The sequence below is a fragment of the Hemiscyllium ocellatum genome, unplaced genomic scaffold (genome assembly GCF_020745735.1).
Source record: "Hemiscyllium ocellatum isolate sHemOce1 unplaced genomic scaffold, sHemOce1.pat.X.cur. scaffold_1799_pat_ctg1, whole genome shotgun sequence".
In the NCBI taxonomy this organism is placed as follows: Eukaryota; Metazoa; Chordata; class Chondrichthyes; order Orectolobiformes; family Hemiscylliidae; genus Hemiscyllium; species Hemiscyllium ocellatum.
Genome location: NW_026867881.1, coordinates 19496 through 90716, shown reverse-complemented (window position 1 = coordinate 90716; position 71221 = coordinate 19496). Strand labels below are relative to the sequence as shown.

The 71221-nt window shown below is 47.3% G+C and overlaps 1 long non-coding RNA gene and 9 other non-coding genes across 10 annotated transcripts; all 10 read left to right on the top strand.

Moving 5' to 3' along the window:
* Nucleotides 1–9032: 9032 nt before the first annotated feature.
* On the top strand, nucleotides 9033–9104 carry trnae-uuc (transfer RNA glutamic acid (anticodon UUC)). Its single transcript has one exon. It is a non-coding gene; the product is annotated as a tRNA-Glu (tRNA).
* Nucleotides 9105–9729: 625 nt separating this feature from the next.
* trnae-uuc (transfer RNA glutamic acid (anticodon UUC)) lies at nucleotides 9730–9801 on the top strand. Its single transcript has one exon. It is a non-coding gene; the product is annotated as a tRNA-Glu (tRNA).
* Nucleotides 9802–10425: 624 nt separating this feature from the next.
* trnae-uuc (transfer RNA glutamic acid (anticodon UUC)) lies at nucleotides 10426–10497 on the top strand. Its single transcript has one exon. It is a non-coding gene; the product is annotated as a tRNA-Glu (tRNA).
* Nucleotides 10498–11122: 625 nt separating this feature from the next.
* On the top strand, nucleotides 11123–11194 carry trnae-uuc (transfer RNA glutamic acid (anticodon UUC)). Its single transcript has one exon. It is a non-coding gene; the product is annotated as a tRNA-Glu (tRNA).
* A 615-nt stretch (nucleotides 11195–11809) lies between these two features.
* trnae-uuc (transfer RNA glutamic acid (anticodon UUC)) lies at nucleotides 11810–11881 on the top strand. Its single transcript has one exon. It is a non-coding gene; the product is annotated as a tRNA-Glu (tRNA).
* A 624-nt stretch (nucleotides 11882–12505) lies between these two features.
* On the top strand, nucleotides 12506–12577 carry trnae-uuc (transfer RNA glutamic acid (anticodon UUC)). The gene has a single exon. It is a non-coding gene; the product is annotated as a tRNA-Glu (tRNA).
* A 625-nt stretch (nucleotides 12578–13202) lies between these two features.
* Nucleotides 13203–13274, top strand: trnae-uuc (transfer RNA glutamic acid (anticodon UUC)). Its single transcript has one exon. It is a non-coding gene; the product is annotated as a tRNA-Glu (tRNA).
* Nucleotides 13275–13899: 625 nt separating this feature from the next.
* On the top strand, nucleotides 13900–13971 carry trnae-uuc (transfer RNA glutamic acid (anticodon UUC)). The gene has a single exon. It is a non-coding gene; the product is annotated as a tRNA-Glu (tRNA).
* A 9027-nt stretch (nucleotides 13972–22998) lies between these two features.
* trnae-cuc (transfer RNA glutamic acid (anticodon CUC)) lies at nucleotides 22999–23070 on the top strand. The gene has a single exon. It is a non-coding gene; the product is annotated as a tRNA-Glu (tRNA).
* A 12942-nt stretch (nucleotides 23071–36012) lies between these two features.
* Nucleotides 36013–44049, top strand: LOC132810623 (uncharacterized). Its single transcript, XR_009642967.1, has 3 exons — nucleotides 36013–36106; nucleotides 41545–41702; nucleotides 43883–44049. It is a non-coding gene; the product is annotated as an uncharacterized LOC132810623 (long non-coding RNA).
* The last annotated feature ends 27172 nt before the right edge of the window (nucleotides 44050–71221 follow it).

Here is a 71221-nt window from a genome sequence, read left to right as displayed (position 1 = left end):
TTAATTGACTTTCCACCGACAATATCTGTCTCTGGAAGTGTTCAGGGATTCACTGCAGTGTTGTTCTTCCAAGTACTGCTGCTGCATCTTTCTGGGTTTAAATTCTGGTGGAGATTCATCACTTTTAAATCTGTGGTGTGATGTTTCTTTAGATTCTAACACCACCTCCCCACATTGCTAGAGACCTCCAGTGTGTAGCATACCTTCTTAGCCTTGAGGTTTAGCTGTCTGTTTGAAACAGCCTGTCCTGCAATTAACCTCTTGGTGTCAAGGCCATCCTTCCACAGACAGACTAACTTGTCCTTTTGTCACGAGTTTATTAAAAACTTATCTCATCTGTCCCAGGAAACAGCTTGTTGTTATACATCCTTCTTCCCAGGGATAGTTAGCTAGCAGAAATTAGGCCATTCAGCCCATTGAGTCTGCTCCACCATTCAATCCTGGCTGAAAACTTTCTCATCCCCATTCTCCCCGTAACCCTTGATACTTAAGAATGATTATATGGTGGAGCAGACTCAATGGGCTGAATTGCCTAATTTCTTTTTCTGAGGGCTTATGATTTTGCAGTTTCTCAGTGGCCCTTTTGTTTCTTGATCCAGAAAGAGTTATTGCTGACTCAGGTTTACAGGACCACACCATAGTCCTCTCTGCATTGTCCAGGAATAACTATTCCTTCTGAGATATTGGAAATTCCAGACCTACCTTGGTATCCCTGAATAAAATCGGTTTGTCAGAAAATCTCTGCTCCTACTCTGGAACAGAAGGATTATGGGGAGAAAATTCAGAAATCGGATGTGCAAAGAGACGATGGAGTTCTATTCCAGGATTCTCTCAAGGTAAACTTGAAGGTTGAATCAATAGTTGGGGAGGCAAATGCAATGATGGCATTTATTTTGATCAGACTTGAATATAAAGGCAGGGATGTACTTCTGAGGCTCTGTAAGGCTCCGGTCAAGCCGCATTTGGAGTATTGAACGCAATTTTGGGCCCCATATCTCAGGAAGGATGTACTGGCCCCTTTATTATTAACTATTCAATTCAGCTCATTGAATCAATTCTGCCATTTATTCCGATCACGTTAACTCTGGTAAACATCAACTCCACTTTCTTGCTATTTCGCCATAATCCTCGATTCCCTCACTAGTTAAACAAAAACTGACAGCCTTGAATGTACTTAACGACCCAAGCTCAACAACCCCCTGTAGTAACATGTTCCACAGATTTACTGCCCTCAGTAAAAATTCCTATCTGTCTTCAACATGCAATCTCTCATTTGCAGGTTATTCCCTCTGGTGCTAGACTCACCCACAAACGTAAACTTTTCCACATCAAGCCTGTCAAGTCTCCCCAGAATCGTTTATGTGAAAATAAGGTTACCTCCAAATCTTCTCACTTGTAATAAGTATAGGCCCAACCTATTCACTTCTCTTCATATGATATTCTTTTCATCCTAGTCAACCTTCTCTGGACTGCCTCCAAAGCCAGTATATCTTTCCTTGGGTAAAGGACCCACCCAGTGTTCAGTTGTGGCCTGACTGGTGCCTGACATAGGTTCACTATAACCTCCCGACCTTTACACTGTATTTAAAGGTAAACCTCCCATTTGCCTTCCCTATTTTTCACTGAACTTGGAGGAAGAGATGCATGGGTATGGGCTTCCAAATCCCTCTATTCAACAGCTTTCTCCATTTAACATTCAGCACTGTTCCTCCTGGCAAAGTGCACAACCTCATTTCCCCAAATTCTATTCCATCTGCAAAAGGTTTGCTCATTTACTTAATCTGTCTATATCCCTGTGCAGATATTTCATGTCTTCTCACCACCTGCCTTCCCATCAACCATCTTTTCTGCAATCTTGGCAATAGTGCATTCACTTTACTTATCGAAGTAAATACTTGTAAATAATACATATTGTAAATAAGTTTGGCCCCAGCACTGATCCCTGTGGCACACTACTAGTTACAAGTTGCTATCCTGAACGTGCCCCTTATCCCAATTGTATCATTGGTTAGCCATTCCTCTATCCATGCCTCTTTGCTTATTATTTCATGTGATGTGAATATCATTGGGTCTGCCAACAACCCTTCCCAAATTGTCCTTGAAAAAGTGGCGCTGAGCTGCCTCTTAAATTGCTTCACATTATGATTTGGTCTGCAATAATGTTCAGGAGCGAGTTCCAGGTTTTTGATCAATAACAAAGAAGCAATGCGATATATTTCACAGTTGGAATGCTGTGTTCACACTTACCTGCTCTTGGTAGTTGAGGTGATGGCTTGGAAGGTGCCATTGAAGAGCCACCAATTAATCAAGCCAGAATGATAGATTGTGGCCAGAGATTCTGCTTTCTGACTTTCATCATCAATCTACATTCTTTCCAGCCAATATTTTAGTCTCAAACTGCCACACAATTACTCCTGTTATAGCTTCAATCAGCTATAATAATATGACCACCCTTGGGATGACTTTTCACACTTGAGTGCAAAATAAATACAGATAATTTTTTCCAGCTTTGATGGAACAAAAAAACAGCAAATTGATGGATAATTGCAGTTAGTGCAAACAAAGCTAGCGATCGATAAAGACTAACCCTGTTCACTTCAATGGCCAAATTACATTTTGAAAACCAAATACACACAGACAACATGTCAAAGTGGTTCCTAGGAGGAGAAATGGGACATTGAAGAGGAGTGAAATGATTGCTTTTGGTCACCGCCACCATTGTCCGAAAAACATATTGAAAGGATTCTTTATAGGTAGGCAAAAAGATGGAGTGGTATAACACTTCAGACACCGCAAAGTGTAAGACCACTTTCTAGTGGAAGAAAAAGACATTTCTTATTTCTAGAAGAACGGGGGGAACAAATGGGAAATAAATCTGAATTGGTAACTCTTTCTTATTAAGGATGTTCCTTCACCACAGTCTTGACTTAGAGCATAAGTTCTTCATCAGGAATGAAGGTTGGTCCAACGGGGCTGAGAGATAATTGGGAAGAGGATGGAGATGGAGGGGGGGGTAACTGTGAATGAAATAGGTCGATGGTGGTGCTGATTTATCATGAGAGGTAAGACAGGAGGGTGGAGCGAATAGGTGGGAAGCAAGATGAAAATGTAGGACTGCTCAAGAGGCTAATGCCGAGTTGGAAGGTTGGATCTGGGACAAGGCGCGTGGTGTGAGAGTGAGGGTGAGGGGAAATACGGAAACTGTAGTTGGTGGGTCCCAAGGCAGAAGATGAAGTATTCTTCCTACAAGCGTCAGGTAGCTAGAGCTTGGAGGGGGATGCGGCACAGGACTTGCATGCCCTTGACCGAGTGGGAGGGGAAGTTAAAGTATTCAGCCACAGGGCGATGGGGTCGTTTAGGTTTGGAGTCCTAGAGCTGTTCCCTGAAATGTTCTGCAAGTTGGCATCCAGTCTCCCCAATGTGTCAGAGCAATGGACATATAAATAAATCTTATAAACAAATTGGATAAATTTTAGCATGCCGGAGTATTTATCTTTAATGAAGATAACGAAAATATTAATAAAATTCGGTGACTGTTTGATACGGTTTGTCGGTCAGGCTCAACTCATCCCCTTCAAATGAGACAATGCTATTGATAGCGGTGAACTACTCTTTTTGCTGTAAAATCACAAGTTATTGATTTATTTTCACAACTTACTGGTATTCACACCTGCACATTCAATGTCAAACTCTGACATCAGAAATGAAATTACAGCATTAATTTTGACTTACAATATTTGAACAAACAAATTAATAGCACACAGTGAATACCAAGTCTGATAAATATGAAATCAAATTTGACCCAAAAAATATACAATCAAGATGGGAGATAATAAATGGGGGAAGTGCATAAGGTAAGAAATGCAGCATCAAAGAAGGTGCTCCTCCAGGGAGTGTATTTTACCAACTACAACTGCTAAATATAAACAAACACTCTGACATGATCCTCCGGTTTTAATGTGAACCAAAGCCCCATACAGTAGGTACCATTTAAATAAGTTAATAGATACAAGCCTTGAGCCAATCCAGCCTCCAGTTGGGCCCCCCTTTTGGAGCTCGGAGCTTCCTCCAGCTCCGGTGGGTTGTTGAGCTCCTGGGCTCCAGCTGCCACTGCCACTCCTCCACTGAAGAAGCTTTGGGAAGCAGATGCAAAGGTAAGATACAGAACAGAGCACCTTTGCCAAGGAAAGCAGCTTATGGAGACATTGAGCAATAGCATCACATGGTTTTGACCCATCGACCTCTGGGTTATGTGCCCAGCACACTCATGCTGCACTACTCTGCTTCGGTGCTCCGAGTCACCGGATTGTGGATCAGTTTAAATTCGATCCTCTATCTCTGATAACATCGCTGCACAAGGCAGTGAAGAAAGGTTTAGGCACACTAACCTTCATCAGTTAGGGAATTGAGTATAGATGTTGGCAAGATATAGTGTAGTTATACAGAACGTTGATAAGGCTGCACCTGGAATATTGTGATCAGTTTTGGTCCCCTTGGTATCGTGTGATTTCTGACATCTTCAACTCTGGGTTAGTGTTGAACTTGATAGGATATTTTGTCCAACTCAGCATGTTTAAACAGTATCGCTCGGATGGAGTCATTTGAAACATTTGAGGAGGTGAGTTCAACAAGATTGAACTATTCAAAGTTACTTGGACTCTCTTTTAAACTTACATCAGGACCAGTAGTCAGAGACACATACAACATGGAAACAGACCCTTCGGTCCAACTTTTCCATGCTGACCTGATATCCTAAATTAACCTAGTCCCATTTGACAGCACCTGACCCATATACTCTGGAAGCTCATTTCATGTATGTGCCACCCTCTGCATGAAGAAGTTGTCCCTTTAATATATTTCGCCTGTCACCCTGAACCTATACCCTCTATTTCTGGACTCCTCCAGCCCAGGGAAAATACCTTGTCTTTTACCCTGTCCATCCCTCTCATGAATTTAAACGTCTATTAGGTCACTCCTCTACCTCCGATGCTCCAGTGAAAACAGCCCCAGCCTATTCAGACTCTCCCTGTAGCTCAAACCCTCCAACCCCCAGCAACGTTCCGTAAATCTTTTCTCATAGAGAAGTCAACGTTTCAGTCCTGAAGAAGGGTTAATATCCAAAATGCTGACTACTCCACATCCTGATGCTGCCTGGCTTGCTGTGTTCTCCAGACCTCCTGCTTGCCTACTTCGGGTTGCAATAGGTAGTGGCTCAGTGGTTACCACTGCAGCCTAACTGTGCCACAGATCCAGGTTTGATTCCAGCCTTGAGTGTCTGTCTGTGAGGAGTTTGCATATTCTCACAGTGTCTGCGTGTGTTTTCTCTGGGTGGTCGTGTCCAAAGACGTGCAGGTCTGAGGTTTGATGAAGGCCTTCCTGCACTTAGAGCAACTGAACACCCTCTCCCCCATGTGGACCCACCAGTGGGCCAGCAGGTCAGAAGAAAGAGCAAAGCCCTTCATGCACTCGGGGCAGAAGAACGGCCTCTCCTCGGTGTGGACCCACTGGTGTCTCAGCAGGTGGGAAGAACTGCTGAAAGCCATCTTGCACTCAGGGCTTGAGAACAGACGTCCGGGGTGCTGCACTCAGGGCAGCAGAAGGGCCTCTCCTCTCTGTGGACCCATTGGTGCTTCAGAACCCTTTCAAATTTCCCAATATCCTTCTGATAGGAGGGAGACCAGAATTGCACACAATATTCCAAATGTATTCCACAATATTCCAGTGTCCTGTCCAGCCACAACGAAACTTCCTAACTCCCATACTCAAGTTAGAGGATTGCGATAGTTTTTAAAACTCACAAAATAAAATAGGAAAAAAATGGAAGGACAAACCGAATTTTGAAGTCAACTTGGAAGCATCATTGAGAAATCGGCGGACTAGGTTTATTAGGTACCTGTTCTCCTTAAATACACGATATACATCTTTATCTTCTGCTCTTCGTAGTTCACAAAACCATGCTGAGTATCCTTGATCACATTATTCCTATCCAGATGTTCATAAATCCTATCCCTTACAATTTTCTCTAAGACTTTGCCCACAACAAAAGTGAGACTCACCGGCCTATAGTTACTAGGGTTATCTCTACTCCCCTTCTTGAACAAGGGAACCACCTTTGCTATCCTCCAGTCTTCTGGCACTATTCCTGTAGACAATGAGGTCATAAAAAATCAAGGCCAATGGCTCTGCAATCTCCTCCCTTGCTTCCCAGAGAATCCTAGGATTAATGCCATCAGGCCCAGGGGACTTATCTATTTTCACCCTTTCCAGAATTTCCAATACCTCTTCCCTACATACCTCAAAGCCATGAATTTTAATTGATTGTGACTCAATATTCACATCGGCAAGAATGTCCTGTTCCTGAGTGAATACTGATGAAAAATATTCATTCAGTGTTTCCCCAATCTCTTCTGCCTCCATGCGCAACTTCCCACTACTATCCTTGACTGGACCTATTCCTACCCGAGTCATTCTTTTATTCCTGACATACCTATAGAAAGCCTTTGGGTTTTCCCTAAACCTACCAACCAAGGACTTTTCATGTCCCCTCCTTTCTGCTCGTAGCTCTCTCTTTAGATCCTCCCTGGCTAACATAACTCTCAATCGCCCCAATTGAATTTCATGCCTCATCTTTACATAGGCCACCCTTTTCACTTTAACAAGGGATTCCAATTCATTATTAAACCACGGCTCCCTCACACGACCCTTTCCTCCCTGCCTGACTGGTACATACTTATCAAGAACATTCAATAGTTGCTCCTTGAACAAGCTCCACATATCGATTGTGCCCTTCCCTTAAAGACTACTTTTCCAAGCCACGCATCCTAAGTCATGCCTCATCGCATCATAATTTCCTTGCCCCCAGCTTTAACTCTTGCCCTGCAGTGCACATTTATCCTTCTTCATCACCAGAGTAAAAGTCACCGAATTGTGGTCACTGTCCCCAAAGTGCTCACCTACCTCCAATTCTAACACCTGGCCTGGTTCATTACCCAGAACCAAATCCAGTACGGCCTCACCTCTTGTTGGCATGTCAACATATTGTGTCAGGAAACCCTCCCGCACACATTGGACAAACACCGCCCCATTTAATGTACTCGAGCTATAGCTTTCCCAGTAAACATCTGGAAAGTCAAAGACTCCCATAACAACCACCCTATTACGTTCACTCTTCTCCTGAATCACCCTCGCAATCCTTTCTTCTACATCTCTAGGACTATTAGGCCTGTAGAAAACTCCTAACAGGGTGACCTCACCTTTCCTATTTCTAACCACAGCCCAAACTACCTCAGATGGCGAGTCTTCATCCATCGTCCTTTCCACCGCTGGAATACGATCCTTGACAAGCAATGCCACACCTCCCCCTCTTTTCCCCTCACCTCTGACCCTACTAAAACATTTAAACACTGGAACCTGCAACAACCAATTCTGTCCCTATTCTACCCATGTCTCCGTAATAGCCACAACATCGAACTCCCAGGTACCAACTCACGCTGCAAGTTCACCTACCTTATTTCGTATACTTCTCAAATTGAAGTATATACACTTCATGTCACATTCCTGTTTAGAGGCAACCTCCTGTGAAATTGATGCCATGTTCCTAACCTCCCTCCACTCAAGGTCCTGCACCCTAAAGCTACAGTCTCGGTTCCCATGTCCCGGCAGAGTTAGTTTAAACCCCACCTAAAACAGCACTAGCAAACGTCCCCCCAAAAGATACTGGTGCCCCTCAGGTTCAGGTGTAGACCCTCCTGTTTATAGAGGTCCCACCTTCCCCAGGAAGAATCCCAGTTATCCAGATACCGGAATCCCCCCCTCCTGCACCATCCCTGTTGCCACGCTTTTAACTGTTCTCTCTCACTATTCCTTGACTCGCTATCAAGTGGCACGGGTAACAAACCAGAGACAACAACTCTGACTGTTCTAACTCTGCACTTCCAACCTGGCTCCCTGAAAGCCTGCCTAACATCCTCATCCTTCTTCCTACCTATGTCGTTGGTGCCAATGTGGACCACTTCGGACTGCTCCCCCACCCCCTGAAGGACCCGGAAAACACGATCAGAGACGTCGCTTATCCTTGCACCTGGGAGGCAACATACCAATCGTGAGACTCTCTCACCCCCACAACACCGCCTATCTGTGCCCCAAACTATCGAGTACCCAATAACTATTGCTCTGCTCTTCTCCACCCTTCCCTTCTGAGCAACAGGAACAGGCTCCGTGCCAGAGGCCTGAACCCCACTGCTTACCCCTGGTAAGTCCTCCCCCAACAAGTATTCAAAAGGGTTACTTGTTCTTGAGGGGAACGACCGCAGGGGTTCTCTGCATTGCTGCTTTCTCCAAATCCTCCTCAGTGTCACCCGTCTGCCTGCAATCTTTGGAGTTGCAACTTTCCTGAAGCACCGATCTATGACCCCCTCTGCCTCCCAAATGATTCTAAGTTCATCCAACTCCAGCTCCAGTTCCTGAACACGGTCTTGGAGGAGCTGGAGATGGGTACACTTCCTGCAAGTGTAATCAGCAGGGACGACCATGGCATCCCTCACCTCAAACCTGTCGCAAGAGCAACATTACACTGTCTTCACTGCAATCCCTCCAAAAGTAACCTTCAAAAAAAAAAACAAGGTCTGAAGAACAGAACAAGCAAAATGCAGCACTTACCTGCTTACCACAATGGGTCTTATTATTAGGTTAGAGGAGGAGGGCGGGAGGAAGGCACTACCCGTGTAGTGCCTCGGGTTCCTCTCCTGCTCGCCTTTATTGGGAAAAAAAACCTACCCAGGTTAGCTTGCGCTACACCAGCTTCCGGGTCCGCTCCGCGCTTTTTTCCCCAATAAAGGCGCGCAGGTGAGTCCCGGAGATGTGACATGACTCTCCAGTCTCCCCAATGTTATAGACATCACATCTGGAGCAAGGGATACAAGAAAATTACATTGATGGATGTACCGGTGAAAGTCTTCTTTCTGCCGCAGCCCAGGTTCGATTCACGGGCAGCGAGGAAATTTTCAGCAGAGCTACCAAGCGGCGTCGATGTCTCCCTGGTGGTCTAGTGGTTAGGATTTGGCGCTTTCACCGCCGCGGCCCGGGTTCGATTCCCGGTCAGGGAAGCAGTTTTCAGCGGGTCAGAGGGCCCTCTATTCGTCTTAAACGCACTGCACAGTTGTTTATTGATCTTCGTCGTTCCTGTGTGCTGCAGTGTGAAATAGCATCCTGATGCAGATTTGCTTGCGTGCGTTGGGATGATTGCTTCTGCAGCTGCAAACGAGTGAACAATCTTCACTCTCTCGGCGGAGCAGATCAGGGCTGTTTGGCAGTGTCTGTTTGTAGACGCGGTTACCTTTGTTTAACAATTTAAATTTAATTTTTTTAATGTATCCATTGCTCCCGATGCGATCTCTGTAACATTGGGGAGACTGGAGAGTCAAGTCACATCTCTGGGACTCTCCTGCTCGCCTTTATTGGGAAAAAAAAACCTACCCAGGTTAGCTTGCGCTACACCAGCTTCCGGGTCCGCTCCGCGCTTTTTTCCAATAAAGGCGCGCAGGTGAGTCCCGGAGATGTGACATGACTCTCCAGTCTCCCCAATGTTATAGACATCACATCTGGAGCAAGGGATACAAGAAAATTACATTGATGGATGTACCGGTGAAAGTCTTCTTTCTGCCGCAGCCCAGGTTCGATTCACGGGCAGCGAGGAAATTTTCAGCAGAGCTACCAAGCGGCGTCGATGTCTCCCTGGTGGTCTAGTGGTTAGGATTTGGCGCTTTCACCGCCGCGGCCCGGGTTCGATTCCCGGTCAGGGAAGCAGTTTTCAGCGGGTCAGAGGGCCCTCTATTCGTCTTAAACGCACTGCACAGTTGTTTATTGATCTTCGTCGTTCCTGTGTGCTGCAGTGTGAAATAGCATCCTGATGCAGATTTGCTTGCGTGCGTTGGGATGATTGCTTCTGCAGCTGCAAACGAGTGAACAATCTTCACTCTCTCGGCGGAGCAGATCAGGGCTGTTTGGCAGTGTCTGTTTGTAGACGCGGTTACCTTTGTTTAACAATTTAAATTTAATTTTTTTTATGTATCCATTGCTCCCGATGCGATCTCTGTAACATTGGGGAGACTGGAGAGTCAAGTCACATCTCTGGGACTCTCCTGCTCGCCTTTATTGGGAAAAAAAACCTACCCAGGTTAGCTTGCGCTACACCAGCTTCCGGGTCCGCTCCGCGCTTTTTTCCAATAAAGGCGCGCAGGTGAGTCCCGGAGATGTGACATGACTCTCCAGTCTCCCCAATGTTATAGACATCACATCTGGAGCAAGGGATACAAGAAAATTACATTGATGGATGTACCGGTGAAAGTCTTCTTTCTGCCGCAGCCCAGGTTCGATTCACGGGCAGCGAGGAAATTTTCAGCAGAGCTACCAAGCGGCGTCGATGTCTCCCTGGTGGTCTAGTGGTTAGGATTTGGCGCTTTCACCGCCGCGGCCCGGGTTCGATTCCCGGTCAGGGAAGCAGTTTTCAGCGGGTCAGAGGGCCCTCTATTCGTCTTAAACGCACTGCACAGTTGTTTATTGATCTTCGTCGTTCCTGTGTGCTGCAGTGTGAAATAGCATCCTGATGCAGATTTGCTTGCGTGCGTTGGGATGATTGCTTCTGCAGCTGCAAACGAGTGAACAATCTTCACTCTCTCGGCGGAGCAGATCAGGGCTGTTTGGCAGTGTCTGTTTGTAGACGCGGTTACCTTTGTTTAACAATTTAAATTTAATTTTTTTAATGTATCCATTGCTCCCGATGCGATCTCTGTAACATTGGGGAGACTGGAGAGTCAAGTCACATCTCTGGGACTCTCCTGCTCGCCTTTATTGGGAAAAAAAAACCTACCCAGGTTAGCTTGCGCTACACCAGCTTCCGGGTCCGCTCCGCGCTTTTTTCCAATAAAAGCGCGCAGGTGAGTCCCGGAGATGTGACATGACTCTCCAGTCTCCCCAATGTTATAGACATCACATCTGGAGCAAGGGATACAAGAAAATTACATTGATGGATGTACCGGTGAAAGTCTTCTTTCTGCCGCAGCCCAGGTTCGATTCACGGGCAGCGAGGAAATTTTCAGCAGAGCTACCAAGCGGCGTTGATGTCTCCCTGGTGGTCTAGTGGTTAGGATTTGGCGCTTTCACCGCCGCGGCCCGGGTTCGATTCCCGGTCAGGGAAGCAGTTTTCAGCGGGTCAGAGGGCCCTCTATTCGTCTTAAACGCACTGCACAGTTGTTTATTGATCTTCGTCGTTCCTGTGTGCTGCAGTGTGAAATAGCATCCTGATGCAGATTTGCTTGCGTGCGTTGGGATGATTGCTTCTGCAGCTGCAAACGAGTGAACAATCTTCACTCTCTCGGCGGAGCAGATCAGGGCTGTTTGGCAGTGTCTGTTTGTAGACGCGGTTACCTTTGTTTAACAATTTAAATTTAATTTTTTTTATGTATCCATTGCTCCCGATGCGATCTCTGTAACATGGAGAGTCAAGTCACATCTCTGGGACTCTCCTGCTCGCCTTTATTGGGAAAAAAAAACCTACCCAGGTTAGCTTGCGCTACACCAGCTTCCGGGTCCGCTCCGCGCTTTTTTCCAATAAAGGCGCGCAGGTGAGTCCCGGAGATGTGACATGACTCTCCAGTCTCCCCAATGTTATAGACATCACATCTGGAGCAAGGGATACAAGAAAATTACATTGATGGATGTACCGGTGAAAGTCTTCTTTCTGCCGCAGCCCAGGTTCGATTCACGGGCAGCGAGGAAATTTTCAGCAGAGCTACCAAGCGGCGTCGATGTCTCCCTGGTGGTCTAGTGGTTAGGATTTGGCGCTTTCACCGCCGCGGCCCGGGTTCGATTCCCAGTCAGGGAAGCAGTTTTCAGCGGGTCAGAGGGCCCTCTATTCGTCTTAAACGCACTGCACAGTTGTTTATTGATCTTCGTCGTTCCTGTGTGCTGCAGTGTGAGATAGCATCCTGATGCAGATTTGCTTGCGTGCGTTGGGATGATTGCTTCTGCAGCTGCAAACGAGTGAACAATCTTCACTCTCTCGGCGGAGCAGATCAGGGCTGTTTGGCAGTGTCTGTTTGTAGACGCGGTTACCTTTGTTTAACAATTTAAATTTAATTTTTTTTATGTATCCATTGCTCCCGATGCGATCTCTGTAACATTGGGGAGACTGGAGAGTCAAGTCACATCTCTGGGACTCTCCTGCTCGCCTTTATTGGGAAAAAAAACCTACCCAGGTTAGCTTGCGCTACACCAGCTTCCGGGTCCGCTCCGCGCTTTTTTCCAATAAAGGCGCGCAGGTGAGTCCCGGAGATGTGACATGACTCTCCAGTCTCCCCAATGTTATAGACATCACATCTGGAGCAAGGGATACAAGAAAATTACATTGATGGATGTACCGGTGAAAGTCTTCTTTCTGCCGCAGCCCAGGTTCGATTCACGGGCAGCGAGGAAATTTTCAGCAGAGCTACCAAGCGGCGTCGATGTCTCCCTGGTGGTCTAGTGGTTAGGATTTGGCGCTTTCACCGCCGCGGCCCGGGTTCGATTCCCGGTCAGGGAAGCAGTTTTCAGCGGGTCAGAGGGCCCTCTATTCGTCTTAAACGCACTGCACAGTTGTTTATTGATCTTCGTCGTTCCTGTGTGCTGCAGTGTGAAATAGCATCCTGATGCAGATTTGCTTGCGTGCGTTGGGATGATTGCTTCTGCAGCTGCAAACGAGTGAACAATCTTCACTCTCTCGGCGGAGCAGATCAGGGCTGTTTGGCAGTGTCTGTTTGTAGACGCGGTTACCTTTGTTTAACAATTTAAATTTAATTTTTTTAATGTATCCATTGCTCCCGATGCGATCTCTGTAACATTGGGGAGACTGGAGAGTCAAGTCACATCTCTGGGACTCTCCTGCTCGCCTTTATTGGGAAAAAAAAACCTACCCAGGTTAGCTTGCGCTACACCAGCTTCCGGGTCCGCTCCGCGCTTTTTTCCAATAAAAGCGCGCAGGTGAGTCCCGGAGATGTGACATGACTCTCCAGTCTCCCCAATGTTATAGACATCACATCTGGAGCAAGGGATACAAGAAAATTACATTGATGGATGTACCGGTGAAAGTCTTCTTTCTGCCGCAGCCCAGGTTCGATTCACGGGCAGCGAGGAAATTTTCAGCAGAGCTACCAAGCGGCGTCGATGTCTCCCTGGTGGTCTAGTGGTTAGGATTTGGCGCTTTCACCGCCGCGGCCCGGGTTCGATTCCCGGTCAGGGAAGCAGTTTTCAGCGGGTCAGAGGGCCCTCTATTCGTCTTAAACGCACTGCACAGTTGTTTATTGATCTTCGTCGTTCCTGTGTGCTGCAGTGTGAAATAGCATCCTGATGCAGATTTGCTTGCGTGCGTTGGGATGATTGCTTCTGCAGCTGCAAACGAGTGAACAATCTTCACTCTCTCGGCGGAGCAGATCAGGGCTGTTTGGCAGTGTCTGTTTGTAGACGCGGTTACCTTTGTTTAACAATTTAAATTTAATTTTTTTTATGTATCCATTGCTCCCGATGCGATCTCTGTAACATTGGGGAGACTGGAGAGTCAAGTCACATCTCTGGGACTCTCCTGCTCGCCTTTATTGGGAAAAAAAAACCTACCCAGGTTAGCTTGCGCTACACCAGCTTCCGGGTCCGCTCCGCGCTTTTTTCCAATAAAAGCGCGCAGGTGAGTCCCGGAGATGTGACATGACTCTCCAGTCTCCCCAATGTTATAGACATCACATCTGGAGCAAGGGATACAAGAAAATTACATTGATGGATGTACCGGTGAAAGTCTTCTTTCTGCCGCAGCCCAGGTTCGATTCACGGGCAGCGAGGAAATTTTCAGCAGAGCTACCAAGCGGCGTCGATGTCTCCCTGGTGGTCTAGTGGTTAGGATTTGGCGCTTTCACCGCCGCGGCCCGGGTTCGATTCCCGGTCAGGGAAGCAGTTTTCAGCGGGTCAGAGGGCCCTCTATTCGTCTTAAACGCACTGCACAGTTGTTTATTGATCTTCGTCGTTCCTGTGTGCTGCAGTGTGAAATAGCATCCTGATGCAGATTTGCTTGCGTGCGTTGGGATGATTGCTTCTGCAGCTGCAAACGAGTGAACAATCTTCACTCTCTCGGCGGAGCAGATCAGGGCTGTTTGGCAGTGTCTGTTTGTAGACGCGGTTACCTTTGTTTAACAATTTAAATTTATTTTTTTTTATGTATCCATTGCTCCCGATGCGATCTCTGTAACATTGGGGAGACTGGAGAGTCAAGTCACATCTCTGGGACTCTCCTGCTCGCCTTTATTGGGAAAAAAAACCTACCCAGGTTAGCTTGCGCTACACCAGCTTCCGGGTCCGCTCCGTGCTTTTTTCCAATAAAGGCGCGCAGGAGAGTCCCGGAGATGTGACTTGACTCTCTCGTCTTCCCAATGTTCTCGAGATTACATCAGGAGCAATGGATACTAAAAAAATTAAATTGTAACTGTTAAACAAACGTAACCGCGTCTACAAACAGACACTGCCAAATAGCCCTGACCTGCTCCGCCGAGAGAGTGAGCATTGCTCACTCGTTTGTAGCTGCAGAAGCAATCATCACAACATATGCGAACAAATCTGCATCAGGACGCTATTTCAACGAACTACTTCACACTGCAGCACCCAGGAACGACGAAGATCAATCACTAATCTACTGTACAGCGTATTTTAGATGAATGGGTAGCACGCAGACAACTACTTCTTTGACCGGGAATCGAACCCGGGTCGCGGCGGTGGAAGTGCCAAATCCTAACCACTAGACCACCAGGGAGACATCGACCCCTTCTTGTAGCTCTGCTGAAAATTGCCTCGCTGCCCGGGGATTGAACCCGGGCTGCGGCAGGAAGAGGACTTTCACCGGTACATCCATCAATGTAATTTTTTTAGTATCCTTTGCTCCCGATGCGATCTCTATGACATTGAGGAGACTGGAGAGTCAAGTCACATCTCCGGGACTCGCTTGCGCGCCTTTCTTGGAAAAAAGCGCGGAGCGGACCCGGAAGCTGGTGTAGCGCAAGCTAACCTGGGTAGGTTTTCTTTCCTATAAAGGCGCGCAGGAGAGGAACCCCAGGCACTACATGGGTAGTGCCTCCCACCCGCCCTCCTCCTCTAACCTGATAGTAAGACCCGTTGTGGTAAGCAGGTAAGAGCTGCGTTTTGCTGGTTCTATTCTTTAGACCTAGCATTTTTCAAAAGTTACATTTAGTGGGATGGTAGTGAAGGTAGTGTAATGTTCCTTTTGCGACATGTTTGAGGTGAGGGATGCCATGGTCTTCCCTGCTGATTACACTTGCAGGAAGAGCTCCTCCAAGACTGTGTTCGTGAACTGGAGCTGTAGTTGGAAGAACTTCGAATCATTCGGTAGGCAGAGGGGGTCATAGATCAGAACTTTAGGGAAGTAGTAATTTCAAAGATTGCAGACAGGTGGGTGACAGTGAGGGGAACTTGGAGAAAGCAGCCAGTGCTGCGACCCCCTGCGGTCGTTCCCCTCAAGAACAAGTACACCATTTTGGATACTTGTGTGTTGGAAGACTTACCAGGGGTAAGCAAAGGGGTTCAGGCCCCGGCACGGAGCCTGTTCCCTTTGCTCAGAAGGGAAGGTTGGAGAAGAGCAGAGCAATAATTATTGGGGACTCGATATTTTGTGGCACATATAGGCGGTTTTGTGGGGGCGAGAGAGACTCACGATTGGTATGTTGCCTCCCAGGTGCAAGGGTAAGTGACGTCTCTGATCGTGTTTTCCGAGTCCTTAAGGGGGTGGCGGAGCAGCCCGAAGTCGTGGTCCACATTGGCACTAACGACATAGGTAGGAAGAAGGATGAGGATGTTAGGCAGGCTTTCAGGGAGCTAGGTTGGAAGCTCAGAGTTAGAACAAACAGAGTTGTTGTCTCTGGTTTGTTACCTGTGCCACGTGATGGTGAGTCGAGGAATAGTGAGAGAGAACAGTTAAATGCGTGGCTACAGGGATGGTGCAGGAGGGGGGGATTCCGGTATCTGGATAACTGGGGTTCTTTCTGGGGAAGGTGGGACCTCTATAAACAGGATAGTCTACACCTGAACCTGAGGGGCACCAGTATCCTTGGGGGGACGTTTGCTAGGTATCTTTGGGGGAGGGGGTTTAAACTAACTCTGCAGGCGCATGGGAACCTAGACTGTAGATTTAGGGTGCAGGACCTTGAGTGTAGGGAGATTAGGAGCTTGGCATCAATCTTGAAGGAGGGTGCCTCTAAACAGCAATGTGACATTGAAGTATACTTCAATGCGAGAAGTATACGAAATAAGATAGGTGAACTTGCAGCGTGGGTTGGTACCTGGGATTTTGATGTTGTGGCTATTACTGCGACATGGGTAGAACAGGGACACGATTGGCTGTTGCAGGTTCCAGGGTTTAAATGTTTTAGTAGGGTCAGAGGTGGGGGTAAGAGAAGGGGAGGTGTGGCATTGCTTGTCAAGGATGGTATTACAGCGGTGGAAAGGACGATGGATGAACACTCGCCATCTGAGGTACGTTGGGCTGAAGTTAGAAATAGGAAAGGGGAGGACACCCTGTTTGGATTTTCTATAGGCCTCCTAATAGTCCTAGAGACGTAGAAGAAAGGATTGAGAGGGTGATTCAGGAGAAGAGGGAAAGTAATAGGGTGGTTGTTATGGGGGACTTTAACTTTCCAGATATTGACTGGGAAAGCCATAGCTCGAGTACGTTAGATGGGTCGGTGTTTATCTGTTGTGTGCAGGAGGGTTACCTGACACAATATGTTGACAGGCCAACAAGAGGTGAGGCCGTACTGGATTTGGTTCTGGGTAATGAATCAGGCCAGGTATTAGAATTGGAGGTAGGTGGGCACTTTGGGGACAGTGACCACAATTCGGTGATTTTTACTCTGGTGATGGAGAGGGATACGTGTGCACTGTAGGGCAAGAGTTATAGCTGGGGGCAGGGAAATTATGATGCGGTGAGGCATGACTTAGGACGTGTGGCTTGGAAAAGTAGGCTTCAATGGAAGGGTGCAATCGATATGTGGAGCTTGTTCAAGGAGCAACTATTGAGTGTCCTTGATAAGTATGTACCTGTCAGGCAGGGAGGAAAACGTCGTGTGAGGGAGCCGTGGTTTAATAATGAATTGGAATCCCTTGTTAAAGCGAAGAGGGCGGCCTATGTAAAGATGAGGCGTGAAGGTTCAATTGGGGCAATTGAGAGTTATAAAGTAGCCAGGGAGGATCTAAAGAGAGAGTTAAGAGGAGCAAGGAGGGGACATGAAAAGTCCTTGGTTGGTAGGATAAGGGACAACCCAAAGGCTTTCTATAGGTATGTCAGGAATAAAAGAATGACTCAGGTTGGAATAGGTCCAGTCAAGGATAGTAGTGGGAAGTTGCACATGGAGGCCGAAGAGATTGGGGAGACACTGAATGAATACTTTTCATCAGTATTCACTCAGGAACAGGACATTGTTGCCGATATGAATATTGAGTCACAATTAATTTTAATGGATGGCTTTAAGGTATGTAGGGAAGAGGTATTGGAAATTCTGGAAAGGGTGAAAATAGATAAGTCCCCTGGGCCTGATGGCATATATCCTAGCATTCTCTGGGAAGCAAGGGAGGAGATTGCAGAGCCATTGGCCTTGATTTTTATAACCTCGTTGTCTACCGGAATAGTGCCAGAAGACTGGAGGATAGCAAAGGTGGTTCCCTTGTTCAAGAAGAGGAGTAGGGATAACACTAGTTCCTATAGCCGGTGAGTCTCACTTCTGTTGTGGGCAAAGTCTTAGAGAAAATTGTAAGGGATAGGATTTATGAACATCTGGATAGGAATAATGTGATCAAGGATAGTCAGCATGGTTTTGTGAAGGGCAGGTCTTGTCTCACAAACCTTATTGAATTCTTTGAGAAGGTGACTAAGGAGGTGGACGAGGGTAAAGCTGTAGATGTGGTGTATATGGAATTTAGTAAGGCGTTTGATAAGGTTCCCCATGGTTGGCTACTGCAAAAAATACGGAGGTATGGCATTGAGAGTGCGTTGGAGGTTTGTATTAGGAATTGGCTGGCTGGAAGAAGACAGAGTGTAATAGCTGATGGTAAAGGTTCATCTTGGAGTGCAGTTACTAGTGGTGTTCCGGAAGGATCTGTTTTGGGACCATTGCTGTTTGCCATTTTTATAAATGACCTGGAGGAGGGGCTAGAAGGTTGGGTGAGCAAGTTTGCGGATGATACGAATGTCAGTGGAGTTGTTGACAGTGAGGAAGGATGTGGCAGGTTACAATGAGATATAGTTAAGCTGCAGAGCTGGGCAGAAAGGTGGCAAATGGAGTTCAATTTTGGTTAAGAGTAACAAGAAGATGGATTACTGGGCTAATGGTTGGATACTTGGTAGTGTGGATGAGCAGAGGGATCTTGGTGGCCATGTACACAGATCTCTGAAAGTGCTGTGAAGAAGGCATATGGCGTACTAGCTTTTATTGGTAGAGAAATTGAGTTCCGGAGTCCTGAGGTCATGTTGCAGTTGTATAAGACTCTGGTGCGGCCGCGTCTGGAGTATTGTGTGCAGTTTTGGTCGCCATACTATAGGAAGGGTGTGGAGGCACTGGAACGGGTGCAGAGGAGGTTTACCAGGATGTTACCTGGTATGGTAGGAAGATCGTATGAGGAAACGCTGAGGCACTTGGGGCTTTTTTCATTGGAGACAAGAAGGTTTAGGGGTGACTTGATAGAGGTGTACAAGATGATTAGGGGTTTAGATCGGGTTGGCAATGAGAACCTTTTTCCACCTAAGGAGTCAGCTATTACGAGGGGGCATAGCTTTAAATTAAGGGGTGGTAGGTATAGGACAGATGTTAGGGGTAGCTTCTTGACTCAGCGAGTCATGAGTTCATGGAATGCCCTGCCAGTAGCAGTGGTGGACTCTCCCTCTTTATGGGCATTTAAACGGTCATTGGATAGGCATATGGAGGATAGTAGGCTAGTGTAGGTTAGGTGGGCTTGGATCGGCGCAACATCGAGGGCCAAAGGGCCTGTACTGCGCTGTAATTTTCTATGTTCTATGTTCTATTAAGCTGCATCAGGACATTATTTCAACGAGCCACGACACACTGCAGCACAGAGAAACTGTGAAGAGCAGAAGAAAAAGATGTATATAGTGTATTTAAGGAGAACAGGTACCTAATAAACCCAGTCCGCCGATTTCTCAAATATGCTTCCAAGTTGACTTCAAAAATTCGGTTTGTCCTTCCATTTTTTGCTATTTTATTTTGTGAGTTTTAAAAATTCCGCAATCCTCTGACTTGAGTATTGGAGTTGGTAAGTTACGTTGTGGCTGGACAGGGCACTGGAATATGGTGGAATACTTTTGGAATATTGTGTGCAATTCTGGTCTCCCTCCTATCAGAAGGATATTGTGAAATTTGAAAGGGTTCTGAAGCACCAATGAGTCCGCAGAGAGGAGAGGCCCTTCTGCTGCCGTGAGTGCGGGAAGGCCTTTAGTGATTCCTCTGCCATGCGGACGCAGCAATTGGTCCACACCCGGGACGGCTGTTCTCATGCCCTGAGTGCGAGATGGCTTTCAGCAGTTCTTCCCACCTGCCGAGACACCAGTGGGTCCACACCGAGGAGAGGCATTCTTCTGCCCCGAATGCAGGATGGGCTTTGCTCTTTCTTCTGACCTGCTGGCCCACTGGTGGGTCCACAGTGGGGAGAGGTTGCTCAGTTGCTCTAAGTGCAGGAAGGCCTTCATCAAACCTCAGACCTGCATTTGTTTGGACAGGACCACCGTGAGAAAACACATGCAGACACTGGGAGAATGTGCAAACTCCTCACTGGCTGGAATCAAACCTGGGTCCCTGGTGCTGTGAGGCTGCAGTGGTAACCACTGAGGCACTACATATTGCAACCTGAAGTAGGCAAGCAGGAGGTCGGGAGAATACAGCCAGCCAGGCAGCACCAAGATGTGGAGTAGTCAGCATTTTGGGTATTAACCCTTCTTCAGGACTGAAAAGTTGACTTCTCTATGAGAAACGATTTACGGAATGTTGCTGGGGGTTGAAGGGATTGAGCTACAGGGAGAGTCTGAATAGGCTGGGGCTGTTTTCACTGGAGCATCGGAGGTAGAGGAGTGACCTAATAGAGGTTACAAATTCATGAGAGGGATGGACAGGGTAAAAGACAAGGTATTTTCCCTGGGATGGAGGACCCCAAAACTAGAGGGCATAGGTTTAGGGTGAGAGGCGAAATATATTAAAGGGACAACTTCTTCATGCAGAGGGTGGTACATACATGAAATGAGCTGCCAGGGTATATGGGTCAGGTGCTGTCAAATGGGACTAGATTAATTTAGGATATCAGGTCAGCAAGGAAAAGTTGGACTGAAGGGTCTGTTTCCATGTTGTATGTGTCTCTGACTACTGGTCCTCATGTAAGTTTAAAAGAGAGTCCAAGTAACTTTGAATACTTCAATCTTGTTGAAATCACCTCCTCAAATGTTTCAAATGACTCCATCCGAGCGATACTGTTTAAACATGCTGAGTTGGACAAAATATCCTATCAAGTTCAACACAAACCCAGAGTTGAAGATGTCAGAAGTCACACGATACCGAGGGGACCAAAACTGATCACAATATTCCAGGTGCGGCCTCATCAACATTCTGTATAACTACACTATATCTTGCCAACATCTATACTCAATTCCCTAACTGATGAAGGTTAGTGTGCCTAAACCTTTCTTCACTGCCTTGTGTAGCGATGTTATCAGAGATATAGGATCGACTTTAAACCGATCCACAATCCAGCGACTGGGAGCACTGAAGCAGAGTACTGCAGCATGAGTGTGCTGGGCACATAACCCAGAGGTCGATTGGTCAAAACCATATGATGCTATTGCTCAATGTCTCCAAAAGTTGCTTTCCTTTGCAAGGGTACTCTGTTCTGTATCTTGCCTTTGCATCTGCTTCCCAAAGCTTCTTCAGTGGAGGAGTGACAGTGGCAGCTGGAGCCCAGGAACTCACCAACCCCCTGGACCTGGAGGAATCTCCGAGCTCCAAAGTGGGGGGTGCCCAACTGGAGGCTGGATTTGCTCAAGGCTTGTATCGATTAACTTATTTAAATGTAACCTACTGTATGGGGATTTGGTTCACCTTAAAACTGGAGGATCATGTCAGAGTGTTTGTTTATATTGAGCAGTTGTAGTTGGTAAAATACACTCCCTGGAGGAGCACCTTCTATGATGCTGCATTTCTTGCCTTCTGTCCTTCCCCCATTTCTTATCTTACATCTTGATTGTATTTTTTTTGGTCAAATTTGATTTCATATTCATCAGACTTGGTATTCACTGTGTGCTATTAATTTGTTTGAATATTCTAAGTCAAAATTAATGGTGTAATTTCATTTCTGATGTCAGAGTTTGACATTGAATGTGCAGTTGTGAATACCAGTGAGTTGTGAAAATAAATCAAGAACTTGTGATTTTACAGCAAAAAGAGCAGTTCACCGCTATCAATGGCATTGTCTCATTTGAAGGGGATGAGTTGAGCCTGACCAACAAACCGTTTCAAACAGTCACTAATTTTATTAATATTTTCGTTATCTTCATTAAAGATAATAACTCCGGCATGCTAAAATTTATACAATTTGTTTGTAAGATTTATTTATATGTCCATTGCTCTGCCACATTGGGGAGACTGGATGCTAACTTGCAGAACATTTCAGGGAACAGCTCTAGGACTCCAAACCTAAACGACCCCACCGCCCTGTGGCTGAATACTTTAACTTCCCCTCCCACTCTGTCAAGGACATGCAAGTCCTGTGCCGCACCCCCTCCAAGGTCTAGCTACCTGACGCTTGTAGGAAGAACACTTCATCTTCCGCCTTGGGACCTACCAACTACATGGGATCAATGTCGATTTCACCAGTTTCCATATTTCCCCTCACCCCCACTCCCACACCACGCGCCTTGTCCCAGATCTAACCTTCCAACTCGGCATTGGCCTCTTGAGCTGTCCTACATTTTTATCTTGCTTCCCACCTATTCGCTCCACCCTCCTGTCTTACCTCTCATGATAAATCAGCACCTCCATCGACCTATTTCATTCACAGCTACCTCCCCTCCATCTCCATCCCCTTCCCAATTATCTCTCAGCCCAGTTGGACCAACCTTCATTCCTGATGAAGAACTTATGCTCTAAACGAAGACTGTGGTGAAGGAACATCCTTAATAAGAAAGAGCTCCCAATTCAGATTTATTCCCTATTTGTTCCCCCATTCTTCTAGAAATAAGAAATGTCTTTTCTTCCACTAGAAAGTGGTCTGACACTTTGCGGTGTCTGAAGTGTTATACCACTCCACTTCTTTGCCTTCCTTTTAAGAATCCTTTCAACCTGTTTTTCGGACAATGGTGGCGGTGACCAAAAGCAATCATTTCACTCCTCTTCAATGCCCCATTTCTCCTCCTATGAACCACTTTGACATGTTGTCTGTGTGTATTTGGTCGGGGTGAGAAAGGAGCAGGTCGGGGCTGCTTGGCAGTGTCTGTTTGTAGACGCGGTTACGTGTGTTTTACAGTTTAAATTTAATTTTTCTTGTATCCATCAATGTAAGTTTCTGTGTCCATTGCTCCCGATGCGATCTCTACAACATTGGGGAGACAGGAGAGTCAAGTCACGTCTGCGGGACTCTCCTGCGCGCCTTTATAGGAAGAGAAACCTACCCAGGTTAGCTTGCGCTACACCAGCTTCCGGGTCCACTCCGCGCTTTTTTGCAATAAAGGCGCGCAGGAGAGTCCCGGAGATGTGACTTGACTCTAAGTCTCCCCAATGTTCTCGAGATCGCATCGGGAGCAATGGACACAAAAAAGTTACATTGATGGATGCGCCGGTGAAAGTCTTCTTACTGCTGCAGCCCAGGTTCGATTCCCGGGCAGCGAGGCCATTTTCAGCAGAGCTACAAGGATGGCTTTATGTCTCCCTGGTGGTCTAGTGGTTAGGATTTGGCGCTCTCACCGCCGCGGCCCGGGTTCGATTCCCGGTCAGGGAAGCTGTTTTTAGCTGGCCTCCGGGCTGTCCATTCTTCTGAAATGCGCTTTACAGTTGTTTATTGATCTTCACCGTACCTGGGTGCTGCAGTGTGATGTAGCTCGTTCAAATCGCATCCTGATGCTGATTTGTTTGCATGTGTTGGGATGATTGCTTCTCCAGCTACAAACGAGTGAACAGTCTTCACTCTCTCGACGGAGCAGGTCGGGGCTGCTTGGCAGTGTCTGTTTGTAGACGCGGTTACGTGTGTTTTACAGTTTAAATTTAATTTTTCTTGTATCCATCAATGTAAGTTTTTGTGTCCATTGCTCCCGATGCGATCTCTACAACATTGGGGAGACAGGAGAGTCAAGTCACGTCTGCGGGACTCTCCTGCGCGCCTTTATAGGAAGAGAAACCTACCCAGGTTAGCTTGCGCTACACCAGCTTCCGGGTCCACTCCGCGCTTTTTTGCAATAAAGGCGCGCAGGAGAGTCCCGCAGATGTGACTTGACTCTAAGTCTCCCCAATGTTCTCGAGATCGCATCGGGAGCAATGGACACAAAAAAGTTACATTGATGGATGCGCCGGTGAAAGTCTTCTTACTGCTGCAGCCCGGGTTCGATTCCCGGGCAGCGAGGCCATTTTCAGCAGAGCTACAAGGACGGCTTTATGTCTCCCTGGTGGTCTAGTGGTTAGGATTTGGCGCTTTCACCGCCGCGGCCCGGGTCCGATTCCTGGTCCGGGGAGCTGTTTTTAGCTGGCCTACGGGCTGTCCATTCTTCTGAAATGCGCTATACCGGTTAGTCGGGATAGTGCAGTTTGGTGGAGCTGTGATCTTAATGAATGACGAAGTAGGCTTTCCCAAATGGTCTACTCCTGCTTCTGTTAATTTGAATCTGTAGCACTGTATTTCCAGCGGCAGGAGTTTTCCCACGGCACAAAGGTGGTTTCCTAAAATAAATTTAAACCCCTTGCTTTGCTTGAACTCAAACTGCATTGACTTGGAGGAGAGTGGGATTTGCAAAGTGTCCTCCCCTCCACACGTGCCTCAACTGCAGGGCAGCTGTCCGGCCCGCCCTCCATTGTTGACGTCACAATGCGGATGCAGCCCTGTCAGTTTCAGTGAAACTTCCTCTCTCTGGGCAATATCTGGGAGCAAAGCAATGTCACACCCTTTCCATATACCATCCTCCAGCAGCGAGGGGGGAGGGGAGGTAGGGGTGGGTGAAACACTATTCATTTGTAGCAACTGGAGGAACCCAGGGAGGGAGCAGACACTCCAAAGGTGCTCAAATACTTTCCATCTCTCTTAAAGCTATTTTCCTCGTGTATTCCCTCAGTTTGGCACGTGTACAGTTTGCACCCTCGAAAAGGATTGCTCCTTTACTCATGTTCACAACTAAAAAGTTAGATTCACAAAGAATTGGGCAGCATTTAAGGGATTGGCATATTATTAAAAAAAAATGTAAAGCAGCAGTTGAATGTGGCTCGTTGGTCTAGCGGTATGATTCGCGCTTCGGGCCTCTTGATGCGTGCTCGTGTAAGAGATCCCGCGTTCGAATCCCAAACGAGTCCTAGCTTCTTACATTATCTTGTGCGAAAACGGATAATCAATTTTCTCAAAAAGCAGCTTCGTTAAACGAGATCCGACTTCCTGACTCAGGGATTGGGCAGAACTACCATTACAATGAACGAGGCAATGGCAGCACTTATTCAAAGCGAAAACAAGTTTTAGTTCACACAGAGGATGGTGGGCGTTTGGAACGCGTTGTCAGCAGAGTGGTAGAGGCAGGCACGGTAGATTCATTCAAGATGCGTCTGGATAAATGCATGAGTGGGTGGGGAGTAGAGGGATACAATACTTAGGAATTGACCAACAGGTTTAGACAGTACATTTGGATCGGCTCAGGCTTGAAGGGCCTGTTCCTGGGCTATAAATTTTCTTTGTTCTTTATTCTATATGGTGTATATCTGATATTGTTGGCTGTTGTAAAAGTTTGTTTGAAATTATTATTCACCTTCTAATGTAATAATGGAGTTACGTCCTTTTTTGTAATTATTTTTTATTTACTAGGCCAGCAGGAAGTCATTCAGCAATTTTACTGCCTTTCTTTTCTCAAGCAGTGTTAACATTTCATTTTCATATCCTTGATTCAGCTCCATTTCCAGCATCTTTGTAGGCAGTTTGTTCCATGTTATTGTCACTGAAATGAAGTTTTCCTCCATACATACCGAAGCCTGTCTGGCTGCATGAGAGTTTTCAGGTTTCTGTGGCCTGGATAATATGTGATCAGCAGGCATCTGGCAATCTACAGGAATTGCCACCTATGTTATGTTCATTTAACTGTACTGACAGTGATCACTTATTTTGTGATTTTTCTTTGCAGGAAGATGTGCAGAAAGAAATCTGAAAGCAAATGATACATCAACTTCTGACAGAGCCACTTGATTCATTGGGCCTTGAATATCAGCAGCCATTCCAATCAAGAAGACATGTTTGCTTGAAAGATTTTGGACACTGGTGTGGCAGGAAGAATACTGAGACACCCGAGTGAGGGAGATTCAGTGCGCTGACTGTGAAAAGTGCTTCAAACCATTTACTCAGCTTAGGGGAATCAAACTCTCACCCCTCACGGTGGGGATAGACTGGTAATTTCAAACCCAGAGTAACACAAGGAAAGCTCCTTCAATGGGGAAAACGTGGAAATGTGGGGACGGTGGGAAAGGATTCCCTTCCCCATCCGTGCTGGAAACCCACAGACTCATTCACACCGGGAGAGGCCATTCACCTGCTCAGTGTGCAGGAAGGGCTTCAGTCGGATCAGCCATCTGCAGGCGCACGAGTGGGTCCACAAGGGAGAGAAGCCATTCACGTGCCCCATGTGCGGGAGAGGGGTCACTCAGTCAGCTGCACTGCTGACCCACCAGCGGCTCCACACCGGAGAGAGGCCATTCACCTGCTGTAAGTGCCGGAAAGGATTCACCTGCTCCTCCCACCTGCGGAGGCACCAGTGAGTTAACGCGCCATCGCAGGGGGATTGAACGAACGATGGCCGAGTGCCAAGTGCTTATGCACGAAACGCGATTCTCCTGCCCCTTGGATGCTGCCTGACCTGCTGAGCTTTTCCAACACCACGCTCTCGACTCTGATCTCCAGCATCTGCAGTTCTCACTTTCTCCTCGAGGGCAAGGTTGGACTTGTCTTTTATTCACTCATTCACTCCTTACAGCCTCTCCTTTGTTGTGGCCTAACTGCACATACATCAATGCAAGTTTCAGAAAGATTTTTGCAGCTTTTGTTTTGGAAAAAATAACATTCTTCCCGACTTTAACGAAGTTTCTGAATATACGGTTTTAGTTATTCTCAATTTTAAATATCAACTATTTCCCACATGCCGTGTTTCCCAGGTAAAGTCATCACCATCCATTCTCTCTCTCCCCTGAGAAAGACTTCATACAGCGATCAAAGAGGGCTGAGGCACGAGAAAGGACGATTGTGGGGGTGCAGGGGATGAGGGGGTCGCTGGTGATGGTGGAGAAAGGAGGGAAATGGACAGGGGAACAGACTGGGGTTCAGAGCGTTGGGGGGAAGAGTAGAGGGTGCAGTGTGAGGAGAGAGAATGGGCAGGGGGCAGTGAATGGGGAGAAAATGGACAGGGGGCAGAATGTGAAGAGAGAGACGGCACAAATGCCACCTTCTCCAGGCCTGGTGTCAATGTCCCACGAACTGGAACCCACTCCTCCTACATTTCTCACAATACAAGTGGCTAAGGCAGTGGAACCATATCATCCCTCCAGGCCATTCACACCGACCTTCCCAACAGCATCCCACTTAGACTCACTCGATTAGGCTACAGCCCTGCAGTTCCCCATGGCTATTTCCTGATGAAGGGTTTTGCCCGAAACATCAATTCTTTTGGTCCTCGGATGCTGCCTGACCTGCTGTGCTTTTCCAGCTCCACACTCTCGACTCTAATATCCAGCGTCTGCAGTCCTCACTTTCGCTCAGTAAGGGGTGAATGTTCTATTCCTAGTCTTTTAGATCTTTTAAAATCTTTCTCCCACACCCTAAGCCTTTACCCTCTAGTTTTGGAATCCCTCTACCCTGGGGAAAGGACAGAAACGTTGACAATCCAGACAAAATGCAAAAGAAATAAAATGTCGAGGCACAGGGGAAAAAAATCGGCAAAATAAAATAGCTTCGGCATTTGTCTCCCGTATTCGCATTTGGACGCTTAATATTTGTTGTGATCGGGAGGTGCCCGTGTTGGACTAAGGTGTACGTGCTCAACGTTGGACTGCTGTGCTGTATCAGAGTTGAATATTGTGGGGCTGGAAAACCACAGTAGGTCAGGCAGCAACTGAGGAGGAGGAGGGTTGACGTTCCGGGCACCAGCCCTACATCAGGAGTGAGGTGTGGATAGACAAAGGGGCCTCAGTGTCCTTCTACACCAGTCACTGCCAGTTGTCAGAAAGTGCAACAAGCAATGAACAAAGCAAGTGGTATATCAGCGAGAGGAATTGAGTTCAGAAGTGGGATGTCTTCCTGCAGTGAGGTCGGTTATTGAATTTATTCAAGGCTGAGTTCATGTGACTTTGAAGAACGAAGAAGTTATGGGAGGAGGCAAGAAAATGGTTTTAAGACCAGTACAGAACAGTTACAGAGTCATACAGCACAGAAACAGACCATTCAGTCGAACACGTCCATGCTGATGGTGTTCTGAAACTAAACTGGTCCCACCTACCAATGATTGGCCCATATCCCTCCGAACTGTCCCTATTCATGTACTTATCCAAATGTCTTTTAAACATTGTAACTGCACCTGCATCCAGCAACTCCTCTGGACATTGATTCCTCACACAATCTACTCTTTATCTTTAAAAAAAAGTGCCCCTCATGTCTTGATAAAATATTTCTTTCTTCACCTTCAAAATTTGCTCCCTAATCTTGAAACACCCACACTAGGGAAAGAATGCCTGCCGTTCACCTCATTTATACCTCTCATGATTTTATAATCCTCTCTAAGGTCACCTCCCAACCTCTGATGCTCCAGTGAAAAAGTTCCCAGCCTATCCATCTAGATGCAGGTATATTTCTATCCAGTTATGAACTGTTCAATGCTGGTGCCTGCTTCCAATTCTCTCACTGTGTCCAGGACAGCAAGAGGACATATGACATAGGTGCAGAAAACCCCGTTTTGAAATATGGATTTTGGAAAGGCAGATCAGGGCAGGATCTACACATTTAATGGGGTGTGTTGTTGAATAAGCATACCTTGGAGTGCTGGTTCATAGTGGAGTCGCAGGTAGACAGGATAGCAAAAAAGGTATTTGGTATATTTGCTTTTATAGGTCAGTGCATTTCAATATAGATGTTGCGAGGTCATGTTGCGGCTGTACAGAACATTGATTAGGCCACTTTTGGAATACTGCATTCGGTTCTGGTTTCCCTGCTACAGGAAAAGTGTTACGAACTTTTGCAAGGATTTGGAAAAGATTTACAAGGCTATTGCCAAAGTCGGAGGGTTTGATCTATCTGGAGAGGCTGAATCGGCTGGGCTGTTTTCTCTGGATCATTGGAGGCTGAGGATGACTTTACACAAGTTCATAAGGAGCATGGATAGGGTGAATAGCTAAAATCTTTTCCCCAGAGTAGTTGAGTCCAAAACTAGAGGGAATCGGTCTGAGGTGAGAGGGGAAACATTTAAAGGGAACTTTACAGACACCTTTCTTACGCAGAGGGTGTTGTGTGTATGGAAAGAGCTGCCAGAGGAAGTGGTGGAGGCTGGTATAATTAAAGCATTTTAAAGGGCATCTGGTAATAGGGAGAATTGAGAGGGATATGGGTTATGTGCTGACAAATGAGACTATGTTAATTTGGGATATCTGGTCAGCACGGACAATTTGGACTGAAGGAAAGCAGAAGTGTCATTGTGAATACTGGACTTTCAGAGCAGCTTTCAAAGATGTTTTGTCCTTACTGGGAGCAGAAGCTACAATGAAATCTTCCATTTGTGATACAGCAACTGAGTGAGTGAGGACATTCAGGATATTGGTGGAACGTGGGAATTTGTTGCAATGTGGAGTTGAAGTGATTGAAGTAAAGTGTGCTGAGCAGGGAGCCTAGTGAAGGGTTAGGTGAGTTTTTGTTTTAAACTGCTCATTTCTTTCAGCCTCCAACATTGTATTTCCAATGCTGTCCATCAGTGGGAGCGGTGAATCAGTAATTGGTATCGTTAGAAGTCTTACGATTTTCAGTACTGCAGGCATTGCATTGTCTCATCAGCTTTGTAAAGGTTACTGGCAGCAGCGGGAGGTATGGGCTGTATTCACTAGAAATGATTAAGCAGTTAGATAACACACGTACAAGAGGGCAGGTTGGGACTTGTCTTTCGATTTGCAGAAGGTGGGAGTTTCTGATGCTGCGGTCCATGGCAACGACAACTGCGATAAATGATAGAATCACTACAGCGTGGACGCAGGTCATTCATCCCATCAAATCCACACTGACCCATCCGACGAGCATGCCACCCAGACCCACGCTATCTAGTCGTTTCTGCCGGTGAGTGAGACTAGGTCACAAGATTAGGGAGTAGGTTTAATACAGAGGAGAAGGAACTGCTTTTCCCAGAGAGTGGTGAATCTATGGTAATCTCTGCCCAAGGAAGCAGTGGAAGCAGCCATATTCATGACATAGTTTGATGGGATTTTGTATGGTAGGTGAATTTAGGATAGTCAGGATAATGCAGGTAAGAGGAGCTGAGAGGATGGATAGATGAGCCATGATCTTAATGAATGGTGTAGTAGCTCGATGGACCAAATGGCCTACTCCTGCTTCTATTACTGCGAATGTATAAACATGCATTTTTCATGGCCAATCCGAATCAAGGCAGGTGAGCAATGTAGTGATGTGGAAAATGAACATCAGAATGATAGAAAGGGACACGGAAAGTAAATGTCCCAGTCCAAAGATGTGCAGGTCAGGCCATGCTAAATTGTCCATAGTGTTAGGTTCATTAATCAGAAAGAAATGGGTCTGGGTGGGCTACTCTTCAGGGTGTCGGTGTGGACTTGTTGGGCCGAAGGGCCTGTTTCCACACTGTAGGGAATCTAATCTAATCAATCAAAACTGGATTCTACAGAACACAAAAATTGAAACTGAAGACTGTCTGGCTGAATGTGTGCTGCAATGTAACAAAACTGAATGAATTGTCTGCACACATTGAAGAGAATAATTATGATCTGAGACTCCTTACAGGGACATGGCTTCAGGATGACAAGGATTGGATCTGAATATTGAGGGGGTACATGACATTCAAGTTGAATAGGAAGCGAGGTAAAGGTAGAGGGTTGGCACTGCTAATCAAAGCACTAATAACATGGTACTCTGGTGTCAGCTCGGATTCCAGGTCCTGATTTCTCTGTCCTCTTCTCCATGTTCCCACAGAGTAAGATGTTGTCTGTTCTCAGCTCAGCTGGCTTTCTGCTGAGCCCCTTTTACACCTTCCAGAGCAATAAAACATTCAGTCGATCAAGGCCCAATCCAAATATTCTCAGTCTGACAACCATCCAGACTGAGAGAGTAATCGGAGCAGGGAATAAAACAAGAAAAATAAAACAAAATTAGACATAAATGCGCATTTGGTGCTTAAAGTGTGTTAATTAGATAGTAGAACAGAATTAGGGGTCTCCCAGGATTCTTATCATCCCCTACTTGAGGAATTCTCTCTCCCTAACAATATTTACATCAACAGAAATAAAACATCTTTTATCAAATAGACATAGAGATATACAGCACGGAAATAGACTTTTTGATCCAACACATCCATGCTGATAAGATGTCCTATATAAATCTAGTATCCCATTTGCCAGCATTTGGCCCATATCCCACCAAACCTTTCCTATTCACACACCCATCCAGATGCCTTTTAAATGTTGTAATTGTACTAGCCTCCCCCACTTCCTCTAGCCTATTTACCCTATCCATGCCCCTCATGATTTTATAAATGTCCATAAGATCACCCCTCAGCCTCCGACACTCCAGGGACACTCCCCATCCTATTCAGGCTCTCCTTATACCACAAACCCTCCAACCCTGGCGACATCCTTTTCAATCTTTTCTGCACACTTTCAAGTTTCACAACATCATTCATATCCTATCGTAGGGAGACCAGAATCGAATGCAATAATCCAAAAGTGGCTGAACCAATGTCCTGTACAGCTACAACATGACCTCCCAACTCCTATACCGATAGCATTCAATGAGCCAAATGGCCTATTTGTGCATTGCAGCGATTTAATGATTTGACACTCTGGAGGCAGGAAACATGTTTCCACTGTTGGGTGAGTCCTGAACCAGAGGACACAGCTTAAAAGTGAAGGGTAGGCTATTTAGGACAGAGATGAGGAGAAACTTCTTCACCCAGAGAGTGGTGGGTGGGTGGAATGCTCTGCCCCAGAGGGCAGTGGAGGCCCAGTCTCTGGATTCGTTTAAGAAAGAGTTGGATGGAGCTCTCAAGGATAGTGGAATCAAGGGTTATGGAGATAAGGCAGGAACAGGATGCTGATTGAGGATGATCAGCCGTGATCATAATGAATGGTGATGCAGGCTCGAAGAGCAGAATGGCCTACTCCTACACCTATTGTCTATTGAGTTCACGTGACATTGCAGGATTGAAGGAGCGACGGCTGAGTGCCATTATCGACTGGACTAACAACCCAGTTCCGGGGATTCCCGAGGTTTGAATCCCGCCGAGGCAGATGGTGGGATTGTAATTCGGTCAGAAATTTGGAGTTCTGAATCTAATAATGAAACCATTTTTGGGGGGAGAAACTGTCATCTAATTCACTCATGTCCCTTTTAGGAACTCATCTCAACTGCATCCTTTATCCGGTCTGGCGTACACCTGACTCCAGACCCACAGCAGCATGGTTGACTCTTGACTGCCCCCCATGTAAAATGATGGGAGTAACCTAAATGGACACAGTGTGTAGGTTGAAATTGCTGAGTGAGGCAACACTTCCTTCAGCTTAAGGCTGTACCAAGGACCAATTATGAAGGGACAACTCTGTGCTGACCAACAGTAAAGGAAGTAGAGTTGGGAGGAGTGTGTGAGCTTTGAGCTGTTTTTTTTTAAAAAGCTTTTTTCATACACTTTTGTTTTGCTGGGGAGATCTGAAGCTGTAACAAAGTTGGGCGGCAATAAAGGTAACTTGAACTTAACCCCAGTCTCAGACTATCAATGAAAGCTATGAGATCCAATAGGTTTTTGTTTTAAAGCTGCGCATTTCTTTCAACCTCTTGCACTAAGTTTCCAATATCGTGTATCAGAAGGAGCAGTGAATGAGTAGCTAATATCATTAGAAATTGTAAACTTTTCATCTCTACAGGTATTGCATCATTTCATCGACATTGTAAGGTTTACTGGCAGCACCTGGAGGTGTGGGATGTATTCACGAGAAACAAAGTTTAAAATCATACAACACCAGGTTATAGTCCAACATGTTTATTTGGAAGCACTAACTTTCGGAACACTGCTCCTTCATCAGATGTTTGTGGAGCAGGATCATAGGAAAATTTATAGCAAAAGGTCGCAGTTTCATGCAACAGAAATGATATAGAACAAACTTAGATTGTTGTGAAATCTTTCATCTTTTAGGATGGGTTGCAGGTTTTGGTTCATTAATATGTAAATCCCAGAACTTGTTTGAAGACACATTCTCGAGACAACTTAAGATCTGTATCCCAATCTTGAGTGAGACTGGTTCTATTTCCAAAGTAGGAATTTATAAAATCTCACATGGATTGACTGCCTGTAGATTGTATTTGGCTGAAAAAGCGCACAATGTATTTGCAAATACAAAATCACACCAAAGCCTTATATGCAAGTGTGCACGCATGAGAGTATGTGTAAGTGTGTGCGTGCTGGATAAAGTATGTGAGTGATAGAGTATCAGCCTGTGAGAGGGTGTATATGTGTGTGTATCAGAGAGGGATCTCTGTGAATGTGAGAATGTGTGCTTTGTGTGGGTGTGAGAGAGCGTGACAGTGAAGTAAGGTTACCTGTCATGTGACATGAATCCAAGGTCCTGGTTGATGCCATCCTCATGTGTTCCGAACTTGGCTACCAGCCTCTGCTGGACCACTAAAACTGAATAAGCAGTTACATAGCACACATTGGAGAGGGCAGGGTGGGACTTGCCTTTCGATTTGCAGAAAGTTGGAGGTTCTGGGTGCTGGAAACTAGGGAAAACACATGCTGGTGGACCTTCGGCTCAGAGAGATGCAGCTAGAAGCCAGGCTGCAGACACGTTGGGGGAATCATCAAACCCCCTACACTGTGGAAACAGGCCCTTTGGTCCAACAATCCACACTGACCCCTCTTAGAGCATCTCACCCAATAACCTCCACGGCTAATCCCTGAATTTAGAACACCCAATCCACTCTAAGCTGCACATCTTGGGACCTTGGGAGGAAACCAGAGCACCCAGAGATTGGGGAGGGTGGGGGTGGGGGGAGGAAAATGCAAACTCCACACAGACAATCACCCTGAGGGTGGGATCAAACTCAAGTCCCTGGCACTGTGAGGCAGCGGTGCTAACCACTGAGCTGCTGCCGCGCCGCCCACAGTCTTGGATTGAAGGAATCGATTGACTTCATTCCAGGGTTGAAGGAATGGATTAGCTTCATGCCAGACACTCCAGCCCGTTTGGGGAATTGAATTTGCTTCCACAGAGTTTCCATGGTGCAGGGGTCATTGCGTCTCAGCAGCTTCAACGATCCAAAGAAGGGCTCGTCTACAGCGAGAACTCTAGTCCACATTTCGCTACAGAGTTAAAGTTGTCTGCACAGTCAGAATCCTGGAACACTCCCACGCAGGCTGCGTGTAATCACGGGGCTTCTCAAGTCACGTTGATGTTTGAAATAATTTCCCCTCCTGGATTCAAACGCTGCTGATATTCAGGCCCTGAGTAAATTTCTTGTACACACCTGAACAGCAAATCCTCCTCTGCTAATACCTTGAGAAAACAGATCATTGCTGTCAGTGCAGGGCAGGAAATAGGATCGGAGAATTCTAGTTTGTACCGAACAGCCTTCCCTATCTCCTACCCGAAATCTCTGTCTCCCAATTCCTCCACCTTTCAGTGGATTCCAACTCGAATTCATCCCTCCATCCTCCTGTTTTTGGCCAGTTCCCCTCACCGGAAAGCGCTGACTCTCGGTTCAGTTTCTTAGTTTCATCTTGCCATTCCCAGTATATTGCCCACATCTTTATTTAGTTTTTAAAACAGAAAGGCAGTGGTTTGCTGATGCCAGGATCTGAGGGTAACTGCGCTCACACTCGAGATTCTCTCTCGCATCATTCACAACAATCTGCACTGCACATGTGGAAAGAAGGGGATGCTGGGAGTAGGTGGGACGCATTCACCAACTCCCCATTCAATCAAGATCCAATCATGCCCACAGCGCCCCCAGTCTATTCTCTCTCGCTATCCCTAGCTTCCCCCCGCCCTCTCACACACATGCCACCTTCTGCACCTCCGTCCATTCTATCTCCATACCCTCTGTCCCTTGTCCAGTCCAGTCTCTCATCCACCCTCTGCCTTCCTCCATCCAGTCCCTCTCCCCACACTCATTCTCTCTCTCCTCCCACTCTCTGCCCCCTCCATTCTCTCTCTTCCCCCACCCTCTGCTCTCCATCCATTCCCTCTCTCCCCCACCCTCTCCTAACATTCATTGTTGCTCTCTTTCTCCCCCACCCTCTGCCCCCTTCCATTCTCTCCCCACCCACTGACCCACGTCCATTCTCTCTCCCCACACTCTGCGCCCCCATTCTCTCTCTCTCTCTGACAAACGCTCTGCTCCCCATCCTGTGCACCCCAGGGTTTCTCTAACTCCAATGCTCTGTCCCCATGTCCATTTCTCTCTCTCTCTTCCGCCTAGCCTCTGTTCCCCATCCAATTTCTCTACCCGCACCCCCACCCTCATCCTTTCTTGTGCCTCGAACCCTCTTCGTTCACTGTATCAGCCCTTCTCAGGACAGAGAGAGCGCGGATGGTGATGACTCTACCTGGGAGATGGGAGGGGGCGGTGTGAAAAATGGCCGATCTTTAACATTGAGAATCGCTAAAATGATATTTTCAAAAACATCTGTAAAGTTTGAAAGCAAATTCAATTATTTTTCTAAAAAGCAGCAGCCATTTTTCTGAAACTTGCATTGAAACCTGTGCAATTAGGCCACAGTTGAGAATAGGCTGTAAAGATGGAATGGCCAAGTCCTCGTCTTGTGAAGTTGGTTCAGATTAAGTAGAAATAGAGTCATAGAGTTGCAGAGCAGGGAAACAAGCCTTTCGGTGCATGCCAACCACATATTCTAAATTAATCTGGTGATCCATTTGCCACCATTTGGCCCATATCTCTCTCAACCCTTCCTATTCATATTCCTATCCAGATGCCTTTTAAATGTTGTAATTGTTCCAGCCTCGACCACTATCTCTGGCAGCTCATTCCATACATATACCACGCTCTGCGTGAAAATGTTACCAGTTCGGTTCCATTTAAACCTTTTCCCTCTCAGCCTAATCCTATGCCCCTTCAGTTTTGGATTTCCTCTACCCTGGGGAAATGACATTCAAAGATTGAGCAGCCAGACAAAATGCAAAAGGAATAAACTGTTGAGCCCCAGGAAAACAAAAGGAGTGTGGCTCCAGCCTGTTTTTCTCTCCGATTGGCAGTTGGACCAGCATCTCCACTGGGCACACTGCGCATGCTTTTCGGTGTCAGGAAGCATTGCGCATGTACGCTGGTGTCAGCAAAATACTGCGCATGCTCCTTACTGTCAGCGGAAACGGCACGCAACATTCTTCTGATCGACCAATGGGAAGCCCTGAAGGACCGGAAGGAGTGCGGTCTTCCTGCCATTGAGAGCCTCCCCCCTATTGTCTGAATGCGGAAGTTGGATCAGGCGCTTGTGAAGGTGTTGCTGCTCCTCTCTCTATGAATGAAGATTGAACTTCATCCCAGACTGCAACTTCTTTCTTCTGTCCAAATTTGTGTGAGTACAACTTACTCTTCTCACCCCTTTCTCATTTTATTTTTTCACTCTGGTGTTCAGTTCTTCACTTGCAGCAAAGTTGATTCAGGTATGTGTCTTAATTGGCAAACACATGGTAAATGTATTTATGCAGTGTGAAGTTATAACCTTCCCTATGAAATAAAAATAGAAAGCAGGTACATTGTTTAAATGGTGATATACTGGAATGTGGAGTAAGTGAGGACTGCAGGTACCGAAAATCAGAGTCGAAAATTGTGGCGCTGGAAAAGCACAGTTGGTCAGACAGCATCCAAGGTGCAGAACAGTCAACGTTTTGGGCAAAAGCCTTTCATCCAGGAATGATGTGTGGATGTACAAACGTGCCTCAGCTACCTTCTGCTCAGGCTTTCTACTCCAGTCAATGCCAGTTGTCACATAGGTGCAGCAAGCAATCAGCAAGGCAAGTGGTGTATTAGCAAGAGGAACTGACTGGGGGTGCCTTCCTGTAGTTAGGGAGGTATTAAATATATTCAAAGCTGAGTTCATCTGACTTTTGAATCTCAAAAATAGTTATGGGGGAAGACAAGAAATTAAAAAATATATACTTTTATTCAAAACTTTTTCAAATCTCTCGCAACACCTCTATATACAAAAAAGAACAATACCAAAATACAGAAAAATAGTAGTACAACAATTTCATATTATGATACTATTAATAATGAGCTACCTATTATTCTACTAGGACAAACTTAGCTTAAACTAAACTACAATCAAATTGAATAAAAATAAAATTAAACATAATTTAAGTTAATTTGAATTCTATCACATTACTTTATTCTATTTCACTCACCATACCTCCATTAAGGCTTCCATCCATGGGAGCACCAGTTATTGCACCCGTGTTCTTTTCACCCAGCCTTGCCCTCCCAGGGCCCCATGAGCACCCAGACTGATTCCCACAGCTATACCACGGCTCTAATTAATACTGCTGATCAGTCTGCATCAATATAATTTAGAAAGGGCTGCCACGTCTTGTAAAACTACTGTTTTGTGGTGCACCATATTTGTGAGGTCATCTTGGGAGCGGATGCTCCATCACCAGCATATGCCAGGCCATAAGCCCTGGGTGTTTTTCCAATGTCCAACTCATTAAAATGTTCTTCCTTGCACAGTGCGTAAGAATGTTACACAGTCTGTTTCTGTGTTCTCCGAGAGAAGGCAAATTTGTCAACCCCCAGGATGTCCTTCAGCTCCCTTACTGTAGCACTCCAGTATCTCTGGATCTTACAACATGACCAATAGCAGTGTGTGAGTGCCTATACTAATGTTACATTTGGGATACCCTGGTGATGCGCCACTCTTGAACCTAGCTAGCCTCTCTGGCACCACATAAGCCCTGTGTAAAATCTTCAATTGCATGCCCTGTGCTTTGTTACATGTTGAAATTTTCCTTACATTTTCCCATATATCTTGCCATACTTCTAATGAAATATTCTAGCTCCCGATTCCACATGGTAGAGAGTCCCTCCACATCTCCTAAGGTATGTCCCTTCTGTAAATGATACAACGTACTAACTGAAAGAGCGCCCGTACACAGAGTACTCTTTACTCCACATTTGACCTGTAAAGCTGAGCCAGGAGTGTGGTCTTCCTCTGTATATAATCCCTTAGCTGAAAGTACCGGAAAAGGCCCCTATTAGACAATGCATATTTCTGTCTTAGCTGGCTAAATGACATCAAGACCTAACCCTCAAATAAATCTTCCCTCCAGGAGATTCCCTTATACTCCCATGACTTAAAGCCGGAGTCTATTGCCCCAGGTTTAAATCCTTAGGCTGCCACCTGCGGGGTAATCAGCGAGGTCTTCAGCCAATTGCCCTTGTCTTGCCTCCGTGTCCTCCAGGCTTTCACTGTATTTAAAATGATTGTACTCTTTCACTGCTCAGTCTCGGATTTCATCTTATCAATGAATAATAGATTAACTCGGGGACATCTCGACTGCAATGCTTCAACGTCAAGCAAAATCAACCCCGTGTCCCCCCGTGCCCAGTCACCCACATATGCTAAGAAAGCGCTTATTTGATATCTCTCCAAGTCCAAAAGATCCACTCCTCCTCACCCTGTGAGAGCTGCAATTTGGTAAACTTAATTAGGGGGCGACTGCGACACCAAATAAAATAACCTAGACCCATTGAGCCTCAGTAATACCCATCTGGGTAGCAACAACAGGAGCATTCTCAAGGGGTACAACAGGCGAGGAAGAACATGCATTTTAATCAGAGCTATTCGGCCTAACCATGATAATGGTAATCCGTCCCACTGCTGCAAATCCTGCTTTATCCTCTCCAGTAATTGTACATAGTTAGCTTTATACAGCTGGTGGAAGGCAGGGGTAATAAAAATTCCCAAATACAAAAACCCTTTTGACGACCATCTAAACAGGAACTGCATTCCATCCTCCAGCATGGCGTCTGATTTTGTAAAGTTGATCCTGCAGCCTGAAAAACTTCCAAATAAATTAATTGTTTGAATCAATCGAGGAACAGACTCCTCCAGATTGGCCAAGAACAGAAGGACATCATCAGCATGTAGGGTAATCTTATGTTCCCCCATTCCCATTCCTGGCCCCACTATTTCAGGATCCCTCCTGATAGCCTCAGCTAATGGCTCAATTGCCAAGGTAGATAGCAGCAGTGAAAGAGGACATCCCTTTCGACTACCTCTCCCAGCATTAAAGTTATCTGACTTAGTGCCATTTGTGATGATTGCTGCCTTAGGATCATTATACAACACCACCACCCATCTAGCAAAGGTTGTCCCCAGATCAAAGCGCTTGAGGATCCCAAACAGGTACAGCCATTCTATCTGGTCAAACGCCTTTTCTGCATCTAGGGAGGCCACCGAACCCAGGATCAACCTTTGCTGGCATACCTGCACCATGTTCAGTACCCTCCTGATATTGTTGGAGGAGCTACGCCCTTAACAAAACCCATCTGATCTTCTTTCACAATACAGGACAACACCTTTTCCAACTTCAGGGCCAGCGTCTTGGGTAGAATTTTAAAATCTACATTCAACAGTGAAATGGGTCTGTATGAAGCACATTCTTCAGGCTCTTTCCCCATCTTTATAATGAGGGAGATATTAGCCTCCCTAAGAGAGGGCGGAAGACAACCCATGCATATGAATAGCTATACATCCCCAGAAGTGGCTCCACCAACACACTTATGAATTCCTATAGAATTCACTTGGGAATCCATCTGACCGTGGTGCTTCATTGCATCCTGTACCTCCTGTATTGTCATAGGCATATTCAACAGGAAACCTGTTCCACGTTTATACTAGGGAGGTGCAGGATCTCAAAAAAGGCCTGCATTCTTACTGCTCCATGTTCATCTCCCTCTGACCGATATAACTCTGCAAATTATTCCCTAAATCTAACATTAATCTTCTTTAACTCACGGGTAACTTTGCCAGCCTTCTCTCGAACAGACATAATAGATTGGGAAGCATTTTACTTTCTGGCCAGATATCTATCTGACTTATCTCCAACTTCCAACAATCTTTGTTGAGCAACGCAGACCTTTATTTCCCCAGTGTGTGCAATGAGTTGGGAGCAGCCGGAGAGCTGCAGCTTGACCAGTGAAGGCCTATTATAGTATACTTCCTCAGCTATCTGCAGACGGGTCTCCAGCATCTGTTGTTGCTCCTTCCTCTGCGACCTTCTAGTCATTGAATAAAAAATAATCAAGCCTCATAAATATGCCTTATTGGCCTCCTACAGTATTTCCGGATTACTGGCCGTACCCAAGTTGGTACCCAGAAGGCTCTGAACTCTTGTGATGTACTCAACAAATTTGCTATCCCTTAGCAGGAATGGGTCCATGACCAGTGCTGTGCATCCATTCCACCACTCTTGATTTTACCATCAAAATACACTGGCACATGGTCTGAGACAGCTATATTGCCAATTTCACAAGCCAATGTTCTGTCCAAGCAATCCAATGGCATTAAAAAGTGTCAGTTCCCATGTGGTACTTGTGTGGGTTAGAAGAGAAAGTAAAGTCTCTTCCATTAGGGTGGAGATGCCTCCACACATCCATTAATCCCAACTCCTTGCACATGTCCACCAACTGCTTAGGTTGCGCTGGTGACCTGCCTGGGCCCTTGGCACCCTGTCTACTTCGGGATCTATTAGACGATTAAAATCCTCTCCAATGACCATGCAGCGTACCCCAAGACTCATTAATTTAGCAGCTGCATCAATTAGAAATTTAAGAGGGTGCACCGGGAGGACAATACACATTCAGGACGCCATACTCTTCACTATGTATTAGAGCTTTAAGAATGACGGACAGTCCATGTTCGTCCTTAATTTGCTCAATTACCTGGAAAGGGAGGTTCCTTCTTACCAGTATAGCCACTCCTCTACACTTGGAGCTAAAGGAGGAGAAGAATACCTTATCACAACCTCCTTGCTGCAGTTTCAGATGTTCCTTATCAGTTAAATGTGTCCACCCTTTCCTTCCCGAGGCTTGACAGCACCTTCTTTCTTTTTAATGGGGGAATGGCTCCCTTTTACATTCCAGGTGCACCACCTGAACGAATCAGTAGACATGGCCATCCAGGGAAGCCTGTGGTTTCCCAAGAGGAGGAAGCTTATCTGAGGTGCGGTGAGCAACAAAGACATTAACTCGATAAAGTCTAAAAACTGCTCCTATTAAAACTACTATAAATAAAAATCTAACCACCACATATAACTTAAGCAAATGCTCAAATAACCCCCAATTATGTAGAGATCTCTTCCCCCCCCCCCCCCCACCCCAACCCCCACCATTGCCACCAGCCTGGCTCCTTCCCACTGAGGCTGTGCCCCAAACGCCAGGCAATTCACAGATTGAAACAAACATGTTATTTACATTCTGAGAGTTAACAATGGTTGCCCATCTCCCCACACCCCTTCTCCATACATCTTAAACACAGGTATAGCCACCCCCAATCCAAAAACAAAAGGACAGCAGTGAAAAAAAGGCCCCAGACAATACCTAACTGACCGATATACTAAATAATTCCAGTTTTACGCCAAGGCAGTATGTATAAAGCCGATAACTACAAAATAAGGGGCAAAAAAGTAGCATTGTCTGGAATGACGTCCCTCCCGCCTTCACCCCAACTCAATTTCTCTAATTCAGAGCATTTGCAAAGTCCTTCGCCTTTTCTGTTGAATCAAATTATATACCGTCCCTCCGTGAGTAAAACGCAATACAGTCAGGGACCTCAAGGAATATTGTATGTTCAGATCCCTTAATTTTCTCTTAACTTAATTAAATGCCCTTTTCTTAATCCAGGCTCCTGAGAAGTCCTGAAAATATATTATTCTGAGCCTTTGTACATTAGAGCCTGTGGATCTCTTCCCAGTCTTCCTGCTGTTTCAATCACTGTTTTTCTTTATAATGCAGGAGCCGCACTAGGACCACACACGGCTGTGGGTCCGACCCGGACCTGCACATTTCGATCCAGTGTGCCCGCTCCACACTCAACAGGCCCGACTACAACTCCAGCCCCAGGAATCCAATAAGGTCTTCACCTTCCTCGCGTTCCGGAAGACCCACGAGCTGTAAGATTTTTCTTCTACTTTAGTTTTCCAGGTTGTCCACTTGCTCCTGAAGGACCCGAACCTGGTCTTCCAGCGTTTGGATCCTTCCTCCTGAGACCTCCACCACGGTCCTCTCCTCTGCTGCCTATTCTCTTCGGGCCAACACGTGAATTTCCTGTCCATGCTTTTGCAGCGTGGCAGATAGTGGTTCCACCGCTGCTTCAATCTTTTCTCAGAGATCGGCAAACTCCGAGAGTAACTGTTGCTGTCCCATTAAATCCACAGGGATTGCCCTGGGAGTTTGAGCAATGGCTCCAAGCACCCCCAATGCAGTTGGGGAGTGCCCTACCTGCTTCACCCCTTTCGGCCCCTTTCCTTCATTTGCTTTCATTTTGTTCCTAAAGCTGTCAAACCACAATTATAGCAGCTCCAGACATTCAGTAAGTTTATATTCGCAATTTTTTTCTTCTACGGATGATTAATGAGGTGGGGGGAGGGGTAAAAGTCCACCTTGCCGGGGGTGTGGCACAGAGCCCAGCACAGCAGACCACTCAAACCACCGCCATCTCGGATTTCCAAGAAAATGGTTTTAAGACCAGTACAGAACAGCTACAGAGTTATACAGCACAGAAACAGATCCTTCGGTCCAACTAGTCTATGCTGACTATGTTCTCAAACCCAACTAGTCCCATCTGCCAGTGATTGGCCCATATCCCTCCGCACCTTTCCTATTCATGTACTTTTCCAAATGTCTTTTAAACATTGTCACTGTACCTGCATCCACTACTTCCTCTGGACACCCATCTCACACACAAACCACTCACTGTGTGAAAAAATGGAGCTCTTTGTGTCTTTTTAAAATCTTTCTTCTCTCCCCTTCAAACTTTGCTCCCTAATCTTGAAAGCCCCACCCTAGGAAAAGGACACCTGCCTTTTCACCTCATCTGTACCCCTCATGATATTATAATCCTCTGTAAGGTCACCTCTCAATCTCCTCTGCTCCAGTGAAAGAAATCCCAGTCTCCACTGCCTGCAGGTATATTCATGTTCAGTTATGATGTGTTCGGTGTTGGTGCAGGCTCAAATGGCCAACTCCTGCTCCCAGTTCTCTCACTGTGTGTCCAGCACAGCATTGGGAGATTGGGAAAGGGGAGGGATAGATATCTTGTTTGTTTTTATTTTTAAAATGCACTTGATTCCACAAATAAAAGCAACAGGTACAAGTACAGCACATGCAGTATTCCTCATTGCAGCTTCAAGGTTTTGTGTCGTCTTCTTCCGTGTTGGCTCCAGCACATTCGGCTTCCTCACCCACCCCCACCCACCCAATCCCCGCCCTGAGCTGTTGATGCTTACATTCTATAAAATAAAGAGAGGGATAGACAAGGTCTTTTCTCTGGGAGTGTAGAACTACACAGTAATGGGTTTAGGGTGAGGTGGCCCGGGGAGGAGGCGAGGGATTTAAAAGGAACCTAAGGGGCAATTCATGCAGAAGATGGCGCGTGTAAGGAAAGAGCTGCCAGAGGAAGTAGTAGGTGCTGGTATAATTATGACACATTTAAAAGACATCTGGATAGGTTTATGAATAGGAAGGGTTTAGAGGGATATGGGCCAAATGCAGTCAAATTAGACCAGATTCGGTGAGGATATCTGGTCAGCATAGACCAGTTGGACCAAAGGACCTGTTTCTGTGCTGTATATCTAGATGACTCTGGTTTGCCACACCAGTCTGTTCAATTTCTCTCTGGTGTCATAGCCTTGGTGTCTCATTCCAAAACTCCCCCACCCCCGTGGGGGCACGTTAACAATTTTGTGTCTGATTGGTTGACAAGAAGCTGCATTGCAGGTTCATCCTGAATTTACACACTATATTTTTGCTTCCAAAAATCAGACCGGCTCACTCTCAACAGTATCCCAATGTCGTGGAAGATATTAATTTTCAGGTGGAGGTATCCAAAATTCAGAGAGGTGTCAGTTGTGACTGTTTTGCTCTTCTGTCCCTGTCAGATCCTGAATCAGCACTTTCAGGAGAATTAGAATGGAGTGAGAACAGAGGGAGAGAGGGAGTGAGTGAAAAAGTGGGATGGTGCTTTCAGTTTTATGGAATAACAAAAGAAAAGAATGTTCTGCAGAAAGTAGAATTGCTTGTTCTGAATTTCTACCCTGGACTGGTAGTGATGACTTTTGTAATCTCTTTTCAGAGTATTTGATCTGAAGATGAAGTTTCAAAATCAACAGATGAAGGGCTTATGCCTGAACCATTGACTCTCCTGCTCCTCGGATGCTGCCTGACCCGCAGTTTTCGACTCTGATTCTCCAGCATTTGTGAGTCACTCAATCCATCGGGACTGCAACAATTTTCGACTGTGATCCAATTGGTTCCTGTTTCAGTACGTTTTCAGCGTCAGTAGGACTGGAAGAGAGACCCTACTGTTGCAGCAACGCACACAGTGTGGAGCCTGAAACAGTTAACTGGCCTGAAAAGAGGAATTCAAGGCTGGGAGAGGACATACACGCGTTTGTGTGCAACTGTAGCTTTGGCCATGGAGAAACCATGGAAGTGTGGCGACTGCGGGAAAGGTTTCCGTGTCCCGTCTGCCCTGGAGACACATCGTCGCAGTCACACCAGGGAGAAGCCATTCTCCTGTCCTGAGTGCGGGAAGGCCTTCAGTGATTCCTCTGCCCTGCTGAGGCACCGGCGAGTGCACACAGGGGAGAGGCCCTTCAGCTGCCCTGAGTGCAGAAAGAGCTTCAGCGATTCCTCCGCCCGGCTGAGGCACTTGCGGGTGCACACAGGGGAGAGGCCCTTCAGCTGCCTCAAGTGTGGGAAGGCCTTCAACGATTCCTCCGCCCTGATAAGGCACCAGCGGCTGCACACAGGGGAGAGGCCCTTCCGCTGCCCCGATTGTGGGAAGGTGTTCACTCGCTCCTCCCACCTCGTGATTCACCGGCGGGTCCACACCGGTGAGAAGCCCTTCCCCTGCCCCAAATGTGGGAAGGCCTTCAGCGATTCCTCTGACCTGCTGGCCCACCGGCGGGTCCACACTGGCGAGAGGCCGTTCACCTGCTCTGTCTGCGGGAAGTGCTTTACACGCTCTTCCGACCTGCTGAAGCACCAGCGTGTCCACACTGGGGAAAGGCCCTTCAGCTGCTCTGAATGCGGGAAGGGCTTTACCCAGGCATCCCACCTGCTGACACACCGGTGGGTGCACACTGGGGAGAGGCCGTTCACCTGCCTCGAGTGCGGGAAGGGCTTTGCTGTCTCCTCCAGTCTACTGACGCACCAGCGGGTCCACACTGGGGAGAGGCCGTTTGCCTGCCCTGAGTGTGGGCAGAGGTTCACAATGTCCTGCAGTTTGAACAAGCACCAGCGGAGGCACCAATGCTCCCAACAATCAGATTCTGCCGGTAACGCTGCTGAGGGTCACCCCCAGGACTGAACCTCCTGCCCTTTCTGACAGTGGGGGTAATGGAAGAGTTGGTAAGCTTTTTTGTTTTCTACTGGGGGAGTGGAGGGGGAAGGGGGATGGTGGCTCAGTGGTTTGCACTGCTGCCTCATAGCGCCAGGGACCCAGATTTGATTCTATCCTCAGGGTAACTGTCTGTGTGGAGTTTGCATGTAATTCCACCCCCCCCCCCCCCCCAGTGTCTGCGTGGGTTTCCTTTGCGTGTTCCAGTGTCTTCCCAAAGTCCAAACGTGCACATGTTTGGGCAAATTGGCCAAGCTAAATAGTCCCACAGTGTTCAGGAACGTGTAGATGTGCTGCATTAGTTCGGGGTAAGTGCAGAGTGATAGGGTAGGAGAATGTGTCTGGATGAGTTACTCTTCAAAGGGTCGGTCTGAACTTGTTGGGCAGAAGGGCCTGTTTCCACACTGTAGTGATTGTATGATTCCATGAACATTTCTTCCAGTGGGCACTGCTGCTCATTGAGCCCAGGACCCGCACGAACCTAAGACCATTGGAGCAGAAGTTAGGATATTTTGACCCATCGAATCTGCTCCACCATTTGTTAGAGACAAAATAAAAAACTGCAGATGCTGGAATCTAAAATAGCCAAGCAGGAGGCTGGGCACAACAAGGCAGGCAGCACCAGGAGGTGGAGAAGTCAGCATTTCAGGGATTATCCCTCCGGACTGAAGAAGGGTTCTACCCGAAACGTTGACATCTCCATCAGAAATGATTTGCCAGGATATTGTCAGAACTAGAGGACATAGGTTTAGAGTGAGAGGGGAAAGATTTAACAGGGACCGAAAGGGAAAACGTTTCATGCAGAGTGTGGTGCATGTATGGAATAAGCTGCCAGAGGAAGTGGAGGAGGCTGTTAGAATTACAGAATTTAAAAGACATTTAGTTGGAGACGTGAATAGAAAGGGTTAGAGGGATTTGGGCCAAGTGCTGGCAAATGGGACTAGATTAATTTAGAATATCTGGTCAGCGTGGACGAGTTGGACTGAAGGATCTGTTTCTGCACTGTACCTCTCTATGACTACCGGTCCTGATGTAAGTTTAGAACTGAGTAACTTTGCATAATTCAATCTTGTTGAATTCACCTCCTGAAAGGTTTCAAATGAACCCCTCCAAGCGATATGATTTAACTACACCAAGTTGGATAAAGTATCCCATCAAGTTCAACATGAATGCGCAGTTGAAGAAGTCAGAAGTCACACAACACCAGGTTACAGTCCAACAGATTTATTTGAAATCCCAAGCTTTAGGAGCATTGCTCCTTCATCAGTGCTGCTCCTTCAACACTTCACTGTGGAGCAATTAAATTAAACTACCCAGGTTTTGGTTCATTAACGTGTAACTGCAAGAACATCTTTTAAGTCATCTCAAGAATGTGACTTAAGGTTTTATAAAAAAGATAATATCTCAGCTCAGACAATGCATTTAAAGGTGTGAGATTTGAGTCTGTTAGTATTCCAATCTTGAATCAGACTGGTTCTATTTCCAAAGGAGGAATTCATAAAATATTACATGGATTGACTGCCTGGAAATTGTGTGCTTTTTGCGCAAAATTGAATGTATCCGCAGATAAATTCTGCCAATACAAATTCACCCCAAAGAATTGTGTGTGCATGCATGTGAGTTTGTGTGAGAATGTGTACATGCTTGGTAAAGTGTGAGTGTGATGGAGTATAAGCCTGATTAGAGTATTGGGGGGGGAAAACGTGCATGTCTGAGGGGGAGCATGTGTGAGAGAGGTATTAATCTAAGCAAGGGGTTGCATTTTCCTAAAACAAGGAAGGGCAGCACTTGACCCAGGGCCCTACCCTTATCTGGACATGTTATAGAACAGACAGACGTAGGGGGGGTGGTGTTCAGGAACATAATTCTTTGGAAGTTGTATCACTGGTAGACAGGGAGGTTAAGAAGGCATTTAGCAGCATAGCATTCATTGTTCACCCCATTGAGTATAGGGGTTGAGACATCATGTTGAGGTTGTACAGGATGTTGGTGAGGCCACTTTCAGCGTACTGAGTACTGTTCTGATGGCCCTGTCAAAGGAAGAATACTATCAGAGAGGGTTCGGTAAAGATTTACCAGGACGTTGCCAGGACTGGAGGGTTTGAGTTATAAGGAGAGGCTGGGAATTTATTCACTGGAGCACAGGAGGTTGGGGGGTGACCTCATTGAGATTGATAAAATCATGAGGAGTGGAGGTAAGGTGAATAGCAAAGGACTCTTGCTTAGTGTCGGGAGCTCAAAACTAGGGGGGCATATTACTTGGAGGAGAAAGATTTAAAAGGAACCTGAGGAGCAACATTTTGAAAGTGGGTGGCTTTGTATGTGGAATGAACTTGCTGAGGATGTGGTAGATGTAGGTACAGTTACAACATTGAAACAGCATTTGGATGGGTAGATGAATAGAAAGGTTTAAAGGGATATGAGCCAGATGCAGGAAAGTGGGACTGGTTTAGTTTGGAGTCCTGGTGGGCATGGACGAATTGGACCGAAGTGTCTGTTTCTGTGCTGTATACCTCTATTGAAACTAGTAGAATTCTGAAAGGGGCTTGACAGGATAGATGCAGATAAAATGCTCCTTTGTGGGGAGGGTCATCGAATTCCGACAATGTGGAAGCAGACCATTCAGCCCATCTATTTCACTCTGGCCCTCTGAACAGTATCCCACCCATACCCAACCCCTTACTCCGTATTTCCCATGGCCAATCCACCCCAACCTGTACATCCCTGGTCACTATGGGTAATTTAGCACGGCCAATCCTCCCTAACCTACACTCTAATCTGTAAATTACCTTCTGAACAATGTAATTTAAATGCAGAGCATTTCTAAGAAAAATATCAGTCTGACTCAACATTGGGACATAGACAGAATTCACACCGATTGTCTCTACTTATAAATGGGCAACGTCTCTTCGAAATGTAGATTCATTTAGATATAACTGCGTCACTTTACATATTAAGATATCCCTTTGAATGTGCCACATCCCTTTGAAATATAATCTCGTCTATTTACATCTCTTTATTTGCGGATATACCCGTTAAAATGTCCATGTCCCTTTAAAATGCAGATTTCCCCCTTTAGATATGAGGCCGTTCCGTTAGATGTCGGAATATCTGTTTAAATGGAGCCGTGAGCTTTCCCAATGTAGACAGGGCTCCTCGAAACGTGGCAGTGTCCCCCCTGCAGCTGCAGAGCGAGACAGGAGAGTTTGTTTTTGTGAATGAGCAGTTGTAGCGCGAGGTGGCTGTTGCTTGGTGACGGTGAGGCTCCCCCGGCCCCGCCCATCCCCCCGTGCAGACGTCACGCGGGGGTGAAGGCGGTTGGGAGGAGAAGTCGCTCGAGCGGGGAAGTGGCGGCCGTTAGGAAAATGGCGCCGTGCGGCCCGGGGCAGACCCCCGTCACTGGTCACCGCCGCCTTCCTGGTGCAGCTGCTGTGTCACGGCCACACCGGCCGGCTGTACAGCAGGCAGGAGCCGGTGACCATTCTGGAGGCGGATGGGGTTAAGGGCCTGCTTGGGAACTGGTCGGCCGCCTGGGTGGTGGAGTTCTACTGGTCGTGGGGCGGCCCCTGTGTCAACTATGGGGCCACCTGGAAGGTACTGGGCCCGGGAGGTGAAAGGTGAGGCAGGTTGTGGGGGGGACGGAGGGGAAGGAATGTGGGGCCTGTCCTGTCATAGTCACATTTTACACTCACTTTCCATCTGCTTTTACTGGCGCTTGTGCTGTTTACCCCTCACTGTGTTTTAATCCTTGTGTTTTTTACCCCTCACTGTTACTTGTGCAATTGTTGAGGGTAGTGTGTAAATACTAGTGAAGGATACTATGCACCAGCATGTATATGTTCCTCAGTTATTGAAGGGGCAGGACCTGTTGAGAACGGTTAGTAAAGCATATCGTGCACTAAGCCTTGTTAACATGGAGATAGTTTGGTATTTGGAAAAATATACTTTTTATTATTTAGAATCATAAAGATGTACAGCACATGAACACACCCATTTGGTCCAACCTGTCCATGCCAACCAGATATCCTAAATTAATCTAGTCCCATTTGTCAGCACTTGGTTCATATACCCATCCAGATGCCTTTTAAATGCTGTAATTATACGGCCTCCACTACTTCCTCTCGCAGCTCATTCCATACGTGCACCATCCTCTGCATGGAAAAGTTGCCCCTTAGGTACCTTTAATATCTTTCTGCTCTCACCCTAAACCTATGCCCTGTAGTTGTGAACCTCCCCCCTACTCTGGGGAAAAGACATTAAAAAAAATGTTGAGCAGCCAGACAAAAGCGATAAAATGTTGAGCCACATGGGGAAAAAGAACTGTGGCTCTACCCTTTATTTCTCCTCTTGGCATTTGAACATTTAACATCTGTCAATAACACCAGCATCGCCACAGAGCACATTGTGTCTGCTCCTCGGTGTGAACAACAGCATGCCTGCTCGCTGGTGTCACCAGTACATTGTCCATGCTCCTCGCTGTCGGCAGAAAAGGAGACATCGCTTATCTCTGTTCCTAAAGGTCTTCCCTTTATTCTTAAAGCTGTGTCCTCTGGTCCTAGTCTCTCCTACCAATGGAAACATCTTCCCAATGTCATTGCACTGTGGGGATGAAGCCCTAGCCTGTCCAGTAATTTCTGGTGGGTGAGACGAGGCCTCAAGGTTAGAGGGAGTAGCTTTCAGACAGAGATGAGGAGGAACTGCTTTTCCCAGAGGGTCATGAATCTATGGAATAGTCTAGATTAGAGTGGTGCTGGAAAAGCACAGCAGGTCAGGCAGCATCCGGAGAGCAGGAAAATCGATGTTTCGGGCAAAAGCCCTTCATCAAAATCTAGGGAATACTCTGGCTAAGGAAGCAATAGAGGCAGCTTCATTAAGTATATTCAAGATACAGTTGGGTGGGATTTGGCCAGGTTGGGGAATTAAGGGGTTCCTTGTGACAGTGCAGGGAAGAGAAGATGAAACGATGGATAGATCAGCCATGATCTTAATGAATGACGGAGCAGGCTCACTTGTAGCAACTGGAGTGAATCCAGAGAGGGAGCAGACTTTGGGACCTCCGGTATGTGTCTTGGTTACCCGGGTGAGGAGAGACAGAAGGACAGGCTGGACTGTTTTCCGTAGCTTGCCAGAGTCTGAGGAGTGACCTTATACACTTTTATATCATCATGAGGGGCATGGATAGGGTAAATAGACGTGGTATTTTCCTTTGGATGGGGCAGTCCAGAACTAGAGGGTAATAAGTTTAGAATCGAGCGTGTGGTGCTGCAGCAAGTCGGGTAGCATCTGAATAGCAGGAAAATTGACGTTTCAGGGAAACTCCCTTCAGGGAAGTGTGTGTGTGTGAGTTTGTGTATAAGATTGTGCGCTGTGAGTGTCTATTTGCATTTGTGTCTGCTTGATAAAGTGAGATTGTAATGGAGTATGAGTCTGTGAGAGGGTGAGAGTTTTGAGGCGGTGGTGTATGTGTATGTCTGAGAGAGAGCGTGTGTGTATGAGAGAGGTATGGATATAAGTGAGGGGTTGCATTTTGCTAAAATAAAGGAGGGCAAGACTTGAACAGGTAATGGTAGGGCCCTGGGTCATGTTGTAGAACAGAGACCTGGGGGTGCTCAGGTTCATTGTTCTTGAAAGTTACATCACTGGTAGAGGGGGGTGAAGAAGGTGTTCAGCACACTTGCCTTCATTGTTCACATGCTGAGTACAGGAGTTGGGACATCATGTTGGAGATGCACACAGAAAGTACATTACTCAGAGGGTGATAGGTGCCTGGAACGCATTGCCAGCAGAGGTAGGGACGGTAGATTCATTCAATGTGCATCCGAGCAGTAGGACAGTCGAAGTTTCGGGCACAAGCCCTTCATCAGGAATGATGTGTGGATGTTCAGAGGGGCATCAGCGTCCTTCTGTGCCAGTTGTCAGACAGGTGCAGCAGGCAATGAGCAAGGCAAGTGGTGTGTTAGCAAGAGGAGCTGAAAATGTGTTGCAGGAAAAGCGCAGCAGGTCAGGCAGCATCCAAGGAACAGGAAATTCGACGTTTCGGGCAGAAGCCCTTCATCAAGAATTAGTAAGAGGAATTGAGTTCAGAAATGGGGATGACTTCCTGCAGTTAGGGGGTCATTTGAATAAATTCAAGGCTGAGTTAATCTGATTTTTGAACGAGAAAAAAGTGGATGTTTATGGAGGAAGGCAAGAAAATGGTTTTAAGATCAGTTTAGAACAGTTCCAGAGTCAGACAACACAGAAACAGACCCTTCAGTCCAATTAAACCGTGCTGACTGTGTTCACAAACTAAACTAGTCCCACCTGTGTGTATTTGGCCCATATCCCTCTGAACCTTTCCTATTCACGTACTTATCCAAATGTCTTTTAAACCTTGTTACTGTACCTACATCCACCACCGTGTCTGGACATTGATTCCACACACAAACTACTCTCAAAAAAAAGGCGCTCCTCCAGTCTTTTGAAAATCTTTCTTCACTCACCTTCCTCATTTGCTCCCTAATCTTGAAGCCCTCATCCTAGGGAAAGGACACCTGCGGTTCACCTCATCTACCCTCCATGATTTTATGAACCTCCTTTTAAGGTCACATCTCAACCTCATGTGTTCCAGTGAAAAAAGTCCCAGCCTATCCACCCAGCTGTAGGTATATTCATATCCAGTTATGAATTGTTCAATGCTGGTGCTGACTTGAAAGACCGAATGGCCTAGTCTTGCTCCCAACTCTCTCACTCACTCTGTGTCCAGGACAGCAAGAGGCCCTAAGTCAGAGGAGCAGAAATTAGGCCATTCAGTCCATCAGGTCTAATCACCCCATTCAATCGTGGCTGCTAGGTTTCTCAACCCCATTCTCCTTTAACCCTTGATCCCCTTGATACTCAAGAACCTATCTGTCTCAGTTTTAGATATCCCCAGTGACCTGGCCTCCACAGCCTTCTATGGAAATAGATTCCACAGATTCACCGCTCTCTGGCTGAAGAAGTTTCTCCTTTCTAAAAGGACTTCCCTTTACTCTAAGGCTGTGCCTCTCGTCTGAGTCTGTCCTACCAATGGAAACATCTTCGCAACGTCCACTCTGTCTGGACTGTTCAGGATTATGTAGGTTTCATTTAGACCCACCCCCGCCCCCTCCCGAGTGTGGTCTTATTAATCAGCATGAACCAGATCCTTCAGGATGAGGTACAGCAGGGATTAGGTTCAGTAAACTGAGACTGAAGGGAGAGTATGTGGGATGGAGATTTTCAGCTTCTAGAGAATGAGAGAGAAAAGTGAGTTTGCTATAAATTAGAATTGATCAGATGGGCCAAAGTGTGGTAGATGGAATTAAATTTTGAGAAATGTGAGTTGTTGCATTTTGGTCAAGCAATCCAGGCTGGACTGACACAGTTAAGGGGAGTGTTGCAAAACAAAGAGACCTTGGAGTGCAGGTTCCGTAGTTCCTTGAAAGTGGAGTCTCAGGTAGACAGGATAGTGAATGAGGCATTTGGTAGGATGGCCTTTATTGGTCAGAGCATCGAGTAGATGAGTTGGGAGCTCATGTTGTGGCTGTCCAGGATGTTGGTTAAGCCAATTTTGGAATACTGCGTTCAGTTCTGGTATCCCTGCTGTAGGAAAGATGTTATGAAACTTTGAAAGGGGTCAGAAAAGATTTGACCTATAGGGAGAGGCTGAATAGGCCAGGGACATTTTCCATGGAGCATCAGAGGCTGAGGGGTAAACTTATAGACCTTTGTAATGGGCATAGGTAGGCGGGGGGGGGAACCCTACCTTTTCCCCAGGGTAGGGGAGTCCAAGAAAACTAGAAGGCATATGTTTGAGGTGAGAGCAGAATGATTTAACAGGGGTCTGAGGGGCAATCTTTTCACACAGAGGGTGGTGCATGTATGGCACGAACTGCCAGAGGAAGTGGTGGAGACTGGCACAATTACAACATTTAAAAGGCATGTGGATGTCGGTCTGTTCTCAGCTCTGCTGGATTTCTGTTGAAGCTTTGACCCCCCCCCACCCACCCACCCAGAAATAGGGCTCTCCCAAGGATTGGTATGGTGTCCTATTTGAGGAATTCTTTCTGTCTTACATCGAACTGTTAGTATGCAGCTCTGATTTACAACAACATTTACATCAACAGGACTAAAGCATCTGTTATCAAATTGGCATAGAGCTATACAGCACGGACATTGACTTTTTCTCTCTCTCATGCACAGACGCACATAACAAGTCCATGGGGTTAAATTTGTATTTGCAGAATGATATTTGCAGATACATTCTATTTTGTTCAAAAAATACACAATCTGTAAGCAGTCAATCCATGTAATATTTTGTAAATTCCACTTTGGAAGTAGAACCAGTCTGACTCAAGACTGGGACACAGACAGACTCTGACCTCACACCTTTAATGCATTATGTGAACTAAGATGTCACATTTTGCTATAAAACCTCGAGTTATCTTGATATGGCGCCTTGCAGGAAGGTCTGGGATTGACATGTGAATGATAGCTGCAACCCAGTCTAAAAGATGAAAGACTTGACAATCCAGGTTTGTTCAATATATCATTTTGGTGGCAGGACACTATAATGTTTTTCTACAAATTGTGTCTTATGATCTTATTCTCCACAACCACCTGAAGGATCAGCGCTCTGAAAGCGAGTGCTTCCAAATAAACCTGTTGAATACTCAACTGGTGGTGTGATTTTTCACTTTGTCCAGGTTAGGATGGATTGACAGTGCCCAGAGATGTGCAGGTTGGGCGCATTAATCAGGGGGTAAATGTAGAGCAATAGAGGTAGGGGAATAGGTGTGGGTCTGTTACCCTTCAGAGGGTCGGTGTGGATTTATGGGGCTGAGTGGCCTGCTTTCGCCGCTCTGGGGATTCTCTGAAGAGAAGGGATTGGCACAAACCCATTTTTTTTTTTTTTGGCTTCCCAAAATCAGACTTCCTCACCTCTCAGCAGTATCCCAATGTTGTGAAAGATATTAACTTTCAGGTGGAGTTATCCAAAATTCAGAGAGATGTCAGTCTTGGCGTTTTTGCCTTTCTGCCCCTGGAAGATCCTGAATCAGCACCTTCAGGGGAATTAGTTAGATCAGAGTGAGAAGAGAGGGGGAGAGAGAGTGGGATGGTGCTTTCAATTTTGTGGAATAACAAAAGAAAATATTCCGCAGAATTCCTTGTTCAGAATTTCTACTCTGCACTGACAGTGATGACTTTTGTAATCTCATTTTACATTTCAGGATCTGAGGATGGAAGTTTCAAAATCAACAGATGAAGGCCTTATGCCCAAAACATCGACTCTCCTGCTCCTCGGATGCTGCCTGACCTGCTGTGCTTTTCCAGCACTGCACTTACTGATTCTGACTCTCCAGCATCTGCAGTCCTTACTTTGACATCCATGTCTGACAGTCATTCAATCCATCGGGACCGCAACAGTTTTCAACTATGATTCTGTGAGAAGGAGCAAAGCTTTTTGGTTCCTGTTTGGGTACGTTTTCAGCATCAGTGGGACTGGATGAGAGACCCTACCATTGCAGTGCACTGAGTGAGGAGCGTGTAACAGCTCTACGGTTTGGAAAGAGGAATTCACGGTGGAGAGAAGCTCCACATGCGTTTGTGTGCGGCTGAAGCTTCGGCCATGGAGAAACCCGAGGAATCCCGCCCCGTGGAGAAACCATGGAAGTGTGGCGACTGTGGGAAAGGCTTGTTTCCCGTCTGCCTTGGAGACTCATTGGCGCAGTCACACTGGGGAGAGGCCGTTCCCCTGCCCTGATTGCGGGAAGGGCTTCAGCGATTCCTCCTACCTCCAGACCCACCAGTGGATCCACACATTGCGGGAAGGCCTTTACCCAGGCCGCCTCCTTGCTGACCTACCAGCGGGATCACGTGGCATTGCAGGGGGATTGAAAGAAAGACGGCCGAGTGCCTTTACCGACTGGACTATCAACCCAGTTCCAGTGACTCCCGAGTTCGATTCCCACTGTGACAGATGATGGAATTGGAATTTGGTCAGAAATCTGGAGTTTAGCATCTAATGGTGAAACCATTGTCAGTGGGGTGGGGGTGGAAGAAAACCCCCATCTGATTCACTCAGTTCTTTTTGAGGGAAGACTTGAGCAGTTATTAGAGCAGTCGTCCCAGCTGCATCCTTTACCAGATCTGGCCTACACATGACTCCAGACCCACAATAGTCTGGTTGACTCTACGCTGCTCATCCAACTTACTTGGATACAGGTTGAAATTGCTGAGTGAGGCAATACTTCCTCCAGGTTAAGGCTTTCTCAAGGATCCAATTACAAAGGGACAACTCAGTGGTGACCAATAATGAAGAAAGTGAGGGGTTGCACTTTGACCTTGAGCTGTTTTTAAAAAATTGCTACATTTTCTACACCTTTCTGCTGGGAGATTCTGAAGCTGTAACAAAGTTGGGTCACAATAAAGATTACCTGAACTTCACACTGAGCTCAGACTCTCAATGAGAGCTTTAAACTGCAACAGGTTTTTGGTTTAAAACTGCTGATTTCTCACAGGCGAAAGTGAGAACTGCAGATGCTGGAGATCAGGGTCAAGATTAGAGTGGTGCTGGCAAAGTACTGCAGGTCAGGCAGCGTCCGAGGAGCAGGAAAATCGACATTTCGGGTTTGCTCCAGACTGCACCCTCCTTACTGTGTCAACCATCTGTGAGTAAGGTACTCTCTTCACAACTCCTTTTCCGTTTTTTTCATTCTGGGTTTCAATTTATGACTTACAGCAACTGAAAGGAAAGAGAATGAATCGATGGAATGGACAGATCAGGAAAAGTTTGTTTATAAACAGTATGTTTCATGTATTGAGTGAATGTAAAGAGGATGTGGTGGATGCATGTTCAGATGCAACATTTAAAAGACATGTGGATAAGTACATGAATAGGGAAGGTGTGGAGGTATATGGGCCAAACACTGGCAAGTGGCACTAGTTTAGTGTGAGAATATAGTCAGCATGGAATAGTTGGACTGAAGGGTCCGTTTCTGTGCTGTCTGACCATAACTGATCTGTCGTGGTCTTAAAACTATTTTCTTGCCTTCCACTTTAAATGTGATTACTGTACCTGCATCCAACACATAAACCACAAAAAAAACCCTCATGCACACAACATGTGCGGCACGGTGGTTAGCACTGCTGCCTCACAGCGCCTGAGACCCGGGTTCAATTCCCAACTTGGGTGACTGACTGTGTGAAGTTTGCACGTTCTCCCTGTGTCTGCGTGGGTTTCCTCTGGGTGCTCCGGTTTCCTCCCACAGTCCAAAGATGTGTGGGTCAGGTGAATTGGCCATGCTAAATTGCCCGTAGTGTTAGGTAAGGGGTAAATGTAGGGGTATGGGTGGGTTGCGCTTCGGCAGGTCGGTGTGGACTTGTTGGGCCGAAGGGCCTGTTTCCACACTAAGTAAGCTATAAAAATCCACACTTTATTGTTCAAAACTCAGATGAACTCAGCCTTGAATAAATTCAATGACCCGCTAACTGCAGGAAGACATCCCCATTTCTAATCTCAGATCAGCCTGCTAATATACCACTTGCCTTGCTGCACCTGTCTGACAACTGGCATTGACTGATGTAGAAGGATGCTGCTAATCAAAGCACTGATCACAGGCTGGTCTGGTTTCAGGACCTGATTACTCTATCCTCTGTTGATCTCCCTGTTCCCACAGACTAAGATGTCGTTCTGTTCTCAGCTCTGCTGGATTTCTGCTAAAGCTTTGACCCTGCCTTTTATAACTTCTGGAACAATAAAATATTCAATCAAGACCCAAGCCACAATCTCCCAACCTCTCAATTATCCTAATACAAGGTGTAGTCATAGCAGGGAATCAAACAAGAAAAATGAAACAAAATCATAAATAAATAGGTGCACGTGCTTAATGTTTGTTCATGAGGAAGTAAACCAGAAATAGGGATCTCCCAGGAATCGTACAGTGCCCTACTTGAGGAATTCTGTCACCCTTACACCTATTAGGATCCAGCTATGAATTACAACAACATTTACACCAACAGAAATAAAGCATCGGTTATCAAATAGAGATAAACAGCGCGGAAATAGACTGTTTCTCTATCTCACGCACACACGAGATAGATCATCCATGGGGGTGGGTTTGTATTTGCAGCATGTTTGCAAATACATTCTACTTTGCAAGGTTTGTAGCTCAGGTTGAGGATTAGGGTGTAGGTTTGCTCACTGAGCTGTAGGTTTGACATCCAGATGTTTCATTACCTGGCTAGGTAACATCATCAGTGGCGACCTCCAAGTGAAGCGAAGCTGTTGTTTCCTGCTTTCGATTTATATGTTTGTCCTGGATAGGGTTCCTGGGGTTTGTGGTGATGTCATTTCCTGTTCATTTTCTGAGGGGTTGATAGATGGTATCTAGATCGATGTGTTTGTTTATGGCGTTGTGGTTGGAGTGCCAGACCTCGAGGAATTCTCTGGCATGTCTTTGCTTAGCCTGTCCCAGGACAGATGTTGTCCCAGTTGAAGTGGTGGTTTTCTTCATCTGTATGTAGGGCTACGAGGGATAGAGGGTCGTGTCTTTTTGTGGCTAGCTGGTGTTCGTGTATCCTGGTGGCTAACTTTCTGTTTGTCTTACGTAGTTTTTGTGGCAGTCCTTGCAAACCCCCGGAGTATGGGTATGGGTGGTATACGCGTCGGCAGGTCAGTGTGGACTTGTTGGGCCGAAGGGCCTGTTTCCACACTAAGTAATCTAATCTAATCTAAAAAGATTTACAAGGATGTTGCCAAGACTGGAGGATTTGAGCTATAGGGAGAGACAGAACAGGCTGGGGCTGTTTTCCCTGGAGCGTCAGAGGCCGAGGGGTGACCTTATAGAGGTTTATAAAATCATGAGGGGCATGGATAGGATAGATAGACAAAGTCTTTTCCATGGGATGGGAGAGGTTTAGGGTGAGAGGGGAAAGATATGAAAGAGACCTAAGGGGCAACCTTTTCATTTAGAGGGTGGTCCGTGTATGGAATGAGCTGCCAGAGGAAGTGGTGGAGGCTGCTACAATTGCAACATTTAAAAGGCAACTGGGGGGATATGGGCCCCGTGCTGGCAGGTGGGACTAGATTGGGTTGGGATATCTGGTCAGCATATATGAGTTGTCCAGGTTCAGGTGGATTGACAGTACTGAAATACCCATAGTGTCCAGGGATGTGCAGGTTAGGTGCATTAGTCAGGGGTAAATGTTGAGCAATAGGGTTAGGGGAATTGCATGGTGAGTTACCCTTTGGAGGATCGGTGTGTAGTCTTTGGGTCGAGTGGCCAGCTTCCACACTGTGGGGAGTCTCTGAAGGGGAAGGGAGTTTTGTAAACTGTGCAGGCAACGCAGGCATCATGTGGGGGCCTGCTGTTGGCCTTGCCCTGCCCCTTGCACCTCCCCCTGTTGTTGAGTTGGCTAAAAAACAACTACTCTTTCTCTGCCCTTTGAATCTGAAGCTGTAACAATGTTGGGCCACAATAAAGGTAACCAGAACGTACTGCTGGGCTCAGGCTCTCATTGAAAGCTCCAAGCAGTTTTTGCTTTAAAGCTGCTCATTTCTTGCAGCCTCCTGCACTAAGTTTCCAATGTCGTGTATCAGATGGAGCAGTGAATGAGTAGCTGGTTTCATTAGAAATTATAAACTTTTCAGGAGTGCAGGCACTGCATCGTTTCATCGGCAGTTTACTGGCAGCACCGGGAGGTATGGGCTGTGCTCATGAGAAAGAAGGTGGGACAAGGTTTAAAAATCACAACACCGGGTTATAGTCCAACAGTTTTATTTGGAAGCACTAGCTTTCGGAGTACTGCTCCTTCAGCGGGTAGCTGTGGAGCAGGATCATAAGACACAGAGTTAAGAGCAAAAGGTCACAGTGTCATGCAACTGATATGATATATCGACAAATGTAGAGTGATGTTAAACATTCAGCACACTTACCTTAATAGTTCACACCATTGAATAAAGGAGTTGGGACATCATGTTGAAGTTGTACAGGATGTTGGTGAAGTCACTTGTAGAGTACTGAGAAGGCTTCTGGTGGCCCTGTAATCAGAAGAATACTATTAGAGGGTTCAGTAAAGATTTCCCAGGATGTTGCCAGGACTGGAGGGTTTGAGTTATAAGGAGAAGCTGAGACTCTCTTCACTGGAGCACAGGAGGTTGAGGGGTGACCTCATTGAGATTGATATGATCATGAGGGTTCTAAGTAACATGAACATCAAATAGCGAGGAGCCTGCACGGTTATGTCAAGTGAGTGGGGGAGAAATTGTGGCATTTGGACACTTTAAATCCATCAGAAACAGCATCTCCATAGAGCATACTGTGCATGTCAGGTGAGGTGCCACAAGACTGGAGGTTGGCTAACGTGATGCCACTGTTTAAGGGTGGTAAGGACAAGCCAGGGAACTATAGACCAGTGTGCCTAACATCAGTGGTGGGCACATTGTTGGAGGGAATCCTGAGGGACAGGATTCTACCTTCATCTAGGTGGATGGGCTGGGACTTTTTCACTGGAGCATTGGAAGTGGAGATGTGACCTTATCAACGTTTACAAAATCATGAGGGGAGAGGTGAGGTGAACAAAGGGTGTCCTTCCCCTAGGGTTGGGGTTTCAAGATTAGGGAGCAAATTTTGACGGTGACAGGAGAAAGAGATTTTAAAAAGACTTGAAGGGCACAATTTTTTTTTTACACAGAGTAGTTCACGTGGTGGATGCAGGTACAGTAACGTCATGAATAGGAAAGGTTTGGAGGGATATGGGCCAAAACACTGGCAGGTGGGACTGGTTTAGTTTGAGAACATAGTCAACATTGACTAGTTGTACTGAAGGGTCTGTTTCTGTGCTGTCTGACTCTGGAACTGTCTTAAAACTGGATACTGGTCTTACAACCATTTTTTTGCCTTCCCCCACAAGCATCCACATAAAAATCATGCGAACTCAGCCTTGAATATATTCAATGACCCCCTAACTGCTGGAAGACATTCCCACTTCTGAACTTAATTCCTCTTGCTAACACACCACTTGCCTTGCTCATTGCCTGCTGCACCTGTCTGACAACTGGCACAGAAGGACGCTGATGCCCCTCTGAACATCCACGCATCATTCCTGATGAAGAGCTTGTGCCCCAAAATACGACTGTCCTACTGCTCGACCCACTGAGCTTTGCCAGTTGTGATCGTCTCTACGTCATGAAGACCAAGCGTAAACTTGGGGAATGGTTTGCCGAGCATCACAGCCGGGTCCACAGAGGCTGAGCGGACTTCCCAGTCTCCATCCATTTTAATGCCCCTTCCCACTCCCCTTCTGACAAATTGGAGGAACAAAACCTCATCTTGTCTGAGCAGTCCACAGCCCGGAGGACTCGACACTGAGTTCTCCAATTTCAAATAATCTCCCATCCCATCCCCCAACTCACTTCCCAGCCCCTTTCACTCTTCCCTGCCAACTAGATTCCTTCCTCCCATTCACCAACCAGGTTATGGGGATAAGGCAGGAACAGGATACTGATTGAGGATGATCAGCCACGCTCATAATGAATGGTGGTGCTGGCTCGAAGGGCAGAAGAGCCGACTCCTGCACCTATTGTCTATTGTACCCTCTACCTGTCTCCACCTATCCTCACTTCATCCCCCTGCCCCCAGCACACCCTTGTTCAACAGCTCTCCCTATACCCACTCCCAATCCTGAACAAGGGTTACACACATACCTCAACTTCTCCACCTCCTGATACTGCCTGGCTTGCTGCGTTCTTCCAGTCTCCTGCCTGTCTATTTTGCAAATTGAGACAAAGGCTTGGACTAACTTTTCCAGAGTCTGTCCCCTCGTGGATTCACTCCCATTCCTTTCAGTTGCTCCAAGTCAACAATTGAACCCCAGAATGAAACGTAAATGGAAAAGGGGGTTAGAAAAGAGAATGCTGGACACACAGATGTTGGACAGAGGAAGGAAGCTGCAGTCTGAGTGAAGCTCAATCTTCATTGAGAGAGAGATGGGGCAGGAGCTTCAGAACCTCATGGCCCAACTTCCGCATTCACCAATAGGGGAGCTCCGAATGGCAGGAGGACAAGTCTCCTTCTGGTCCTCCAGTGATCCTTATTTATCCATCAAAAGTAGATTTTGCCCCTTTTCTGCCGACAATGAGGAACACGCCCAATGTTTTGATGACATTGGCAAACATGTGCCCTGCTTGTTGACACTGAGGAGTGTACACAATATGCCCTGTAGCAATGCTGGTGTTATTGACAGATTTTGTTTCCAAATGTCTATCGAAGATCAAAAAGGGCAGAGCGATATTTTTTCCCCCATGTGTCTCGATATTTGATTGAGCAGCCAAACAAATGCAAAAGCAATGTTTTTAAGTCTTTTTCTCCGTGTTGGGGTGACCTTCACAACTAGAGGACATAGGTTTAGGGTGAGGCCACAAAGATATAAAAGGTACCTGAAGGACAACGTTTCCATGCAGAGGGTGGTGTGTGTATGGAATGAGCTGCCAGAGGAAGTGGAGGAGGCCGGTATAATTACAGCCTTGAAAAGGTATCTGGATGGATATATGAATAGGAATGGTGTAGAGGGATATAGTGCTGGCAATGGGGACTAGATTAATGTAGGATATCTGGTTGGCGTGCACAGGTTGGACTGAGGGGATCTGTTTCCGTGCTGAAAATCTCTACGACTCTGAATAATAAAAAGTCAACTTTTCCAATGAACATATCCATGTTAGCAAGGCTTAGTGCACACCCTGCTTTACTAACCATTCTCAACAGGTCCTGCCCCTTCAATAACTGAGGAACATATACATGCTGGTGCATAGTATCCTTCACTAGTATTTACACACTACCCTCATCAATTGCACAAGTAACAGCAAAGGGTAAACAGCACAAGGATTAATAAAACAGTGAGGGGTAAACAGCACAAGCGCCAGTAAAAGCAGATGGAAAGTGAGTGTAAAATGTGACTATGACAGGACAGGCCCCACATTCCTTCCCCTCCGTCCCCCCCACAACCTGCCTCACCTTTCACCTCCCGGGCCCAGTACCTTCCAGGTGGCCCCATAGTTGACACAGGGGCCGCCCCACGACCAGTAGAACTCCACCACCCAGGCGGCCGACCAGTTCCCAAACAGGGCCTTAACCCCATCCGCCTCCAGAATGGTCACCGGCTCCTGCCTGCTGTACAGCCGGCCGGTGTGGCCGTGACACAGCAGCTGCACCAGGAAGGCGGCGGTGACCAGTGACGGGGGTCTGCCCCGGGCCGCACGGCGCCATTTTCCTAACGGCCGCCGCTTCCCCGCTCGAGCGACTTCTCCTCCCAACCGCCTTCACCCCCGCGTGACGTCTGCACGGGGGGATGGGCGGGGCCGGGGGAGCCTCACCGTCACCAAGCAACAGCCACCTCGCGCTACAACTGCTCATTCACAAAAACAAACTCTCCTGTCTCGCTCTGCAGCTGCAGGGGGGACACTGCCACGTTTCGAGGAGCCCTGTCTACATTGGGAAAGCTCACGGCTCCATTTAAACAGATATTCCGACATCTAATACAACTATGTTAAACTTTCAACTACTTTCAGGGAACATGTATTTTGCTCTGAGTAAGTCTATTGAGTTTAACTGCAGCACGGCTGTAGTTTTAAACTTGTTTGCTTTCCTGAACAGCTAGGTTTAAATGTTTTATTCGTTCGAAGAACCAAAATTAGTGATAGTTCACATATCCACCCTGAAATGGGGTGGGTAACTGGATTGAGTGGGTAGGCGCCATACTAAGTTTAACTTTGGGGACAGCCTTTGAGCTGCATATGAACAAACTGCTTACATGTTGCACTTATCGACTGCTAAATATCGGCTCTTGTTATCTTAACACTTAGCCTTCTGATTGGACATTGCAAAGGTTCACCTCCCGCCCACACCCCGCCAGCACCCTTCCCAAGGGTCAGACCCTCCCTCTCTCCAGGCACACAGTCTGAATAATTGACGAAGCAAAATTCACTGTCAAATCCCATCAACATGGAAGATCCCAGCCCACCCTACCTCCCACTCTGTACCCAACCCATCCAAAAACCACAAAACATCATCTCATCTTTAAAAAACAAAAGAAAAACTGGACCGCATCAAAACGTTCAACAACGGTCAACGCTATGACTGTTACACAACACTTTACGGAGCTACATTTCAACTTGAGTACGTTTGCACTCCCTCATGAGAGTTCACATTAAAAGCTCATTGTACCAAATCAACGGCATGCCACAGCTCTCTGGAATTCAGCGGAATTCTTCCTGGTATCCCTCATGTTTTCTGGTTTTTTTGAGAAAGGAGACCCTCCCGTGAGCTTCGCCTTCAGATCTCCTTGGCTACGCCCAAAGTTTCGGCTGATCAGTTCAAGCACAGGGTCGCAGCCTTTTCTTGCTAAGCTCAGCTGGCGTAAACGTTAGCAACGCCTCTGGTTCCCGTTGGGATTTACGCTCCCGAGCGCAGACCTGGCCCGCAGCCTGTAGTCCCACAGTTCCTGCTGACTGCAAACTGCCCTTCTGTCAGCAAAAATACAAACACGACGGGGACAGTGTTCATTTCGCTATTCTCAATGTCAACTCTGACCCCACGAAAGGTTCTCTTTTCAGGGGCGGGCATGTCAATTGCCTACTTGGGGTTGGTGAAATGTCTCAACAAGTCTTTCGGTTTGTCTATATTTACAAGAATTCGAACCCCAACTAGACATTTACATGTAAAATCTAAGAATTATACAACGTGACACATGAAAGCATGATGAGGAGCATCTCCTGTGTCCTCTCTCAGCTCAGAGAAGACTTAAACCCCGCTCCCCCCTGTAACATTCATCCAGGTGACAAAAGGATCTTAACGCAGGCGGATTATAAGGGGTTGCTCAGTGGTCACAGCGCCAAGGGACCCGGGTTCAATTCCAGCCTCAGGGGCGACTGTCCCTATGGAGTTTGCACGTTTCCAGCCTGCGTCTGCGAGGGTTTTCTCCGGGTGCACCGGCTTCCTCCCACAATCCAAAGATGCGTAGGTGAGGGTGGATTGGCTATGCTAAATTACCCATAGTGCTCAGATATGTGTAGGTTAGGGTGGATTGGTCAGGCTAAATTACCCATAGTACCTAGGGATGTGTACGTGAGGGTGGATTGGCTATGCTAAATTACCCATAGTACTGTAAGGCCGGAATCTGTCCTTGCATGTTAGTTTTAGGAGGAGAGACAACAGACGCTCAATTGTTTGGCACAAGCAGGCTTTATTGCAGAATCGTAGTTGATACAGTGAATCACCATGCATTCACTGGAGAAGGCGCGTTCTGCCTTCCCCTCCCAAATCTGCTCCTGATATACTCTTTGCTAAGCAGAGCTTCGCGGAGCTACTAAGCATTGCCTTATTAGGACATTTCGCGTTTGCGAGGTGTTTCCTGTTGGGCTCATTTGGGCGTTGGCAGCTGAGCTGGCCACGTAAGCAAGTTTCGATTCCCCAAACAGCAGCTATAGCTCCACCCTCCCTTGACCTATTTTATCCTAACAGTACCCAGGGATGTGTAGGATTGGGTAATTTAGCATGGCCAATCGACCCTAACCTACACATCCCTGGGTACTATGGGTAATTTAGCATGGCCAATCCACCCTTAGTGTAGGATTGGCCAGGCTAAATTGTCCTATAGTATCCAGGGATGCGCAGGTTTGGGTGGACTGGCCGTGCTAAATTACATAGTGTTTGGGGATGTGCAGGTTAGGGGGCATTGGCCGTGCTAAATTACCCATAGTGCCTAGGGCTGTGCAGGTTAGGGTGCATTGGCTGTGCTAAATTACCCATAGTGCCCAGGGATGTGTAGGCTAGGTGGGTTAGCCAATGGGAATTGCAGGGTTACGGGCAGAGGTCTGGGTGAGGGAGGGTTGGTGTGGGTTGGATGGGCTGAAGGGCCTGCTCCTACACTGCAGGGGTTCTAAGCGTGAGATGAGGTGCTTGACGGAAACGATGGGGAAGAGGCAGTGAAAACACAACGAGACCGTTTGAAAGTGGGAGCATGACAGGAGGGGGGGGGTAAATGGGATGTGGTGAGGGAGGGGGCTTAGGAGAGAAAGAGACACAGAAAGAGAGGGTCACACACAGATACAACTGGTGAAAGTGGGGAAGATTGTGATAGGTTCAGATAAGGTGGAGGAAGAAAAGCTGTTCCCTATTCACTGATAGTGACAAGGTCAGGGGCGGCCTGAAGTTCAGGGGTTTGAGCAGGAGAGAGAGGGGGAAAACAGAGGAAAAACAGGTTTACCCAGCAAGCAGCAATATGCTGGAATCCGCTGTCACCTCAGAGAGACAGACAGACGCAGAGCCAGATGCAGAGCCAGACAGGTAATCAGATGAATGGCCTCCCTGTGCTGTGAGATCCAAAAGGAGGACGCGAGCAGCTGCCCCAGTGTTTCTGGCGGTCTGCGGCATCTCCCCCTCGCCCCATTACCAGTACCGCTCTCCCGTCCCATTGGCACCCTCCCGGTGAACGGCCCACTCTCCCAATGCACTCAAGCTGCCCCTTCTCCCGGGGGCTGGAAGAGGAAGGAACAGCCCGTTCCAGAGCGGGGCTCGGGAATGCTGCCCATGTCCGCGACGTCCTTTCCGAGAAAGGAAACAAAAAGGACAACAGACAGGGGACCACCCGCATCAACGGGAATGACAACATTTCACCCTCAGACAAGGCTTTGTCAAGAGATGTACAGCACGGAAACAGACCCTTCGGTCTAACCCGTCCATACCGACCAAATATCCCAACCCAAACTCGTCCCACCTGCCAGCACCCTGCCCATATCCCTCCAAACCCTTCCTATTCATATACCCATCCAAATGCCTCTTGAATGTTGCAATTGTACCAGCCTCCACCACATCCTCTGGCAGCTCATTCCATACACACACCACCTTCTGTATGAAAAAGTTGCCCTGTAGGTCTCTTTTATATCTTCCCCTCTCACCCTAAACCTATGCTCTCTAGTTCTGGATTCCCCAACCCCAGGGAAAAGACTTTGCCTATTTATCCTATCCATGCCGGTCATAATTTTGTAAACCTCTATAAGGTCATCCCTCAGCCTCCGACGCTCCAGGGAAAACAGCCCCAGCCTGTTCAGCCTCTCCCTATAGCTCAGATCCTCCAACCCTGGCATCATCCTTGTCAATCTTTTCTGAACCCTTCCAAGTTTCGCAACAGCGGGGAGACCCAGAAATGGAAAAGACTGAAGGGGGAAGTCAGCGGTAAATCTTTTGAAGAGGTTACAAAGGAGAGACCTCTGTCTGCAGTGGGAATGACCCCCACAGTAGCAGGTTGAGGTGGACGGCATTTAAGGAGAAGCTGGATACAGACGTCAGGGAGAAAGGAACTGAAGGGAATGCTGCTGTAAGGGAAATCAAGTGTGAGCAAGTGAAGGGGAGGTGCGTAGAGGCTCACATGGGTCAGAAATACTGAGAGAGACCAGTTGAGCTGAAGGACCTGACTGGAGACTCAATGGGACAGAGAGTGAAATCTTGGATCCACCTGCAAGAGAAGGAGAAACACGTGATTTACCTTCCAGGATTAAGCAAGTCCCGCAGATTCTGCAGATCACTTTATTGGTCAGAGCACTGAGTATAGGGGTTGGGGTCTGGACAGGACGTTGGTTAGGCCACTTTTGGAATACACAGGAACCTCGATTATCCAAAGGACACATGCAGGGTGTATTTCAGTCGCTTGACGATGAGATCCCTTACAGTGTGGAAACAGGCCCAACCAGTCCACACTGACCCTCCGAAGAGTAACCCACCCAGACCCATTTCCCTCTGACTAATGTACCTAACACTACGGGCAATTTAGCATGGCCAATTCACCCTGACCTGCACATCTTTGGACTGTGGGACGGAACCGGAGCACTAGGAGGAAACCCACGCAGACGCGGGGAGAATGTGCAAACTCCACACAGTCTGTCGCCTGAGGCAGGAATGAAACCCGGGTCCCTGGTACTGTGAGGTAGCAGCACTAACCACTGAGCCACCGTGCTGGTTCATCTAATTCTGGATAATCGAAGTTCCTCTGTATTATGTGCACTTCTGGTCTATCGGAAGGATGTTGCAAAACTTGAAAGGGTTCAGAAAGATTGACAAGGATGTTGCCAGGGTTGGAGGGTTTGAGCTACAGGGAGAGGCTGAACAGGCTGGGGTTGTCTTCCCTGGAACGTCAGAGGCTGAGGGTTGACTTTAAGAGAGGTTTATAAAATCATGAGGGGCATGGATAGGGATAGACAAAGTCTTTTGCCAGAACTAGAGGGCATAGGTTTAGGGTGAGAGGGGAAAGATTTAAAAAGGGTCCTAAGGGGCAACATTTTTCACACAGAGGGTGGTGTGTGCGCGTGTGGAATGAGCTGCCAGAGGAAGTGGTGGAGGCTGGTACAATTGCAACATTTAAAAGGCATCCACTTGGGTATCTGTATAAGGAGAGGTTTGGAGGGATAGGGCCAATTGCTGGCAAATGGGACTTGATTAGTTGAGGATATGGAGGAGTTGGAGCGAAGGGTCTGTTTCTGTGTTGTACATCTCCACTTCAGGAGGAAATGCGCAGTCGCAGGCTCGCAGAGCCACTGGATGCCAAGGGGATGAGAGCACAGCAACTGCAGTGACCCTCCCCCATCCCACCCAGGGTTCAGCCCTGGGCGGTGACTCACAGCGGCTGGCCCCGTCACTTGTGCCCCCGCTGGTGCCGCAGCAGGTGCTGGGACTGAGCGAAGCCCCTCCCGCAGACGGGGCAGGTGAAGGGCCGCTCCCCGGTGTGAAGCCGCTGGTGCCGCAGCAGGTTGGACGACTGGGTAAAGCTCTTGCCGCAGACCGAGCAGCTGAACGGCCTCTCCCCGGTGTGGACCCGCTGGTGGGTTAGCAGGTCGGACGAGCGGGTGAAGCCCTTGCCGCAGACAGAGCAGGTGAAGGGCCGCTCCCTGGTGTGGACCTGCTGGTGGGTCAGCAGGTTGGACGAGCGGGTGAAGCCCTTGCCGCAGACGGAGCAGGTGAAGGGCCACTCCCCGGTGTGGACCTGCTGGTGGGTTAGCAGGTCGGACGAGCGGGTGAAGCCCTTGCCGCAGACGGAGCAGGTGAAGGGCCGCTCCCTAGTGTGGACCCGGCGGTGGGTCAGCAGGTTGGACGAGCGAGAGAAGCTCTTGCCGCAGACGGAGCAGGTGAAGGGCCGCTCCCCAGTGTGAAGCCGCTGGTGCTGCAGCAGGGTGGACGAGCGGGTGAAGCTCTTGCCGCAGATCGAGCAGCTGAACGGCCGCTCCCCGGTGTGGAGCCGCTGGTGGGTTAGCAGGTTGGACGAGCGGGTGAAGCCCTTGCCGCAGACAGAGCAGGTGAAGGGCCACTCCCTGGTGTGGAGCCGCTGGTGGGTCAGCAGGTTGGACAAGTGAGAGAAGCTCTTGCCGCAGACGGAGCAGGTGAAGGGCCGCTCCCCGGTGTGAAGCCGCTGGTGCTGCAGCAGGGTGGACGAGCGGGTGAAGCTCTTGCCGCAGACCGAGCAGCTGAACGGCCGCTCCCTGGTGTGGACCCGCTGGTGGGTTAGCAGGTCGGACGAGCGGGCGAAGCCCTTGCCGCAGACGGAGCAGCTGAACGGCCGCTCCCCGGTGTGGACCCGCTGGTGGGTTAGCAGGTCGGACGAGCGGGCGAAGCCCTTGCCGCAGACGGAGCAGGTGAAGGGCCACTCTCCGGTGTGGACCTGCTGGTGCTGCAGCAGGTTCGACGACTGGGTAAAGCTCTTGCCGCAGACCGAGCAGCTGAACGGACTCTCCCCGGTGTGGACCCGCTGGTGGGTCAGCAGGTGGGAGGAGTCGGTGAAGCCCTTGCCGCAGACGGAGCAGGTGAAGGTCCGCTCCCTGGTGTGGACCCGCTGGTGGGTCAGCAGGGTGGACGACTGGGTGAAGAACTTGCCGCAGACGGGGCAGGTGAAGGACCGCTCCCCAGTGTGGAAATGCTGGTGGGTCAGCAGGATAGACAGCTGGGTGAAGCCCTTGCCGCACACCGAGCAGCTGAACGGCCTCTCCCCAGTGTGGACACGGCGGTGGATCTCCAGCACGGAGGGGGAGCGGAACCCTTTCCCGCAATCCCCACACTTCCACGGTTTCTCCATGGCGCGCGGAATGCCTCCTGAGACTTCCTTTCCCCACAGTGGGCAAACTGGCTCAGGCACGTGCCCCTGTGGTTCAGGTAAAGATGATACTTTAAGAGCCTGCTGAAGCAGACAAAAACGTTCAAAGAATTTGCCCCTTCTGGACTGAAAGAGGGACGTCTCTCCTGTCCCACGAATCAAGGGGCTCTGTCAGACCTTTACATGGTACTCAGTTGGGAAGCTCTACCTGCAAAGCTGCTCTTCTCATATCCTGTGAAAAGGGGATTACAAAAGTCATTGCTGCCTGCACATGACAGGAATTCAGAACAGATCATTCTAGTTTCTGTAGAACTTCCCCAAAACAACCAAGTTACAATATGCAGATGCCAGTGTTGGGCTGGGGTGTACAAAGGTAAAAAAAATCACACATCACCAGGTTGTAGTCCATTAGATTTGTTTAGAAGTTCGAGCTTTCAGAGCTCTGCACCTTCATCAGGTAGCTAGTAAAACCTCCAGGCGAAAAAGACAGCAGATGCTGGAGATCAGAGTGGTGCTGGAAAAGCACAGCAGGTCAGGCAGCATCCGAGGAGCAGGAAAAAAAAAATCGACGTTTCGGGCAAAAGCTCTTCATCAGGAATGAGGAAAGAATGAGGACACTTTCCTCATTCCTGAAGAAGGGCTCATGCCCGAAACTTCGATTCTCCTGCTCCTCGGATGCTGCCTGACCTGCTGCGCTTTTCCCGCAACACATTTTCAGCTCTGATCTCCAGCATCTGCAGACCTCATTTTCTCCTATAACCTAGAGTTGTGTGATTTTTAACTTTAAAAAGTGTTGCAAATCTCCACCCGACACACACACACACACGTTTCCTCATTTACACCCCCCCCCCCCCCGCTGCCCACTCCCAGATACAACCCTCGAACTTGGGACTGTCCCACCTGTCCATCTGCCTTCCCATCTATCTGCTCCACCCTCCTCTCTGACCTGTCACCTCCTTCCCCCGCTTTCATCTACCCATGGCATTCTCAGCTCCCTTCCCCCAGTCCCACCTCCCTCCCATTTATCTCTCAGTCCTTTTGGGCCCACCCCACATTCCTAATCAAGGGGTTATGCCCAAAACATCAAACCTCCTGCTCCTCAGATGCTGGCTGACCTGCTGTACTCTTGCAGCACCAGACATTTTGGTGCTAATTTGTCTGGATGTTCTGATGTGACCCATTCGCAGATGTGAAGTCACATTCGAGAAAAACTCCTTCATGGAATGTGGGCTTTTTTTTTGGCAAGGCCAACAATGTTTTCGTCCCTAACTGCCCTTCAGACAAGAGGATTGCCAGACTTTAGGGGGCATTTTAAAAGTCAAGCACGTGAGCCATCATATGCAGGCAGCACCAAGTTAATGCTAGCGGGTTTCCTTCCCTGAAGAGCGTTATTGAATCAAATGGGTTTTCAGAAAAGTTTCATTCTCTCAATGACTGAGACTAGTTTTCAATTCAGATTTAAAAAAAATAAATTTAATTTCCCCAAGGTTTGTTTTTACTGGTATTTGGACCCATGAGCCCAGATTATTTGCCTGGGGCCTCTGGATTGCTGGTCCAGTGTTGTTGTTATAACATCACTGACTCGCCTGGACAGCATTGAGAGTCATACAGATGTATAGCACACAGAGACCCTATGTGCAACTGGTGCACGCCGAGCACATAGCCAAAATTGATCTAGTCCGATGTGCCAGCACGTCCCTCCAAACCCTTCCCATTCATATTCCCATCCAGATGCCTTTTAAATGTTGCAATTGTCCCAGCCTCCACCACTTCCTCTGGCAGCTCATTCCATACACTCACCACCCTCTGACTGACAAAGTTGCCCCTTAGGTCCTTTTTATGTCTTTTCCCCTCTCACCTCTAGTTCTGGACTCTCCCACCCCAGGGAAAAGACCTTGTCTATTCACCCTACCCATGCCCCTCATCATTTTATAAACC